Genomic DNA, 72,089 nt, shown 5'->3' on the forward strand with positions numbered 1-72,089 from the left:
AACCAAGGGAATACATTAGAGCACATCTAACTTGTGGTATTGTTTTAAGCTGTTTACAGGGAATTGATTTTAAATGGTCAGATCATCCTGTAGCAAAATTTCACTAGTATTGTCTGCCTGGCAAATTTACTTGTCAGTTTGCATCTCGTGAATGGGCAGATCAAAAGGAAAAATGCAACCACATAAATATATAGACTAATGAGAGATTTAGGATAACAATATACTGAGGAAATATATGATTGACATGAATATGGCACTGCTACTCAGAAAAGACGTGAGCTGCAGAATACATTTGAAACCCTTGCATGATCATGAAACTAAGATACTAAGATAATGGATATCTGCTGTTTATGTGATATAGGGTTCTTCCCTGACTTTCATCTTTCACTCCAGTTTGTTGGACAGTCTTGGGAGATATTTTGGGGAACATGGGAGAGCAGACGTGGTATGTGTGGAAAAGGATTCTTCTGGGCTAAATGGCTATTACAAGGTTGCCCAGGTTGAAGATCTCAGTTCTTTTCAGTTTTGTCTTGTTAAGTGCTTTTGACAAGTTTGGTGGGCATAAATTGGAAAAGAAGCAGTTTGCAATGGATGACAGGAGAAAAACTGTTTCACTGTAAGGAGAAACCTGCATTGGAACAGATTCTCAGCAAGGTTGTGCCATCCCCATCCTTGTAGACCCAGCCCTGAGAGACCTGGCCTGCCCTTACGGCTGATCCTGAATGGAACTGGACTAGAGGCTCTCTGAGTCCCTCCCAAGCTGAATTATTGTGTGATTTGTTGAGTCTGTGAATTGCTTCTTTGAGTTAACATTTTAGAAGCAAGTCCATTAGAAGGTTTTACATAAGGCACCTGTAAGGACTTGGAGGAAAAGGTGAGACAAAAAGCAGTTAGCTGAAGCCAAGGAGTAGTCACAGGTGAGAAAACTCCCTGTGTGAGGCAGGAACCTCTTCTCCCTTTTAATGGTTACTTTTGCTTACTATTCAAATTACAGAGGGCATTTCTCTGTGGACAAGGTACAGAAGTTCCATAAGCAGTAATTTAAAGATGATGCTCAAGAAAAAGGTATTTTCTCTTCATATAAGTGCTCAAACACAGCAAAAGCATTTAAGCAAGGAAGAAAACTGTGAAGAGAACATTTTTCTTTTTGTGGTATTTTTAAAGAGCGTCACATTAATAATTTAGAACAGCTATGATCCATGTGAGGAGGATGAACGCAATTGAAAGTATGGTGCCAAATTTTACTCTTACATGCAAAAGGATGTCCATGAGTCTTAGCTCCAGCTTCTGTCATCTGATGGCATAGAAGCTGTTATCTGCCTTTTCGATATGTTTGTCCAGAGCCCAGATCTGTTCTGTAAGATGTCCAAAGATAAGACTCATCCCCAGCCATGACACTGATTCAAGGAGCTGCAATGATTTTACCTGCTGGATTTATAATCTTTCCTTCCTTCCCTCTGTCAATCAACTTTTGACTTTTTATTAAAAATGTTATTATTATTATTATTATTACTTGTTTCGCCATCATGCTTGATTTATTTGATTTGAAAAAATACTGCGCTGCAGCCTATATAACTGGTGTCTGTTGAATCACAGAATCACAGAATCACGGAATTTTTCAGTGTTGGAAGGGACCTCTAGAGATCATCTAGTCCAACTCCCCTGCTAAAGCAGGATTGCCTAGAGCACATTACTCAGGACTGCATCCAGGCGGGTCTTGAAAGTCTCCAGAGAAGGGGACTCCACAACCTCCCTGGGCAGCCTGTTCCAGTGCTCTGTCACCCTCACTGTAAAGAAGTTTTTTCTCATATTTGAGCGGAAAGCAGGGGGAATTAGCTCAAATGGTAAAGCACACACTTAGCATGTGAGAGGTAGTGGGACCAATGCCTGAATCTTCCATTTTGGATCACTTGGTGGATAAGGAATTGGCTGGGTGGCTGCACTCAAAGAGTTATGGTCAATGGCTCGATGACGGAGTGGAGAACTGTGACAAATAGTGTCCCTCAGGGATCCATACTGGGACCAGTATTATTTAATTATTATTATCTTTGTTGAGAACGTGGACAATGGAATTGAGTGCACCCTCAGCAAATTTGCAGATGACAGCAAGCTGAGTGGTGCGGTTGACACTCTAGAGGGAAGGTAGACCATCCAGGGGGACCTTTACAGGCTTGAGAGGTGAGCATGTTTAAACATCATGAAATTCAACAAGGACAAGTGCAAGGTCCCATACCCGGATCAGGGCAATCCCAAGCACAAATACAGGCTGGGTGATGAGTGGATTGAGAATAATCCTGAAGAGAAGGACTTGGGGGTATTGGTGGATGAAAAACTGAATATGACCCATCAAGGTGCGCTCACAGCCCAGAAAGCCAACCACATCCTGGGCTGCAGCAAAAGAAGCGTGGCCAGTAGGTTGAGGGAGGTGATTCTGCTCCTGTACTCCACTCTGGTGAGACCCCACCTGGAGTACTGCATCCATCTCTGGGGTCCTCAGCATAAGAAAGACATGGACTTGCGTGAGTGGCTCCAGAGGAGGGTTATGAAGATTGTCAGGGGGCTGGAGCATCTGGCCTGCGAATACAGGCTAAGAGAGTTGGGGTTGTTTGGCCTGGAAAAGAGAAAGCTCTGGGAGACTGTATAGCCCCTTCCAGTACCTAAAGGTGGCCTACAGGAAAGATGGGGAGGGACTCTTTATCAGGAAGTGTAGTGATAGGACAAGGGGTAACAGTTTTAGACTGAAAGAGGATAGATTTAGATTAGATATTAGGAAGAAATTCTTTAGTCTGAGGGTGGTGAAACACTGGAAGAGGCTGCCCAGAGAAGTTGTGGATACTCCCTCCCTTGAAATGTTCAAGGCTAGGATGGGTAGGGCTTTGAGCAGCCTGGTCTAGTGGGAGGTGTCCCTGCCCATGGCAGGGGTTTGGAACTAAATGATATTTAAGGTCCCTTCCAACCCAAACCATGCTATGATTCTATGATTCTATGGTTTTATGATTCTATGATTCTATGGAAGTGCGCCTGCCATGAAGAAAGACATGTTTGTATCCTTTATGAAAATGTTGAGCTGTGTGATAAAGTCTAGTTAAAAAAGCTTCTATAACGCAGCCATGAAAACAGTTTGAATATTAAGTAACACAAATGGTTAAGAGTTGGCTTCCTCAGTGGGATAACCCTATAGGCTAAAAAATTTTGGGCTGCAGTGGGTACTACGTCTTCTGCAATCTGATCATCTTCTTTCCCTCTGATCCTGTGAATTGCGAATGTATTTTACATGAGTGCTTTATGTTACTTCCTCTTGTGGAGGATTTTCCACATGTCTCAATGCTGACTATTATTCCTTTCCTGCTCCTCTAGTGTAAATCCATCATCATCTGAAGTGTTAGCTATATGTGCCATATTCTGTAGTCACAGAGAAAAGAGAAATGTAATTTTCCTAGACCAGCTTTTTTAGACAGTCCCTCAGGGACAGTGCTGCTGAGCGCTGCCAAACGTGTTCTGTGTCTCATACCTAAAGTGGAGATTTCCAATCCGTAGGCTGTGAGCACAGAGAGACTGACAGTAAGAAAAAGGAAGGCTTTCTCAGTGCTCCTTCTGGTTTTAAACTACCACAACTCACAGTTCTGCAAATAAATAAAGATGGCAATTGCAGATAGCAGGACTTCTTATGGATCTAGAGTTCAACGTCTAACACACATTGGAAAGAATGGGCACATATCAAGGAATGAGTATCTACAGAAAGAAATATGTGAATGCACAAATTGTTTGAAGTCTCTGAACTCACAGGTGCAGTGCCCTTCCTTCCACTAATTGAAATGTAAACCTGAAAAGTGCTAGCTGTTAGAATCGAATCCTGAGAATCCAGGAATTCTTAATTGCAAAATAGGTTTCCTACTTTAAGCTTAACCACATTCACATCACTAATGTGAAATATATTGGTGATCAGCTTATTAGAGAAGCTGTTTATGCAAAAGATGCACTTCCCTGAGACTGTTGCACAGTAACTGTGGAAGTTGCCATATGGGGAGAAATCATTTGAATCCTGGCGTTAGGTGTGAAGTTCTGGTGTGATATGATAACCAAGATGAATTACTTTTGGGAGAGATAGTCTTGCAAATAAAGGGTCAGAATTAATGATGCAAATAGTGAAACTCCTGGTAGTTGCTTAGTTCCTATTTAGAGAATCTGTTTTACCAAACCAGGGTTAAGCTAGTGCAAAATCTTTACATAGCAGTTGACTTTTAATTAATTAAGACATAGATTTATGTGGTTATTAATAAAGCCATGTGTATATATATGCTCCATCTCTACTTAATACTTAAATTGCTTTAAAGTTATAGGGTTGTGACTGTATAGCACACTTGGTGCTAAAATTATCAGTTTCGAATTCAAACTGAAATCAAATACTTTATCTCTAGTATTTGTTGTACTTAGGTGTTAAGGAATAGCTAGAAAAATGTAATGGTAAGCAATGCTGTTGATTTAGGTTTGAAACTGTTCTTAACCCTTGTATCATTTTCATAGTTTTTTGTAACAGGAACAATCCATTACAATTGGGAAAGTGTTTAGTTTTGGGTTGGTTTTGTTTTGTTTTTTTCTGTTTTTCCCAAGCAGAATTTTCTGGAAAAATAGAATTTAATTACTTGAAATTACTATCTAGTTTTAACTCTGGTCTCTACATTTGTTAAGCTACGTGTTCATATGCGGGAGTTTAGGCTGTGGTAATATGTTTGAAATGTCCTAACCTTTCATGTGGCCTTCTTCAGTGCTGAGGATTTACCAACGTGGGACTTCCCAACAAAGTCCAGGAACTGTAGTTAGATCAAAATCTGTTGTAGAAAATAAAAATTATCTGATAATAAACATTTCCTGCATTGAGATCCTTGATGAAACCCTGCTGTGATGGAGCTTATGTACAGTATAGATAAAGTGAACTTCCAGAGATCCCAGTGAGGTCAGGATTTCACTCTAGAATGATCCTTTGGCAAAATAACACATTCTCCAATAGTATTTTCAGCCATAGAAATTTATTCAAGATTTTCAAACAAAGGGCCCTGCTGAAGCCTATCAGACATTTTTTTCCCCCCTCTCTCTGTCTTTCTACCTCATTGTCTCCCTGTCCCTCATTTTTCCTCTTCAATGGCTCCAAATATACATGAGTGAACATTTCCTACTAATACCCTGAAAGAATGCTTTGGATAGCAAATCAAAGAACAGAAGTAACTGTATCTACTTGAAAATACTTAAGAACGTGCTTTGCTTGCAATACTACCCCCACCCCCCAGAACCCCAACATCCTACCACATACCAAAACCGCCCCAAACTTTTGATTTTCTAATTAGGAAAGTCAGTAAGTTGAGTAAAAAGAGTATTTTCTAAATAGAAAATCTTTAGATAGAGGGTGTTTTGGTATATTTGTCGTAAATCTGGAGTCCTGGATAACACTGAACCCTTAAAGGATTTCAGCAGTTCAGAAGTTAAATTTATCTCTATTAAAATCTACCCTCTGGGATAAAGTAGTCAGATTGCCGCTACAGTCATTTGAAACTTTTTCAGCAAAACCTAGAATCACACCAAACTCAAATATCAGCTCATGTTTTCATACAGACCCAATACTTCAGCCGAGTTCCCCACAGTTTACAGAATTTTTAGTTAACTTGGACAAGGTTTCAAGCAAACCTGGGGTTAATTATGACTTCATGTACAAACCATGATAAACACTGTGGTTTTGTTGGATTTTGATTCAAAATAGGCAAGACTTGTGGGCTTTGGCTGAGCATCACTGAGTTTCATTTGTGTGTTAACCCAAAACTGAAAACAAAAATTGCCTCCAGTAATATATATAAAAAAAAAAAGGTCATTGAAACACCACACAACTGAGTTTAATACACTTCTATTTGGGGCTTGGCAGGCTGTCTCATGGCTTTCTGTGAACACCTGGTGACAACCCTTCATGCCAACAACATGAACTGCCTCTATATTACAGTTTGTTTTTTTTCCTTTGTGTCTTGAGTGTTACAAGGGATCACATTACATTTTTGGATTGTCCTATTAATTGCTAGACCTGTGAAACACCAGCACAACACATGTGTTGGTCTCTTTGTGCTTGACATACACACCTTTTGAAGAGAGTATTAGGTCCGTCAAGTTTCAGAGACAAAACTTCTTTCCTTGCTCCATGGCAACTCAATATTGTGCCCAGACTCTGGAAAAAGAAGCAAACAAAAGGAGAGGAGAGGAGAGGAGAGGAGAGGAGAGGAGAGGAGAGGAGAGGAGAGGAGAGGAGAGGAGAGGAGAGGAGAGAAGAGAAGAGAAGAGAAGAGAAGAGAAGAGAAGAGAAGAGAAGAGAAGAGAAGAGAAGAGAAGAGAAGAGAAGAGGAGAGGAGAAGAGAAGAAGAAGGAAAGGAAAGGAAAGGAAAGGAAAGGAAAGGAAAGGAAAGGAAAGGAAAGGAAAGGAAAGGAAAGGAAAGGAAAGGAAAGGAAAGGAAAGGAAAGGAAAGGAAAGGAAAGGAAAGGAAAGGAAAGGAAAGGAAAGGAAAGGAAAGGAAAGGAAAGGAAAGGAAAGGGAAGCTCAGCATTCACCGAGCAGTTCTTAATGTCTTGTTTCACCACAACTGTCTCTGGAAGAATTTGCTTCAATAAAGCTCCCAGCTGGATCTGTAATCAAGTCCATCTTTTAGAAACAGACTGACAAACTAACAAATAGCAAATGTTGGTGTCAGTGAGATTGGTGATAGCAAAAGGAATTATCCTGTGCAAATGGAAAACCGAGACATTACTTGTGTATAGCAATTGTCTAAGGGAATTTAGAAATACAGCAATCACAGCGCAACCATCTCTTGAGCATAGATTCAACTAGAAAAAAATCCCATTTGGGATAATATGCATGAGTTACATAAAGTCTGTATCTCTATATCTATTTAGTACCTCAAGGCTCATTTGATAGGCATTCTCTTTCCCATGAAAAGGCTGTGTCATTCTTGTCTTGCTTAAGAACCTTCATAATGTTAGAATTTATTGGAATTTTACCTAGTGGTTTCATAACTACAGTAGCAACATCTGCTTAAAAACGCTGATTTTTTTTTATGTAATGTTATTGCTGATGTGTTCTCACATTGTTCTTGCATAATGTTAAGAGTCAAATGGCTTTGCTTTGCTCTTCTCTTTTTGAATATTTAAAAAGCATCAGTAAAGTTTTGTAGCAGCAGAGCATAGCTGGCAAACTTCTGGGAGATATTGTTCTCATCTCTGTGGCTATGGCTTCATAGCACATTCTCATTTGAGACAGCTATGAGGCATCTTGCTATGTTCAAATTACTTAATATAATCCCAGACTAAACCCTAAATTACTTGCACTTACATTAGTTTCGTGCTCTGTTAGGGTTAGCATACCCTGGATTTTCCACAGAAATTATTCTTCACCGGCATCCCGTGCTCCCAGTCTGTCCCCAGTCCAACTGGCTATCCCTTTACATTGCACTGCAATCTCTTTCCAGCAGGGTTACAAATATTAATTACCTCTTGTCATAACTTGCTTCACCCCATTGACATTACTGTAACTCAGTATACTCTAAAGATTGTAGCAGAAAATGAGACCTGTTGATTTATCAATTTAAGAAGTGCACTTGTCAATACTGGCTTTGCTTAGTACCAAAATGAACTGCTTAGGGATTAATGATTGTAAGAATATGGTAGGTATTGATACAGGTTTGACAAAAATCATTAGTGGATGACTTTTCATGGATGACTTTTACCTGTGCTGTGGTGTCTTAGTCTTGGATTAGAAAAATAAATATGTAATGTTGGCAAAATGTGAGCTAATGTACCAAAGGAAGGAGATGCATTTGAAAAGGTTTCCAAAGATGTCCATTCCAGGAAGTGCTGGCATAATCATCTTCCATCATTTGATCTTGCTGCAAAGCCCTTTTCTGTTCCACTTACAACTTCAGGCATTGACACACATCATCAGTGTATTAGCAATGTGCTTCTGGCTGCCTGGATTAGGACCAGATCCCGTTTCTCCTCCTTGAAACTCACATGTTTGAATACTGACTGGCATTGGTAGTTTGGCTGTGATTGCACATTGCTGGTTGGTGTTTGTGAAAAGTGGCCAAGAAGAAGAGAAGATAAACAAAGGGGCAAGAAAACAAACTGATGAAAGCATTAGTGAAGACTTCATCCAGCTGAATAAGAGGCAAAGGGTGTAGATATATGAATGGAGGAACTCTGCAAGGCTTTGTGTTTGTAGGAGAGGCCAACTAATTTATAAAAGGATGTGTAAAATGTAAGGAACTGGAATCATCAGCTGATTTTTTTCCCATTGCAAAGCACACTAACATGTAATTTGCCAGCTCTTTTATTTGCACTGGATCTTAACCTTGTCACTTTTCCCATGTGTAACAGCTTTGATGAGGAGTTTTGTAAACAACAAAAATAAACAAAAGATACAGGAATGAAAATGTTCCTTCTTCTGTACCCTCTGTTTTCACTAGAGAAACAGGCTTGTCAGAATTTAAAAATATTCCATCAGACTACCTAATAAAATTTATGAGACATTAAAAAGATGGGTTGGATTCAGATGGTGGTCTACTCTCAAGGAGCGTTATCAAAGGAGAGAAACAAAAATCAAAGGCATATTGACCACCCACAACTCCAGCCTCTGATTCCAGAGACTGCACTTTCCTCCTCCTAAACCAGGAGGAGGGGAGGCAAGGGGACAAAAGAGGAGGACGTTGTAGCTTTGTTCTAGTTAACTCACAGAGGTAGATGGACAACTCGTTTGCACACCACCAGCCTTTAGCCTCAGCTTTGCATTAACCAAGGTTTTTAGGAGCAATGAATGCTCTTCAGTTTTCAAGTCTTTTACTCAGTACAGCTTAACAGTTTAAAATCATAAGAAATCCCTATAGGGTCAACCCAGTCTTGGCTGTAGCCAGTCCCTGCCGTGCACAGTGGAAGGGAAATTCATGCAGAGCACCAAGCCTGGCGGCTTTCCATGGCCCGTTCCCCTGGTACTCACCCAGCACCCATGGCCATGACAGTATCGATGTTAGAGGATGCACCCTTGTCTAGTCACTCACTACTTGTTTGTCACCCTGTCCCTTGGTGAACCTGCTGAAGATTGGGTCTCTGTCTTACACTCTCACAGGAATGAGAAAAATAGGTTTTATTTCAGAGCGGCATGCCTGTCTTCTGAGAAAAACAAACACAAGACCCAACTAAAAATTGTCAAGCAGCCATTCAAAAATAAAGGATCCTGAATTATTTCTAGTCACTTAAAAGTGAAAGAGAGAGAGAGAGAGTGAAATATGCATTGGAAATAAAGGGTCCCGAGGCTGGGGTCACTCCTTTTTAATGCATCTGTGTACTGCTCAGCATAATGCTTGGCCCCACAAATCTCAGTCTTTCCTCTCTCCAACATAAACACCAAGGCAGTCTTCTGGGCCCATATCTTAAGCTTGTCAAATAAATTCTCCTGAGGACTGAAGGACCAACAAAAACCATCTTGCCTTTCCATCTGGTTTTCCTTCCTTTTGCTTTTTAACGTGCATACAGCAGTAATGTATCATTCGTGTTTGCACATTAATCTAAAAGGTACAATAAAATGTAGGAATTCACTGCACACCCTGCTCCCTTTCAGGAGACGATAAACAGGCAGAACATGCTTAATGCAGCAATTCTCAAAGCTTTGTTCTCTGAGCCCCCTTCTCTCTGGAGAGTTTGCTCTACTTGTGTACTCCCCTCTCATCAAATACCCCACACCCTGCTCTGCTCCAGACCTTGACTTCCACGGTCTGTTCCAGCCCCCTTACAGAAATTCTTTGCAACTCAAGCTCCAGCAAAGCCAACTTTGAGCCAACCCAGCCTAACTCTACCAATTCCTACATCCCAGTTTAGCCTCTTGCTGGCTGCTACACCAGCCCTGAACTCGCTCTGCAGCCACCATGAGCCTTCGTCAGAATATTCAAGGGAAAAGTCTCTTCCTCTTTCATCCCACCCCAGCTCCTCATTGCTTGGTTCCTGGCTTGCTTTGTCTCCCTCTGGAAGGAAAATGCAGTCATGTTTTTCTCCTGCCCATGCTTGATGTGGCCTACCATTTTGCTGGGGGTGAAAAAGGCTTGAGATTGCAGGCACCCAGCCACTGCATCACACACCCAGCATGGTCCAGTCCAAGGCAAGATGATTGGCCTGGGAGCCAACCCAGCCAAGGCCTGGGAGCCTTCAGTCATCCTCAATTCCCACCACCATTGTGCTTGCTAGAATAAATATGCCCTTGTCCTGGTTCCGGTGGGGATAGGGTTAACTTTTCCTGGTATTCCATGCCATGTGAGCCACGCCCACCCTGAGCTGCCGGGGGAGGGAGCAGGAAGTTGCTGCTTAAAAGCGGGCTGGGGCGGCCCGGGTCGGCCGGCGAGCAGTGAGCGGCGGGGGGAGCGGCGGTTCCATAATCGCGTTTGTATATTCCCCTATCCGTGTTGTTGTTGTTGTTGTTGTTGTTGTTTGCCTGTTCCCTTTGCTGTTCTATTAAACTGCCTTTGTCTCAACCCAAGAGTCTTGCCTTTTCTTACGATTCTTCCTGTGTTTGGAAGGCACGAGCGAGCGACACGTGGTTCTTTGTTGCCGTCTGAGGCTAAACCACGGCAGTCCTTTTTGGCGCCCAACGTGGGGCTCAAAGGGTTGAGATAACGACAGAATCCAACTAGAACGTGGAAAAAACGGTTTTGGTTTTTTTTTTGTATGCATTTATTTTATTAGGTAAGTAGTCACTGGTCATCATGTTGCTTGGTTTGTTCTCATGGCTGTGTTACATAAATTCCTATATGGCTTATGTACTCCCTGCGATGCTGTTTACCATGTCTGGAACAGGGATGAGGATTATCATTCTGCTGTCCTGTGCGATATCTGTTTATGATATGATAACATCACTGTTCAGACGGCTATTTTGGGGTGTTTATGCGGTTTTGCTGTCCTGTCCGTACATTGGACACCGTCTCTCAGAATTTGTTAATAATTTCCCCAGCCCTTTTGCCTCCCTTTTCTCCTTCGGGTCAGGTATGACAGCTTTTGAGAATTTTGAATATCCTTGGGATACTCAAACTAGCGTGTTCGTAGTGCTATGTCTCCTGAATACGTTCCAGGTCTTGTTTAGGGTTAAGCGACTATTTAAGACTACCACCCGGAGATCTGCTCCGAGGCTGGATAGTCAGGGGTGGCATGGCATGTGGGAGAGCATGGGCAGGTACCTAGAGAACTACTCACCTCCAATGGTCTGGGACTTCACCCCTGAACAATTACAGGACCCTGATAAAGTGGTAGAATATTTGAAGGGAAAATGCTGTGGCTATTCTAGAGAGGCACAACTCACCGCGCTGTGCTGGGCCCTGGCCAGTATCTACCAGGCACTGCTCAGAATTATGCAGCACCCTCAAGGGGAAGAGATGGAAACCAGACCTGCGGCGGCCCCTGCGGCTGCTGCAGCCCCTGCTGCAGCCCCTGCGGCGGCCCCTGCGGCTGCTGCAGCCCCTGCTGCAGCCCCTGCGGCGGCCCCTGCGGCTGCTGCAATCCTTGCGACGGACACTGCGGCTACTGCAATCCTTGCGACAGACACTGCGGCTACTGCAATCCTTGCGACAGACACTGCGGCTACTGCAACCCCCGTGGTAGCCACTGCCACTGAACCAGGGAACCAACCCATGCCAGTATCAGTTGCCCCCATACAGAAGAAGTACACAAAGAAATCAGTTCGCTTAGTAAGAGATGATGATGAACCAGGGCCATCACGAGAGCAGGAGGAAGAGGCAGAACCAGAGATAATTACTCGATCCCTATCCTTGAGTGAGCTGCGGGATATGCGAAAAGATTTTAGCCGACTTTCAGGCGAGCACATTGTCACCTGGCTGCTCCGGTGCTGGGATAATGGGGCCAGTAGCCTGGAATTAGAGGGTAGGGAGGCCAGGCAGCTGGGATCCCTGTCTAGGGAAGGCGGCATTGACAAGGCGATCGGGAAAAAGACCCAAGCCCTCAGCCTCTGGAAACGACTCCTGTTAGGCGTGAGGGAAAGGTACCCCTTCAGTGAGGATGTTGTATGTCAGCCAAGCAAGTGGACTACCATGGAAAGAGGTATCCAGTACCTGAGAGAATTAGCCGTGCGGGAGATGATTTATTATGACTTGGACAATGCAGACTTACCCACAGACCCTGATGAGGTGCGATGCACAAGGCCCATGTGGCGGAAGTTTGTACGGAGCGCACCATCGTCATATGCCAACTCCCTGGCAGTAATGGAATGGAAAGGTGAAGAGGGACCAACGGTGGATGAGGTAGCTGGCCGGCTCCGGCAATATGAAGAAAGTCTCTCTTCCCCCCTTGTCTCAGCTGTGGAGAAACTGTCGCGGAAGTTCCAGCAACTTGAAGAGAATATGTCCTACTCCCCACCTGCACGGGCTAGCATCTCAGCTATTAGAAGCAGGCATTTCCCCACTCAAGAGAGAGAGTACAGAGGGTACACACCACGAGGCACCCTGTGGTTCTACCTGCGGGACCACGGAGAGGACATGAGGAAGTGGGACGGACAACCTACTTCGATCCTGCGGACACGGGTACAGGAGTTGCAAGGAAGGACAACCACAAAAGGGGATCCCTCCAGGAAAAGTGCCGCCCCAGTTTCCAGTGGGCCGTTCCCCAGACAAAGCAGAAGGCTTGATCTTGCTTCTGATCCTCTTGAAGGAACTTCCAAGTCATTTATGCAAGAAGTGAGTAATGGATACTATGACCAGTATTAGGGGGGCCCTGCCTCCGGCCAGGTGGAGGAAAGGGATAACCGGGTTTATTGGACGGTGTGGATTCGATGGCCTGGCACATCAGACCCACAGGAGTATAAGGCTCTAGTGGACACGGGTGCGCAGTGTACTTTAATACCATCAAGCTATAGAGGGGCAGAACCCATTTGTATTTCTGGGGTGACAGGGGGATCCCAAGAGTTGACTGTACTGGAGGCAGAAGTGAGCCTAACTGGGAATGAGTGGCAAAAGCATCCCATTGTGACTGGCCCAGAGGCTCCATGCATCCTTGGTATAGATTACCTCAGGAGAGGGTATTTTAAGGACCCAAAAGGGTACCGCTGGGCCTTTGGCATAGCTGCTTTGGAGACAGAGGAAGTTAAACAGTTGTCTGCCTTGCCTGGTCTCTCAGAGGATTCTTTTGTGGGGTTGTTGAGGGTCAAAGAACAACAGGTGCCGATTGCTACCACAACGGTGCATCGGCGGCAGTATCGCACTAACCGAGACTCTCTGATTCCCATCCATGAGCTGATTCGTCAACTAGAGGTTCAAGGAGTGATCAGCAAGACTCGCTCACCCTTTAACAGTCCCATATGGCCGGTGCGAAAATCTAATGGAGAGTGGAGGCTAACTGTAGACTATCGTGGTCTGAATGAAGTCACGCCACCGCTGAGTGCTGCTGTGCCGGACATGCTAGAACTCCAGTACGAACTGGAGTCCAAGGCAGCCAAGTGGTATGCCACGATTGATATAGCGAATGCATTTTTCTCAATCCCTTTGGCAGCAGAGTGCAGGCCACAGTTTGCTTTCACTTGGAGGGGCATCCAATACACCTGGAATCGACTGCCCCAGGGGTGGAAACACAGCCCCACCATTTGCCATGGACTGATCCAGACTGCACTGGAACAGGGTGAAGCTCCAGAACATCTGCAGTACATTGATGACATCATTGTATGGGGAAACACAGCAGAAGAAGTTTTTGAGAAAGGGAGTAAAATAGTCCAAATCCTTCTGAACGCTGGTTTTGCTATAAAGCGAAGTAAGGTCAAGGGACCTGTGCAGGAGATCCAGTTTTTAGGAATAAAATGGCAAGATGGACGCCGTCAGATTCCAATGGATGTGATCAACAAAATAGCAGCTATGTCTCCACCAACTAGTAAAAAGGAAACACAGGCTTTCTTAGGTATTGTGGGTTTTTGGAGAATGCATATCCCAGATTACAGTCAAATTGTAAGCCCTCTGTATCAAGTAACCCGGAAGAAGAATGATTTTAAATGGGGTCCTGAGCAACGACAAGCTTTTGAACAAATCAAACAGGAAATAGTCCATGCAGTGGCCCTGGGGCCAGTCCGGGCAGGACAAGATGTTAAAAATGTGCTCTACACTGCAGCCGGGGAGAACGGCCCTACCTGGAGCCTCTGGCAGAAAGCACCAGGGGAGACTCGAGGTCGACCCCTAGGGTTTTGGAGTCGTGGATACAGAGGATCCGAAGCCCGCTACACTCCAACAGAAAAAGAGATACTGGCAGCATATGAAGGGGTTCGAGCTGCTTCGGAAGTGGTTGGTACAGAAGCACAGCTCCTCTTAGCACCTCGACTGCCGGTGCTGGGTTGGATGTTCAAAGAAAGGGTCCCCACCACACATCATGCAACTGATGCTACATGGAGTAAGTGGATTGCACTGATCACGCAGCGAACTCGAATGGGAAACCCCAGTCGCCCGGGAATTCTGGAAGTGATCATGGACTGGCCAGAAGGCAAGGATTTCGGAATGTCACCAGAGGAGGAGGTGACGCGTGCAGAAGAGGCCCCACCATATAATAAACTGCCAGAAAATGAGAAGAAATATGCCCTGTTCACTGATGGGTCCTGCCGTATTGTGGGAAAGCATCGAAAGTGGAAGGCTGCTGTGTGGAGTCCTACACGACGGGTTGCAGAAGCCAGTGAGGGACAGGGTGAATCGAGCCAGTTTGCAGAGGTGAAGGCTATTCAGCTGGCTTTGGACATTGCTGAGCGAGAAAAATGGCCAGTACTTTATCTCTACACTGACTCATGGATGGTGGCAAATGCTCTGTGGGGATGGTTACAGCAGTGGAAGCAGGGCAACTGGCAGCGCAGAGGCAAACCCATCTGGGCTGCTGACCTATGGCAAGATATTGCTGCCCGGATAGAGAATCTGGTTGTGAAAGTACGCCATGTAGATGCCCACGTACCAAAGAATCGGGCCACGGAGGAACATCAGAACAACCAGCAGGTGGATCGGGCCGCTAGGATTGAAGTGGCTCAGGTGGATCTGGACTGGCAACATAAGGGTGAACTATTCATAGCTCGGTGGGCCCATGACTCCTCAGGCCATCAAGGGAGAGATGCGACATATAGATGGGCTCGTGACCGAGGGGTGGACTTGACCATGGACACTATTGCACAGGTCATCCATGAATGTGAGACATGCGCTGCGATCAAACAAGCCAAGCGTTTGAAGCCTCTTTGGTATGGAGGGCGATGGCTGAAATACAAATATGGGGAGGCCTGGCAGATTGATTATATCACGCTGCCACAAACCCGTCAAGGCAAGCGCTATGTGCTCACAATGGTGGAAGCAACCACTGGATGGCTGGAAACATACCCTGTGCCCCATGCCACTGCCCGGAACACTATCCTGGGCCTTGAAAAGCAAGTCCTGTGGCGACATGGTACCCCAGAGAGAATTGAGTCGGACAATGGGACTCATTTCCGAAACAGCCTCATAGACACCTGGGCCAAAGAGCATGGTATCGAGTGGGTGTATCACATCCCCTATCACGCCCCAGCCTCTGGGAAGATAGAACGATACAATGGACTGTTAAAAACTACACTGAGAGCAATGGGTGGTGGGACTTTCAAACACTGGGATACGCATTTAGCAAAAGCTACCTGGCTAGTTAACACCAGGGGATCTAACAATCGGGCTGGCCCTGCCCAATCAAAACTTCCACGTACTGTAGAAGGGGATAAAGTCCCCGTAGTGCACATGAAGAATATGCTAGGGAAGACAGTCTGGGTTAGTCCTGCCTCAGGCAAAGGCAAACCCATCCGTGGGATTGCTTTTGCCCAAGGACCTGGGTGCACTTGGTGGGTGATGCGGAAGGATGGGGAAGTCCGATGTGTACCTCATGGAGATCTGATTTTGGGCGAGAATAGCCAATGAATCAGATTGTGTGCTGTTAATTGCTAAGTAACACTGTCACTGTATGTCCTCATTGCTATCAGTTGTACTACAAGTAAGGCACAGGGGTGATGGGATAAGAACTGATCTCAGCAGCCGGCGCCCAGCAGTTTCCTCAAGATCTACATCTTCAGCCTACAGACTGCGTGCATGAGCCACACCAGGTGCACCAGTCACAAGCTCCGAAAAATACAGCATGCAACAGACCAGCACCACCCAGCATCTCACCTGCCCTGAGAGACTGTTCTAACAGACGGAGCCCAAAGCCGTGGATTAAAAGAACTCAACGGACACTTTGGAGGGATGACCCATAAACTAAGGGTATTATATGTGTGTATATATATATATATAACAGGGGAAAGTGGTGGCAATTCATTGGAACCTGCTGGGCATGGCATAGATGGTATGGAATAAGGGGTGGATAATGTCCTGGTTCCGGTGGGGATAGGGTTAACTTTTCCTGGTATTCCATGCCATGTGAGCCACGCCCACCCTGAGCTGCCGGGGGAGGGGGCAGGAAGTTGCTGCTTAAAAGCGGGCTGGGGCGGCCCGGGTCCGGCCGGCGAGCGGCGAGCGGCGGGGGGAGCGGCGGTTCCATAATCGCGTTTGTATATTCCCCTATCCGTGTTGTTGTTGTTGTTGTTGTTGTTTGCCTGTTCCCTTTGCTGTTCTATTAAACTGCCTTTGTCTCAACCCAAGAGTCTTGCCTTTTCTTACGATTCTTCCTGTGTTTGGAAGGCACGAGCGAGCGACACGTGGTTCTTTGTTGCTGTCTGAGGCTAAACCACGGCAGCCCTCTATAAGGCTTCCAGGTAGGAGGGAACTAGTACATGGAAGGAGAGGAGAAAAGGTGAGCAGACAGAGGCAAGGGAGAAGAAAGACAAAAGACAGATGGACTTTTCTTGGGATGTCCTGTCCCTCAGCTGAGGATACATTTTGGGCTCCGCCAAGGGGTTTGTTTCACCAGTCAGAAAACAACTGGCTTGAAATATCCTTAGAAGGGAATTATCGACCAAGAAAATGGTACAATAAAGAAGAACAAATCTTTAAGGGACAAATACAACCAAAAAAGACGAAAATCCTTAAACAGAAATACTTAAAAAGCTGCCCAGATTAGACTTAAATTGAAAGAAGACAGGAATCACTCTGAGGCTAAGGCAGCAATGGGGGGGATATAAACAGTTTTGGTGGGAGATTTTTCTTATGTTCTATTATGAGCAATTTATGTTTAATTTGATACATAAATGAGATGTCTTATTTTACCATAATAGCAAACTCGATAAAATCCAATGATCCTCAAAAGCTTGCAGAGTGGAAGGCAAGAGGATGATCATTACTCTGGAGCTGAGAGTCATGAGTGATGATGGCTTGTCCTCGTTTGCAGCTGACAAAGCAAGAGGCAAGAAGGATTGGTGTAATCTCTGAGGTGCTTCATGCCCAGCAGAAAGAGAGCACCATGAGTTGAAGCCTGGAGAAAATGAGGCTCAGGGGAGACCTTATCGTTCTCTACAACTACCTGAAAGAAGGTTGTAGCAAGTGGGGATCAGTCTCTTGGGAGCAAGTAACAAGTGATAGGACAAGAGGAACTGGCCTCAAGTTGTGCCAGGGGATATTTAGATTGGACATTAAGAAAAATTTCTTCACTGAAAGGGTTGCCAAGCATTGGAACAGGCTGACCAAGGAAGTGGTTGAGTCCCCATCTCTGAAGGTATTAAAAGGACATGTAGATGTGGTGCTTAGGGACATGGTTTAGTGGTGGACTTAGCAGTGTTAGGTTAATGGTTGGACTTCATGATCCTAAAGGTCTTTTCCAACCTAAACAATTCTATGTTTCTGTGAAGTCCGGCTGCGATTTCAGACATCCTACGACATCAGGTGTAGTACTCATCCTTTCATTAAGATGGCCATACTTTCTGAAGTAATTTTCCCCATGCCAGCACTACTAGGACAAAGCAAAGGTCTGCCAGAGCTAGCTGACAGGGCTTGGCAGCAGTTGGGAGCAGATTATGAGAGAAAGGGGGAGAAAAGAGGAGAAGCACATGCGGTAATAGTCCCAGGATCCTCTCAACTCTGCTGGTATGCTCCACTTTGGAGACATCCAAGCTGCAGAATGCACCTGAATCTCAGTCTGCAAATAGCCCTTATGTATGCAAGGATAGCAGTGAATAAAGGTTGTTTTTCTATGCGTTTATGAAACATCATGGACACTCTTTCGTGAAGGAGTTTTCCTCATCCCCAGCCAGAGGAAGTTCATCATAGCACTTTTTAACTTCTCCTAAAGCTTTGAGTTTTAGCTGCTATTGCAACACCATTGGCAGAGTTTGGGCCATTTGGCTTTCTGTAACAAATCTGATATCCTTTTGGGGGGAATTTTCCACACATAAAAATGGTTGTTATGGGTGAGACCAAACCAGTTACACAGGAAGCTGTGTGAGTGCAAAGAGCTACATGCCCAGAAAACTCCCTCAACATTTGGTGATCTATAGCTCAGGCACTTCTGGAGATGGGGTTCTTTGTATTTAACAATTCTCAGAGGACTTTTCTTCCATGAATTTGCCTAATCCCTTTTTGAACTCATGCAAACTAAATTTTAGAGTTCACGTTGCACTAAGGAATTTCATAGTTTAACTGCTCATTGCATGAAAACTATTTGTCTTGACTGTTTTGAGATGGAGTAAAAAGCAGCACACTCAGTCCTGTGTAAATGAGTGCAAAGGGGAGCATTTAGCGCTGCACTCACTCCTTTTTGTGCCTCTCTAGGAAAATCAGACTTCAGGATCAAATTCTGATGGAATATGCCTATTAAATTGTAGTCCCAGCCAGCAGATGCCTTTCACCCAGCCCCTAAAAGGGCACTGTCAATATAAAATAGGACAGACTAAGGTTATTCTGTTCACTAAAGTCAATGTAAATATAAGACAAGAGTTTTTTAAGATGCCATTGGAAATCTCTCAGAAGTTCCTCCTATGGCCAAGAATGTTATCAGCAGTTCAGCACAGCAAATCCGAGCTGTGCAAGAAACCCTATGTTGAGAGATATTAGTTCTTCAGCTCAAATAAGTAAGTTTTAATTAGAATAAGCTACTTAAGGTTATAATATGTTGTGATTTATGCTGTTTGCCTAGCTTTACTTACTTAGCATGAGTAGCTAGTTTTGCTGAAGCCTTTAGGCTTCAGTAGACTTAATTTTCTTTGTAATTTTCTGAGCAGCTGGTACAGTGCTGTGTTGTCTTTTAGTATGAGAAAAATGTTGATAGCACACTGATGGTTTGGCTGTGGCCAAGTAGTGTTCTCCCTAAGTCTGGGACTTTTCAGTTCCCCGTGTTCTGCCAGTGAGTGCAGGTGCACAAGAAGCCTAAACCAGAAGATAAGGAAGTTCCAGCCATCATCAGAGAGGGCAAATCAACAAGACAAGAGCAGTCAACAGCCTGTCTGGACACAGAAAACGAACCCAATAAGGTGTTAGAAGACCCCAGACCAAAAATCACCATTGGGCTAAAAGATGCATGAAGAGTGAGGGGTGGGTGCATGGATCACAAGTGTATAATTGTCCAGGGATTTCTTTGTTCAAGGTCCCCCCCGGAGGTACCCATCCTGGGCTGACTCTGCTACTGTACCTTTCAATGAAATTATTTATTTTTGTAAAATCCGACACCTGAGACTCTGCTGTGGGAAACCTAAGGATGAGCCTGAAGATGGAGGGAGTGTGCCCAAAACTATGTGTGTGGAGTCGAAAGAGGCACCCATCAGCTCACTGGGGTTGCCCACTGCGAAAGGACCCTGGTTCGAGCAGTGAAAGACTCAGGTGTTGTGTGTGCGATTGCTTGAATGGTGTGTGGCTCAGGCAGTGGATTCCCCTTTAACACCTAAATGAGGGCAACAGCCCCTCTTGGTTGAAGGTCGTGGATCAGTATTACAGCACCAGGTATAAGGATGAAAGTTGGAGTATCTATTAAGAAGGACTACAAGTGGAAGGGGCATTCAGCTGGCTTTCAGCTATTTAGCTAGTTTCTGGGCTACATCCATACCATTTTTAATAGAATCAATAGACTTCCAGTATCACACAGTGCATCATTTTTTGTTTCAACGCAAAGTTGATCACATCATGGAATGCCATCTAATTTTTGTACTGAGTCATTACACTCTCACATTATCTGTGCCACCTAGAAAAGAAGTGATCAGAGCTGCAAAAATTAATCAAGATGTGGCTGTATCAGGGGTGGTATTGAGTGATTGCAGGACTAGGAGCTGAGATCAAACGAGCTTCATCCACAAAAACACAAAATACACCAGTTAACTACCAAATAAAAGAAAGCAATATAGTATGTTTATATTGAGAGCAGTCCTAAGGAGAAGGACTTGGGAATGTTGGTGGATGAGGAGCTCAACATGAGCCGGCAATGTGCACTCACAGCTCAGAAGGCCAACCACATCCTGGGCAGCAGCAAAAGAAGAGTGACCAGCAGGGTGAGGGAGGTGATTCTGCCCCTCTACTCCGCTCTGGTGAGACCTCACCAGGAGTACTGTGTCCAGCTCTGGGGCCCCCCAACATAAGGACACAGACCTGTTGGAGTGAATCCAGACGAGGGCCACAAAGGTGATCAGGGAGCTGGAGAACCTCTCCTATGAAGACAGGCTCAGAGAGTTGGTGTTCAGCCTGGAGAAGTGTTGTGGTTTGGGCTGGGCTGGGCTGGACTGGTCGCTAAAATGAATGACAGATGCTCTCTCTTCAGGGAGAGGAGAGTGAGAGAGAAAAAAACTTATGAATTTAAAAGAAACTAAACTACTTTAAAGAAATACTACCAATAAAATAATAATAAAAAATCATATTTAAAAAAATAAAATAATGAAATATATACACTACTTACAGTAATGAGCTCCCAGAACGATGGTCATGTCACTGGAAGGCACTGGGAAAGTCCCAGACTGGACTCAGTGACAAACAGGTACTGGATTCCGGATCTGCAGGCAGGAACGGACAGACAGAGATCAAATGCAGATGAACAGACAGAGTCCTCCTCATATGCCAGCCATTGCAGAAAGAGGCCTGATCCTTTGATCCCTCAGCTTTTACACTGAGCATGATGCAGATGGGGTGGAATACCCTGTTGGTCAGTTTTGGGTCACCTGTCCTGTCCGCTCCTCCCCACAGGTGCGACCCCTCTACGCTTTTCCACTTCCGACCCTCCAACACGGTACGTAACAAAGTTAGCTGACCTTGGTTGTTACAGCAATAAGTGTAAGCAAGAGCCTCTCTGCATACCGTTCCTTGATATTAATTATGAACATCAGGCTTTATCTCTGCTACAAGCCGACAATGTCTGAAAAATATGCTGTTAATTTCAGAGAGTTCAGTTAGTTAGAAGCCACTTAACTGAAAATTAAAATTACTGAACAGAAAATTCGTTCTGTTTTACCTCAAACGAGGACAAGAAATCTCCAGGGAGACCTTATAACGGCCTTCCAGTGCTTAAAGGGGGTCTACAGGAGAGATCGGGAGGTACTCTTTACCAAGGAGTGTAGTGGTAGGACAAGGGGTAACGGTTTTAAACTGAAAGAGGGTAGATTTAGATTAGATATCAGGAAGAAGTTTTTCACTCTGAGGGTGGTGAGACACCGGAACAGGTTGCCCAAGGAAGTTGTGGATGCTCCATCCCTGGAAGTGTTCAAGGCCAGGCTGGATGAGGCTTTGAGCAACGTGGTCTAGTGGGAGGTGTCCCTGCCCATGGCAGGGGGGTTGGAACTAGATGATCTTTAAGGTCCTTTCCAACTCTAACCATTCTATGATTCTATGATTCTGGGATATTTAGCTGTTAATAGAAGTTAAGCAAAATCTCATTAACAGGAGTATTTCGAAACACACCATTGAAAATACACCCAAGGACAGCAAGCAAAAACTAGGTTTCATTGTGCTTTGCATGTTATTGAAATAGCCTGACTAGTTTAATAGCAGTTCTCCTCACTTTCTTTTTTTTTTTTCTTGCTTGGCTGAGTTCAAATATGAACAAAACTGAAAATAGCAACCAACAAAACCGTCAAATGTGAGCCATGATAATTTCTGTCCAGAAACTTCTTTTTCACTTTCCCACTGTATAAAGAGCAGAAGGAACACCTGAGAGATCCTCTGATCTTTATATGAAAAAGGTCTCAGATAGATTATAGAGAACAGAGAAAGGGGCCAAGTGAAAAGCTGTGCATCTGCCATTCATCACAAACACATGTGTTCCAGGTGGCTTTAATTTATGGTTATGCATACATCTAGAGAAATAATCTCGCCTCATAAACCCCCAAACTGAAAAACTGCCTAAGATATAGAATAATTTGATACTGGTATATGCATTTTTTACTGTCCAGAACTCATTGTAAATCATCTTGCAGTGTGCACTGAGAAATGAATGGTGTTCAAGGTGAGAACTCGGAGACATTAATTTGATACTGTATCTAAAATATTGCACCCTCATCACCATTAAGCGGTCTATAAAGGATTGAATAGTTCAGCCAAATAACCTTGGTTAACTATCACAAATGATCGTTCATTCTCTCATCTTAGGGAGGAAGAGTAAAACTGAGTATCTTGCTAAAGATCTTTAAATTGCAGGCACTCGTGCAAACCCTGTGCAAAAGGCCATTCAGTGGAATAGAACAAACAACATCTACACTTATGAAAAAGCCGCAAGATCATCCATACCAATGTGTGGAAGGACTTTTTTTGGTCTAAACTGAAAGACAGTGGGAAGACATAGAGACAGACAGACATCAGCTCCTCACACTACACAAAAGGAAGTTTATGGTCTGTTAGTCCATTACCAGCCATGAAAACTGCCAGTTTAGCTGGATGTGTGGTCCCATGGGGAGGGGACACAGTGCTGCTGACTCTACATTTTGACCCCTTCCCTCACTCACGTTCTCCCCAGTTAGCAAACAAAATGGCAATCCCAACATCTAGGAGGCTTTGGGGTATGGGAACACTCCATCTCCACTCCCTTCATTTCCATGGCAGGGAGTAAAAACTGCATATGTATTGGTAAATTGAGCTGGAATCGCATCTTGGTGTGCATCAAGAATTTAAAACGCCAAGATACAAGGCAAAGATTAAATGGGAAAACATCTGGAAAAAAAAAAAGAAAGAAAAATTAAAGGAATGTTGGAGAACAGGTAACGAATGACATGCAAGTCATGATAGGAGGGAGGGAGGGAGAAGAAAGGAAGGAAAGAGGGAATGGAGGAAGGGAGGGAGGGAGGGAGGGAGGAAGGAAGGAAGGAAGGAAGGAAGGAAGGAAGGAAGGAAGGAAGGAAGGAAGGAAGGAAGGAAGGAATATTTTGAGTTACTGTTAGAAAAAATCTGAACAAATGGGGAAAAACAAACACCAAATTGACACTGTGCTGGTGCTGCATGGGTACAGGAGTGGTAAGGAGCTACTAACAGCTGAGGCCGTTCTTGCATAGCCAGCACTGTACCGTTGTACCACCCTGTGAAAAATTTAATATCCTTAACTCAGAAAGAAAAGGACACAAACCTCTGGAACATAACTTTTTTTTAATTTATGAATTTTGAGGTGAAGAGAGTATTAGAAGAATGGTAACATCCCTGAGACCTGGATCAGGACCTGTAGGAATAGGAAATGAAATGTTTAAAAGGACTTTTACAATTGCATCACATGGCAGATTGCGCAGAAACAGTCAAAGCTAGCAAAAGGACAAGATGATTTATATCCTGTAGTTCAAGAGGAGGCAGTGAAACTAATAGCAAGCTTCTGGCAAATGTTTTTGATACTCGGTAAGGACAAAGATAGTGGAGTTAGAGGACAGATAGCTCATGTTGCTGTGGGTTCCAGCAAGTAACTACTGGACTGTGATCCCACTTCACAATGGTAAATAATGATAAAGAATATGTTAAAGACCTTATACAGAATATCTAATATTAGTAAGGGATACTTGACATGCTCTAAAGGAATGACATCCATTTCAGAAAAATGTGACCAGCTGCCTTAACAAAAAATGCCTAACCATCACCTAACAGGCAATGCAACATATAGATCAAGTTCAAGCCAACGCACAGAAGAATTAACTCTGTTTGTTGAAGGCAGATGCTGAACTGAGGCTGGAAGGGACCTCTGACGGTAATCCAACCCCTCATCAAAGCAAGACCAACTTTGACGATAGAAAAGGTTCCTTAGGGTTGTGTCCAGTCAAGTTTTGAATATTTCCATGGACGGATACCTCATAGCCACTATGTACACCTGCTCCAGTGTTTGACCTCCTTCTTTGTGAAATGTCAGTAATTAGGAGAAAAGGCAATTCATTGAGGATGGTTTCAAAGCCATTTGACTGGGAGGAAATTGCGAAGAACTTAGGTCTGAATGATACTGGCAGAAGGAATTGCCCAATATGAAGCCATCATCCTTTGCTGCTTACCAGTTTCCTGACATTTCATAGGAGACATTTGCAATCTTTTAGAAATTATTTCAGATATGGATTAAAAGGGTGTCTTTCTCTGGATCATACTGAAATAAATTACTTTTCCCCACTGCATTTACATCTTGGTCTTCTTATCTTCCCAGTAGAAAATCCCATCCCCGTACTGTCCTTGTTTGAGTGACACAGGACTAACTTCTCCTCTAACGCTTGGGAAAACAGCACCTTTGGAAGACTCTAGTGTCTGAATTAATGAAAATATTTACTTCATAGCCAGGTATGTTATGTGGGATTCAAGGTCTCGGTGTTTTCAAGCCTTGCCAGGAGCAGGGGTGAAGAGGAGTGAGGCCTGGGCACTTGACCCAGGCTGGCCAACAGGATTTTTTCATGCCATAAACATCACGTTCAATATAAGTTAGAAAGTTTGCTGCATAGTTGCCTCTATCCCATGATGGCAGTGATCCAGAGAACGTCTTGCCCTGGTGCTGGACCCCTGAGCCCTTCCCTTCCTCCCGGAGCCGTAGTGCTCGCAATGTCTGACGTTTGCAGTCCACTGTTGGGAGTGCACAGCTTCCTGCTGATATAATTGGCTGAATATAATCCTTGTCTATTTTATATTAGTATCAGGATCAATACTGTTTCTTTGGTATTGCTGTTAATTATTTAGTCTTATCCTATTAAATCTATTTAAATTTCAACCCTTGTGTTTCCTTGTTTTCCCCGGTTCCCCTTCCCGGGTGGGGAGGTGCCATCGGGTGATAGAATGATTGTCTGAACAACAATAAATTGTTATGGGTTTTTCAAACCATAACACACACAAAGTGAGATGTCTTCTCACTGTCTTCCAGCACTGGCACACCTGGAAAATGGATTGCCACACAAGCAAAAATCCTGATGAAAAGACAGGGCCAGATTCAGTAACAGATTCCATGGGAAGCAGAACTATGTGAAGGCGCTTGCTTGGCTCCATTTTACAATTGACATAAAGTTGTCCATTTTGGCATAACTGAACTCATGAGAAAGCCAGACCATGCATGGGAAAGAACATTTCATGGCAATGAAAAAAGACCTCCCTAGTCAGAAAGCAATTTTTGACTGGGGACTGGTTGACTCAAAACTGCTAACCTGAGCAAATCTGGTGGAATACAGTTTTAATTTGTATAAAGGGGAAAACAGAAGGGAAATATGCAAAACTTGATGCATGCTAGGTTGGTAATTTTTGTGAGCTAGGGTGATGCTAACTGCATACCCTGTATGCCTCCATTACACTCGATCCGCAGAGGGAGCAAACGTGCTGCATCCCTGGCTGGAGCTGCCCAGTGCTTTTGCAGAAGCAACAGCTGCCTAAGCTGACAGCCCCGCTGCTGTGTAGTTCCACCCCTGGGGACTCACAAAAATGGCAAAAAGTCAAAACAGCATGCACCAGACTGCTTTGTGAAGAAGACACTGTTTACCGGACAGGGTGCAGAACCACAAAACATGGAACCTAGCCTTTACCGCATGTCAAGTCATGCAGTTTATCCTACCACAATTGGCCAAAAATTTGCACTTCTCTTTCCCTCCCCCTTCCTTGGTACCACACAGCTCCTTTATTTGTCTCGTGTTAAACAAAACAAGAACCCCCAGGTCATATGAGGCACTCAGTCCTTATTGTAACAGGAATGATAATATCCTGGGTATAAAATCTGCCAAATGAACAAAGGACAAAGCAGATACTTTTGTTTCAGTGAAAAATACCAATTGTTCTTGTGTTTCTTAACCACACATTTATCTCCCTCTTTTTCCTTTTTTTAAAAAAGTGAACTACCATGCTAGTGGTTATTGCTTTGCCAATAATGTCTGGTTCTGCCTGATAGCATCAAGCTATGTAAAACAATGTAGTGTTGTCTACACTCCCTGCTATTATAGTAAGTTAACAGTTACTGTAAACAAAAGGGCTCTTAGTAAAGAAGATGAACCAAAGATATATTTTGAATTAAGTACAAGGCAAACACTTAACATACGAGAATAAATCTTCTCCAGCTGGCAAACGTTGCAGGAATAGTTCATTCTTTCAAAAAGATTGCATTGGGTTTGCACTGCCAATAGTATACACAGAGTCATTGTTTCAGTCTCAGCAAGAGAGTTATTTATACACTCTGAATGAGTACTGCTTTCTCTAGAGCTCCTCTTAAACTTCACAAAAAACATCCATCAAAAATCATCCCCAAAATATGAGGCTTTATCCGAATGTTTGAGCTTCATTTTCTCTGGTGGAGGGCACTAAAGCTTATTTTTAATAGATCTTGAGGACAGAAGGGGAATATTAGGTCACACAGTCAGATCTCTTGTATAGCATACGCCGTAAAATTTCTTCCAGCTACTTCTGTACGGAGACCAATGGCTGACATTTGGCTAAAGTGTGTGCCTGGAAGGTTTACAGTCTTGAATCTACCACTTTTCTCTGTAGCTGGTTCCAGCAGAAATCAACCTCACTATTAAACATTTGTGTTCTACTTCTATTTGATTTTCTTTGGCTTTGATTTCCATGCTTAGGTTCCTATCGTGCTTTTCTCTGATCCCTTAAAAAGCCCTTTAATAACTGTTATTTCTTTACCATCCAAGAACCCTGAACCATCTGAATACCGTGTGTTTTTTGTTCATTGGTAGTTCTGAATAAAGGCAGGAGAGGGAAAGCAGAGAGGGAGTCGTCTGGAATCCAACTAAATTGTATTTGCATTGTTGTTTCAGCTTAAATGGGAACATTTTGATGTTCAGTTTGTTGTTTCAATTGGAAACAACTTTCAGCAACTTTCATTTTTTGCAAAATGTGTGCATCTGAAAGAAATGACCCCCAAAACCCATAAGGAATTTCAGTGAAATTCATGCTACTTTCTTGCATTACCCAGTCTACATTTTTTTGCTAGAAAAGTTCCATATTAAATAAACTCATCTTAATCGGCACTTATATATGATAAGCACTTCAGTTTTTAGTATTATGGTAACTTCCCCAAAGTGCATCTGCTACAAAGCCTCTGCCGTTATTCTTAAGCAAATATATTTGATGTGAAACATAAAATGATCATTACTAAGAGAAACATTCACTGTCCTTACTGTTTCACCAGAACTAGGCGCCTTTTCAGTGGATCAGGAAGGGTTTCATGAGGATGTTTCCTGTATTTCTTGAATAAGGATTTTTAAAAGTTACCTAACATATCTTCGATCCAAAAAAGTTGACTGAGCAGTGGAGCTTGCAAGTAAAAAATACACGTGTATTTGAATGTGTAAGAGTGCCTGCTTTCTCTGTATAGTCCTCTCACACTGTATAACAACTATCCAACAATAACCAGGTAGAAAAAGATAAGATGAAAATTGGCTATTATTTAACTCTAAAAAGTAACTCCCGGCAGACAAGAAGACGATTAAATAAATGTTTACATTCCAGAAGATATTGAGATCCTTCTGATGTGATATTCATACATGTTGCACAAACCACTATGAATGTTCATCTTAGGCTTCCCATTCTCGCTTTCATTGAGGAGGATAAATCTAACTTGCACGATGGGAATATTAAAGGACAAAATAGCCACTAAAATGCTATCAATGGCATCTATGTAATTTTAATAGAAATGTAAAGAGTAATTGCCATCTTTTCTGTACTCGTTATGCAAATTATGATATTTTCAGCTCCACTGGTCTGCTAGTGTGCCTTGCTATTGGCATTACATCCAGCATTATCATCCCTTTATTTATGAGGGTGATGTGATATACACCTAGTGAAGCTTTTATTTTAGCCAGCATCAGCACATTGCAATCAATACGGTCTTATCCCTTCTGCGATCCAAGTAATTTTACTACTGAGCTTAATTGGCAATGAACAAAAGTAGCATGATCATTATTCAGTAGGGATCCTTATACACTCTACAAGTATTTGCTTTAGGATCAGTGAAAAAGTAGGAAAGCTGCCAAGAGTTTTCTGGCTGGCAAGCATTTGGGGGCTTATGAAACTTCCCAGACTTCTCATTTTTCAATAAAAAAAGGCAGTTTTGAAAAGTTTAAAGGGACCTGCAGGCTTTATGGAGCTTTTTGATAACTTTTAGAGGGAACGATTTCCTATTGGGGAAAGAAAAGTTACACAGATAACTTTCCAGGTAACTTTCCTAGGCCAGGTAAAAACCTCAGCTTTGCCATCCTCTGACGTACAAGTGGCCAATTTCCCATGTGCTTCATTACAGAGGGACCCACCACAGACTTCCCTGCCTGTGTTTCTCAGGGAAGACTGGCTTCCCCACCTGACGGTGGCATTAAGCAAGCCTAATGTTTCACCAGATCTGAGAATATTTTCAATGGTGAAGAAAAAGCTTAATAACGATGCTACATTGCCTTCCTTAATAATGGCCTTTTGCATATTGTCTGCTTTCTGTATGGAAACAAATTGTGGACCAACAGAAAATACTGCAGCAAAAAGTGCAATATGTATGTCTATGGAAACAAACAGATGAATTGAAAAAGTAGGAAAAGGATTATTGCAAGCCTCTTGCTAATGCTGTTTGATGCATCTACGCAGTTTATGAGCTTAATCTGATTAATAATACAAAAAGATACCAGTGAAACAGAATTCCCCAAACTCAGATGTACATTTTGGCGTTGTTTAGTGGGTTATATGCAACATCAACTGTTTGCTTTTTTCAACAGAATGAACCACCCGAATACACTCCAAGTTCTACCAGCCCTTGAATTATTAAATGTTTTTCTTATAGTCTCATGAACTGGACGCAGGAATCCTCAAACATGGAAAATTCCAAGACCTCAGCTGCCAACGAAAGCTTGAAAAGATGAAATGGCAGAAAGAAAAGATTTCAAAAACAGGAATAGAAATAAGAACAAATTTACTTCCCTCCCACCCCAAATAATCTTACTGAGAGACCTGTAGTAGGTTGTTCAGCTTTTCTGAATTCTGGAAGGCAGCAATACAGTGCGGCAGTAGGAAATGCCTCTCTGCCTGTATTGCGTTTGCATGGCAAGGTTTTGGTCGGGGTTGGGGGGTGCTACAGGGTTGGCTTCTGTGAGAAGCTGCTGGAAGCTTCCCCCATGTCTGACAGACCCAATGCCAGCCAGCTCCAAGACCCACCGCTGGCCAAGGCCTAGCCCATCGACGACAGTGGTAGCACCTCTGTGAGAAAATATTTAGCAAGGGGAAAAAGTTGCTGCACAACAGAAACTGCAGCCAGAGACAGGAGTGGGAATATGTGAGAGCAACAACTCTGCAGACACCAAGGTCAGTGAAGAAGGATGGGGAGGAGGTCATGCAGGCACCAGAGCGGAAATTCCCCCGCAACCCATGGTGAAGACCATGGTGAGGCAGGCTGTTCCCCTGCAGCCCCTGGAGGTTAACCATGGAGCAGATATCCACCTGCAGCCCCTGGAGGACCCCACCCTGGAGCAAGTGGATGTCCGAAGGAGGCTGTGACCCTGTGAAGAGCCTGCGCTGGAGCAGTCCCACACTTGGAGCAGTTAATGAAGAACTGCATCCTGTGGGAAGGACTCACATATCATGGAGTCATTTCACTCACAAGTTCATGGAGGACTGTCTCCCATGCGAGTGAACCCACACTGGAGCAGGGAAAGAGTGTGGGGAGTCCTCCCCCTAAGGAGGAAGGAGCAGCAGAGACAATGTGTAATTAACTGACCGCAACCACCATTCCCAGTCACCCTGCACCGCTGAGGGGGAAGAGGCAGAAAAAATTGGGAGTGAAGTTGAGCCTGGGAAGAAGGGAGGGGTGGGGAGAATGTGTTTTAAGAATTGGTTTTTATTTCTCATTATCCTACTCTGATTTGATTGGTAATAGATTAATTTTCCCCAAGTCAAGCCTGTTTTGCCTGTGATGGTAACTGGTGAGTGATCTCTCCCTGTCCTTATCTTGACCCACGTGCCTTTCATTATATTTTCTCTTCCCTGTCCAGCTGAGGAGGGGATTGATAGAGTGGCTTTGGTGGGCACCTGGTGTCCAGCCAGGGTCAACCCACCACACTGCCATTGTATGTGCACAAGGTAAGCAGGCAAGTTAACATTTCTTCCACCTCTCACTTTGGCTGAAACAGGAGTCCGGTATGGCAAATTAAAGTCCCATTGAAACAGAGCCACTATGAACAAGTAGAGGAAATCCATACTCAGACTAGTTCTGGCAGTGCAAAGGTTTCACGTTTTACATAAGATCTTATATTAACAGTTTTTACCTTATAAATAGACAAGAAGAGACACAAGGGAGACACGAGAACAGTTTAGTTATTCCTAAATAGTTCCTCTTTTTTGTTTTCCTGATCTACTCCCCCAATACCAGGCTGTCACTAACACTTAAGCTTTGCTCTGCAGTCAGATGTGCTGTGTAGCACCGTAATGCATGAAGGCTTTTGAATTAGTGCCTGTGTCAGGAGGTGACCCAAGAGCAAGTTGTTCAAGTCTAATCTCCCCTCCTTGCAAGGTGCTAGTCCTGGGCAAATTGTTTTCATAGTCCAAAGTAATTTCTCCAATTAAGAGCTAATTTCCCTTCTACTATACCTATTTTAAACACCGTTCATTATGGCTAGTTAAGTACGATGGCAAAACTAGCAAAGTTATTATCCACACAGCAGTAGAAGCAGAGTTGTAGGGCATCACATGGAAGTATTCAGTGATGTGTATATGCCATGCAACACTAATTCCAGTGGAATGGGGGCAATAGTCCCTGGTGAGTGGAAAAAGGGAAACATTGCACCCATTTTTAAAAAGGGTAGAAAGGAGGACCCTGGGAATCACGGATCCATCAGCCTCACCTCTGTGCCTGGGAAGATCATGGAACAGTGTTGAAGATGTGGGAAGAGTGGGAAGATCATGGCCAGGCTGTCCACTGAGATGAATGACAGATGCTGCTCCCATCCTCCTAGAAGCTATGGCAAGGCACAAGCTAAGGCACATGCAGGACAGGGAGGTGATTTAAGGCAGCCAGCTTCACCAAGGGCAAATCCTGCCTGACCAATCTAGTGGCCTTCTATGATGGAGTGCCTACATCAGTGGACAAGGGAAGAGCTACAGACTTCTCTAAGGCCTTTGACGTGGTCCTCCACAACATCCTACTCTCTAAATTGGAGAGACATGGATTTGATGGGTGGACCGTTTCATGGATGAGGAACTGGTTGGATGGCCGCATCCAGAGAGTAATGGTCAATGGCCCACATGGAGATTGGTGACAAGTGGTGTCCCTCTGGGGTCCGTATTGTCACCAGTACTGTTCAGTGTCTTCATCAATGATAGAGACAGTGGGATTGAGTGCACTTTCAGTAAATTTGCAGATGACACCAAGCTTAGTGGTGCAGTTGATGTGCCTGAGGGACAGGATGCCATCCAGAGGGACCTGGACAAGCTCGAGAAGCGGGCTCACTAGAACCTCATGAGGTTCAACAAGGCAAACAGGGTCCTGTAGCTGGGTCAAGGCAACACCCTTTATCAATACAGGCTGGGGGATGAAGGGATTGAGGGCAACCCTGCCAAGAAGGACAGGGGGTACCGCTGGATGAAAATCTGGACATGACCCAGCAATGTGCACTCACAGCCCAGAAGGCCAATTGCATCCTGGGCTGCAGCAAAAGCAGCATGGCCAGCAGGTGAAGGGAGGGGATTCTGTCCCTCTACTCTGCTCTGGTGAGAACCCATCTGGAGTACTGTGTTCAGCTCTGGGGCCCCCAGTACAGGAAAGACATGGACCTGTTGGAGCGGGTCCAGAGGAGGGCCACAAAAATGATCAGGGGGCTGGAGCACCTCTGCTGTGAGGACAGGCTGAGAGAGTTGGGGTTGTTCAGCCTGGAGAAGAGAACGCTTGAGGGAGACATGCTTGGGGCCTTTCAGTGCTTAAAGGGGGCTTATAAGAAAGATGGGGACAAACTTTTTAGCAGGGCCTGTTGTAATAGGACAGGGGTAAATGGCTTTAATCTAAAAGACGGTAGATTTACACTAGGTATAAGGAAGAAATTTTTTATGATGAGAGTGGTGAAATACTGGACCAGGTTGCCCAGAGAGGTGGTAGATGCCCCATCCCTGGAAACATTCAAGGTCAGGTTGGATGGGGCTCTGAGCAGGATGACCTAGTTGAAGATGTCCCTGCTTATTTCAGAGGGGTTGGACTAGATGAACTTTAATGGTCCCTTCCAACCCAAACTATTCTATGATTCTATGATTCTATTAATTACCCCAGGAACAGGTTGCATGTCTGCACCTTTCAGGTCCAATAAAATACAACTGTTGAGTTTTTTTCCCTTTGTTAACTGGTAAGAAATTGTTTTACTGCAGATAAATGCATCCAGTGAAACTATTTAGATGGCAGCAATTGATAATTTACTAGAACAGATTCTTTGAAAAAGACAGAAAAAATCAATAGGAATATCTCCAGTGTATTGACTGGGAGACGAGTATTCATATTACCAGAGACACAAGGTAATTTAAGCAAAGGAATGAGAATTGAAATGGATTGGTATCATTAGTTAAGCTGGATAGCACAATGCAAGAAACAAAATGAATTTTTAGCTCTTTAAGGGAAGTAGCAATGCACGTTCTAGTTTTGAAGCAGAAAAAAAATGGGAATTAAATAGAGAAAAAAGTTTAATTAAGCCTGTTTAAAATTGCTTCAGGTTCGGACACAGAATCACTAGGAGTGGCAAGAGGGTGGTGGCTTTGGGGCAAAATTGTCTTATGCTGGCTGCGACCAGCATCAGAGGGCCCCAAATACACTGGGTCTGTCTAGTCTGAAGTGTGTGTAGCCCCAGCTGGATCCCCTGAGCAGATGACGGGCTGACAAGCCAGAAGAGATGAAACTGGGAAGTGCAAACACCAGGTAGCTGGCCCCAACCTGAGTGAGGTCCATGCTGCAGATCTGTGTTCCTGCTGTGAGAAACTTCTCTTCCCCTGGTGAAGGAATCCACAAAACGCCATTTCCAAAGAGAAAAACTCTGAAATCCCCTCTCCAGGGGTTTCCCAGTAGAAATATGACAACCTAATAAACAGAGCTCTGATGAAATATGGCCCACATCTGTAGTCATTTTATAGCTGACCAAATGTGCAGCCTGGAGTTTGTATTTGCTAGAGCTAAGATAATAACAGGCCTGAGAACTCCCAGCGGTTGTTTGCTTTGATTTGCAGAATGTTTGTTACACCACATTATAATCAAAAATTGGGTATATCCGCTGGTAAAAATCTCATGAGTTATAAAAACAAGGTTTCTGCCAATGTTGCTTTATATTAAAAAAAGGAAAAAAATATCAGGGTTTTTTTTTTATGAGTTAGTGAGGGGTTTGGGGTTTTTTGGCTGAAATACCCTATGGCCTATGCTAGGACTCAGTAAAGAAAAAATATTTGTTAGGTAATAACTACATTATGGTTATCACCTTGTTATCTATGATTCAGATCACCAGACTCTACAAGTTTAGGTAGGTATTTTTTAGTCAGGTAATTATTTTAAAACCAACATGTTCCATGTTTCCTACTTGAATATGATTAAACCCGTCCCAAAGAATTCCCGTTCCTGAAACGATATTTCGAGGACAACATCTCACATCTGCAGAGCTTGTACTACAGCATACAGCTGTGATCTGCTCTCAGATGAATCATCTAATTTAGATGTGGCTACATACCACTAACAAGAAACAATACTGACATTTTTAATTTAATGGATATGACTGCAAGCGTGCTTGTGCACATTATCCTTTAGTGGTTAAATAATTTAATGCCAGATTAAAAGGAGCTAGTGACAGAAGCTTACAGGTGATTGGAAAAAATGGGAGAAAATCAAACGAAAGATATTGGATGGTAAATTGCAAAAAAGAAGACTATGCAGCAATATGTTGAGTATCTATCTGAGGTGTTTATATGCCGGGACACGGGATGCAAATAGGAGAGTGTAAGTCAGAGTTAAACCTAAGTATTAAATAGCAACTGAAATTTGGTGGGCCAATTGACAGAAGAAGAAGCATCAGTTTCTTTTTCAGAGTAGGCACAGGACATCTTAAACAACTTACCAAGAATATATGCTGCTTCTAGACATTAGATAAAAGGAAGAGGTAGATGTGTTGAATGAGACAAAGAAGAAAATAAGAGAATTGATTCCACTGTGTAGGCTGATCAGAGGAGGCAGGTAGGAGCCCCAGGCAACCACAGCGGCTGGGAGAGGCAGTGCTTCAGAACGGGGCAGAGGGAGATCTCATTACCTAGCTATCCCCCTGTCCGAAAAGCAACACTGACCCATCTGGCAATGTATTCACCCCAGTTTGTTTCAGAGAGGGTTTGGAAGTTGCTAGCAGTGCAGGCGAATTTTAAATTTGGTTCTGACTAGTAAAGACCGGTTCTGACTAGTCTGGCTGTAAACCTGGTGGCGAAATGTAGGTAGAAGTTAATTAGTATGAGAAAGAAAGACACAAAAACAGCAGAATAAAGAGTAGTCACAGCATCTGAAATACCACTGGTTGGCCATCCTTGTTCTATGTGATTAAAAGGAGCAAAGCAAACAAATAATAAATAAAAAGCAATGAGGATAAACCACTACTAAATTATGAGGATAATTCTTACCCTGAGGGAAAAAAAAAAAAGCATGGTAAATGTCAAAAGCAGGGGCAAATGAAAGGTATACAATAAAGCATGACTGTAAAGAAAATAACAATAAATAGAAAAACAAAACCCAAACAAACAGAAAAGCTCAAGATTTTCTTTTCTTTTTTTTTTTTTTTTAAATATAGTCCACTAGAAGCAACAAGGCAGTAAGAAAGGGTTCAGGAACTGCAGCAAGTAGAAAAGAAAGACAGAAAAAGGCCTCAAAGAAAATCTATTACTTAACAAAAAAGCGCAGAAGTCAGGTGATACAGTGAAAGCTGAAGTATTGGGTGCCTGCTTTCTTTCAGGCTGCAGAAAGGAGATTAGTCTTCACCAGACACTGAAACAAAGTAAATAGGGAAATGGGACAACACAGACCAGAGCAGGGTAAAGAGTAAATTAAAGAATATTTAGACCGTACAGATGTATTCGAGTCGGCAGTGCCTGACGAAATCCATGCCAGGGTACTTAAGGAACAAAGCAGCTGGCAAGGATCAGAGATCTCACGCAGACCAGGGAGAGCAGGGGAGGTACTGGAGGATGTAGTCTTCAAAAAAAGGAGAGAAAGACAACAGGAACTACAGGCTGGTCAGCTGGTCAGGTCTCTCATACCCAAGAGAAATGTTACTAAAAAACAATAGACACCTCTAGAGTAATAAGGCACAAACCTCAGGATGAAGTTATCAACAGTCCACTTCAAACTGAAGGGCAGCTCACACTGAGAGCTGCAGGGGCTCTCCATTGCTAACAGTTACTTTCCATTTGCTTTTGAAGAACTTGCTGCTCCAATAGACAAAACGCGTCTGAACTTCCTGAGCAGAAGCAAGCTCAGGAGCATTGCCAGGATCCAAATTCATCTTGTTCTTGATGAATCCAGGGAGGGGTGGTCTCAAATCATAGAATCATAGAATCATAGAATCATAGAATCATAGAATCACAGAATCACAGAATCACAGACAGGCAGGGGTTGGAAGGGACCTCTGGAGATCATCTAGACCAACCCCCCTGCCAGAGCAGAGTCACCTACAGCAGGTTGCACAGGAATGCATCCAGGAGGGTTTTGAATGTCTCCAGAGTTGGAGACTCCACCACCTCTCTGGGCAGCCTGTTCCAGTGCCCTGCCACCCTCAAAGTAAAGAAGTTCCTCCTCATGTTTAGGTGGAACTTCCTATGCTCAAGTTTGTGCCCTTTACCTCTTGTCCTGTCCCCGGGCACCACTGAAAAGAGCCTGGCCCCATCCTCCTGACACCCACCCTTTAAGTATTTATAAGTGTTGATAAGGTCCCCCCTCAGACGTCTTTTTCCAGACTGAAGAGACCCAAATCCCTCAGTCTTTCTTCATAAGAGAGGTGTTCCAATCCCCTAATCATCTTGGTAGCCCTTTGATGCACCCTCTCCAGCAGTTCCCTGTCCCTCTTGAACCAGGGAGCCCAGAACTGGACACAGTACTCCAGGTGCGGCCTCACCAAGGCAGAGTAGAGGGGGAGGATGACCTCTCTCGACCTGCTGGCCACACTCTTCTTGGTGCACCCCGGGAGGCCATTGGCCTTCTTGGCCACAAGGGCACATTGCTGGCTCATGGTCATCCTGTTGTCCACCAGGACTCCCAGGTCTCTTTCCACAGAGCTGCTCTCCAGCAGGTCAGCCCCCAACCTGTACTGGTGCATGGGGTTATTCCTCCCCAGGTGCAGCACCCTACACTTGCCCTTGTTGAATTTCATAAGGTTCCTCTCTGCCCAACTCTCCAGCCTGTCCAGGTCTCTCTGTATGGCGGCACAGCCTTCCGGTGTGTCAGCCACCCCCCCCCCCCCAGCTTTGTGTCATCAGCAAACTTGCTGAGGGTGCACTCTATCCCCTCATCCAGGTCATTGATGAATATATTGAATACGACTGGGCCCAGTAATGACCCCTGAGGAACACCACTCGTCACTGACCTCCAACTAGATTCTGTGCCCCTAATCACTACCCTCTGAGCTCTGTCTTTCAACCAGTTATCTATCCACCTTACTGTCCATTCTTCTAACCCACGCTTCCTAAGCTTCCCTATGAGGATGCTGTGGAAGACCATGTTGAACGCCTTGCTTAAGTCAAGATAGACCACATCTACCGCCCTCCCCTCATCTATCCATCCAGTCATGCCATCATAGAAGGCTATCAGATTAGTCAGACATGATTTCCCCTTGGTGAATCCATGTTGAATACTTCTGATAGCTTTCTTTTCCTCCACATGCTTTGAGATGACGTCCAGAACGAGCTGTTCCATCATCTTTCCAGGGATGGAGGTGAGGCTGACCGGCCTGTATTTCCCCGGCTCCTCCTTCTTGCCCTTTTTGAAGGGCAATGACTTCAAAAAGAGCGGCCCAGCAATGACTTCCGCCAGCTCCCTCAGCACTCTTGGGTGCATCCCATCGGGGACCATGGACTTGTGAATATCTAATTGATCTAATTGATCCCTCACTCGATCCTCCTCAACCCAGGGGAAGTCTTCTTTCCCCGTTACTTTCCCCAATGCCTGGGACTCCTGAGGGTTGGGCTGAGCAGTAAAGACTGAAACAAAGAAGGCATTCACTAACTCCGCCTTCTCCACATTCTCCATCACCATGGCTCCTGTCTCATTTGACAGTGGGCCCACAACTTCTCTGGTCTTCCTTTTGCTTCCAATATACTTGTAGAAGCCCTTCCTGTTGAGCTTGACATCCCTAGCCAGGTTTAATACCAAGGCGGCCTTGGCTTTCCTTGTTTCATCCCTGCACGCTCTGGCAGCATTCTTGTAATCCTCCCAAGGGGTCAGTCCATTCTTCCACTTACAGTAAACTTCCTTCTTCCACTTGAGCTTTTTCAGAAGCTCCCTGCTCAACCATGCAGGTCTCCTGCGTCCCTTGACTGATTTCTTACTCTTAGGAATGCACCGATCCTGAGCTTGGAGGAAGTGGTCTTTGAATACCAACCACCTTTCTCGAGCCGCTTTGCCTTCCAGAGCCAAATCTTTCAGATGAAATTGGATGAAGACAGATGCAACATGCTATGCTTCTTGAGGAGAAATCAAATGCACAAATACAAAATGGGGAATAATGGCCTGAGAATGACCTAGCTGAAAAAAAATAAATATATGTCTGTGTCCTACTGGATCTCAGGCTATTTCCCAGAATGGAGAGGAATTCCTACCAACCCAAGATCTTGCTAACACCTTGCAAATATTTTAATCATCTAACATATATGTAACAGGGAGGTTGAACGTGTGGGCCAAGACAGTAGTACTATGAAGAAATAGAAGTCTCCATGCCACACAGACATGGAGAAATGGTGCAGAGCTTTACTGAAGAGATCTCTTAAGGGTCTATAGAAGCATATCGCAGCTGGGTGTAGCAGCTTCTTCAGCCACTATTCAATCAGGTCAGTAAGCACAGGTAGTCTCTTCCGTGACAGATCAAGAAGATGAATTTAAGCCATTGCATTGGAAACATTTTCTGCATTGGAAAGTTTTCTGAAAGTGTTAAAGAGCCTAAACCATTGGGTTCAGCTAATAAACAGGTTTGGTCCTGCGGTGTGTGTACTGTCTCACATCCTGAAATGATACTATGGAATCCATATAGACAGACTTGATGTGTTCAGAGGTCTGAACAGGAGATGCTGGAAAGGTGTTATGTTAGTACCCAGGCTGCAGGCTGAGGTGCACTTTAGGACAAAGAGCTCCATTGCCTAACTGAGTACGCATTCCCTGAGATTCAATATAAAGGCATGTGTAGGAAATGAAAAACCTAAAAAACTTAGTGTGAGAGGACTAACACCATTGCCTGGTGTTCCCACCTGCATCCTCTGATCAGCCTACACAGTGGAACCAACTCTTTTTTTTCCTCTTTATCTCATTCAACAAATGACAGCAGTGTCATTTGCAGGACCTGGGGAACAACTACTCTGGTCTGCTCTCTGCCTTGGAAATCTGAGATGGTCTATAGGGCCCTCTCCAGGTTTTGGACACCACCACTTAGGAAGGACATAAAAAATCCAAGAATAAAAAGGAGATGAACAAGAATGAAGAGAAGACTGAAGGGATTAAGTTTTGAGGAAAAGGGAGCACAGGATAGAGGTGTTTGGGAAAGCAGTCACATCATTGTCTTTCAAGATGAAAAATGCTTTTTAAAGAACAACTGAGATCGGTTATATCCTCTGGAGGGAGGCAATAAAGGAAAGGACCTAATTTTGCAGCAAAGGCAACCGAATATGATATTAGAGTAAGGTCAGCAAAGTAGTAGGACAGGTCTCACAACAGCTACCTGAAGAGCAAATGATGCAGAAGTCCTTGCCCTTATTAATCAGCTTTCTTCTCCCATCCCTATGAGCTCTTGCTGTGGCTCAGATCAATGCCAACACATGATGTTGACTGAAGGGCTCCAAATATTTGTCTGTCCATGTTTCAATCGGGTTAGGGTGCAGAAGAGGAGGAAGAGGACTGCAGCATGACTGCATCCCTGAGATTTTGGATTGACTGAGGGGGAGGGAAGAGAGTGAAGTTTGGTGGCAAGGCAGTCATCAGTGATAGAGATGACTTGTTTGCCTCTTTCTCAGGTGGTCACAGAATCTCCATCCTTTGGTCTTTCCCCCTCACACTGTATTTTTCCTAATTCACATATCTACTTCCTTTATCTTTTTCCTCTCTGTCTCTGTTTCCCATTCCCTTTTCTCTCTTCCCTCACCACTTTTCCCATTTTTTGTCTTCCCTGACAGAAACTCCACAGTGTCAACTCTTTATTTTGATTGTCTAGTTGTGGTGGATTTTTTCTCCTGTGACTCTGCTCTATGGCTGAGCTTTGTGCACTTTTTCACTGCAGAGCCCTCCTGCCAAGAAAAACATGGACTTCTCTGAACTGTTCAGCACTAGGAAAGACCAGACTAAGTCAAGGAGAAGCATGATGTGGAAAGGGAGCACCAGGGGAAAGTGTTCCTTAACATGGAACATGCCTGATTCAAGCAAGAAACTTGGCAGATCTGACCAAGAAAAAACATCTGCTTAAAATTACCTAAGGGCCAGCAATCAAGAGGTGCTAACTTCCAGCACACACCCTTTATTGCTTTTCAGCAAGAAACCAGCCCAAAGCCTTGAAAAGGCACCCTCAGTGCCATGTCTTCCCAGGAAGGCAAGCAACAAGTCACTAATTGGACCATCTGCCTGATGAATGCATTGTTGTGACTATTTTAGGAACTTCAGCCTGAAGAAGGAATTTAAAGAAAGAAAAAATCTCTTGAAGGGTGGTGTGGCAGCTACCGGGTCTCAGGAAAAAAGGAAAATTAGGAATAGGTACTATTAACAATGAAAGAAACCAGATAGGCTATTACAGAACAGTTCAAATGGTCAGATAAAAAGGCTGATTATGTGGTCTCTTAGAATGAGCCACCATGTAGTTTTGATCATTACCAACCATTTTCTATCACAGCAGATAATTTCTACTTCTGAGACATGACTAGAATACTTTCTCACAAACATTTCTGCAGTCCAGGCTTCAATTTCAATCTTAAAGATCTCTGTTTTCAAAAATAGCATGTCATTTCACAAAGTGCTTGGACACAAGCAAGTCAGATGATTAGATGGCTACAGTGTGAAACTGCTGCCTGCAAACTAACTTTGAATACTTTATATAGCCAGATAGAGAAAAACTCACAAGGAACTGCGTGTCATTTTACTACTGGATGGCTGTCCTGCACAAGATAACATGGCAGGCCATGTTTCTTTCTCAGCTACAGAAGTGACAAACCAAGGGACAGGTAGAGAACAGTTTCACCATTATGCCTTAAAATGCGTAGTCTGAGGCGATTGTGCTGACTGTGAACAGTTTCTTTGTTCTCCCACATTTACAGATGCATAAAACAAGTATCAGAAAACTGAAGCAAGCCATCACCATTAAGAAAATCCCTTAGACACAGGATTAAAAGAATGCTTATTGAAAATATTTCAGGCATTTGTCATTAGATCAATATTTCTACTGGAGGAAAGAAAAAAAAGGGCAAGGAAAAAGTAACGTACCCTCTACCGAGCACATCTTGCACTCAGTGCCAATGGAGAAAGGAGCAGCACCTCCTCCTAAGAGCAGTCTCTTAGTCTATTTTCCATAAACCTGTTGGGTAACTTGAATCAATAGGGTCCTCTGGAACACCTGAGGATTATTAGACCCCTTTTCCACCATATGCTTTTTTATACAGCGTCTGGTTCAGTTTATTTAGGCTGAGTGTGTCAGTTTGCATATCTGTCCTTAGAACTAATCTGAAATAGTGATGCAATAACCATTTTAAGGATAGGCCTTTTTTGTCCTATAAATCTTTTAGGTTTTAAATTATACAGTGGCCCAGTGGCCCTTTAGAGCTCTTGCACTCCCTGACTGATAAGATTTAAGTCCCTGAGGTCCAAAACGAACTGTGCTGTAGCACACATTATGGCTGCATCGCAGAGCAGTTTTATCAGGAGTAGGAGACACAGCAGAATTACACCAGTCTGTAGTGCTATCAATAGGAAGTGATGACTCACCCTGCTAGTGCTTTCAAAGTGGCAATATCCTATATATGAAAGCATGTTTTGAGGGTGATAAGTGACCCCATTGCCAGGAATAGGTGAAGGAGTCTTAGCGGCAAGAAGAAGAAAAAGTTAAGTCTTTACACATAGCATCCAGTACTTCTGATACCCGTGGAAAAACCTCGTTTGTGTTGTGAGTTTGACCATTAAATTGTGTGGAGCTTTGCAAGCATTATTGAAGTGATTTTTGAACTGAGATGTCATCCTTACAAAACAAGTTCGTGTCAGTCTTCACAGAGCTCACTGACAATTCTCTGATCATATAAACATAGGCTGATACAAGACCTGGGACATGTTCAGAGGGTGTTGTGATAAAAGAACAACCTGACTCAAATGAATGGTGGATAATACTTAGAACAATAGGTGAAAGGTGCTTGTGGAAGTTAAAAGAAAGTGTTCTCCGTACTCAGAATGAATCCTAAAGAGGAATGACATGATTTGGTCGGTGCAAGCCAACCTATTCTGCCATTCAAAGGCTTTGGAGGCTATTTATATGGAGCTCCAGAGACAGCGTTTGATAAGCTTAACAATCCATACGGCCCCCTGCCAAATCTGCGTGAGGCAATGGAAATTCAAGTCGCGCTCAGCTTTCTAGAGAATAGATTGGATGTTAAGTAGAGCAAAGCAAAGTAGGTTTCTGCTATATGTCTAGACTTGGATGGTAAATGACTTTTTTGAAGGTGCATTGATTAGAAAAATGACTACTTGCCCTTGAGTCACTGCCAACCTCAGACTGACTCTATATCATTGATGAATACTGATGCAAGAGGAATGAATAAACTTTGGCAATAACATTAGGTCTACACTGTCACTGAGAACTTTTTGAAAGGAAGAAGAACATGTGGATAATCTACTTATCTAAAGAAAAGGCAAGAAATAAAACTGCAGTTTAAGCTATCTTGACATGTAATAAATCGTTCAGTGAGATTTAGAGGTGATGCTTTCCGATTTTCAACGTATCTCTGTTAACAGACTGATGGTGATTTTCTAAAAGAGTATGGATTCTGATTAAAGATTCTTGGGAGTTTGTGTTGTTTACTAGGGTTTTGTCCTCTAACGTTCCTCTGGTGTTCAGCAGCATGTGTGCTCCATGTAAGAAAACCTTCCCGTACCCAGCACTCACTTTTCTTCATTACAGAGTCATTCTTTTCCTTCTATGAATCACACAGGGAGTTTAATGCTCTCTTTGAGAACTTCAGACCTTCCCAAACTTGGCTGATGTTGGACAAGGGGTTCAAATGTCACCGAGTCCCTGGAAGGCTGAACATATATAGACAGACTGAGGGCAAGTACATTTTGCCTGTGTAAGAAGTGAGCCACAAAGGGGCTCCTTGCAGTGCTGGATTTGCCCCTAGCCTTTGCTGAAACTGCTCCGCAGCCTCTGGCTTTCTCCCTAGTGAAACAGCAGAATGATTCAAGAGAACTCTAATTCCTGAACTGCAAACATCAAGAGGGATATGCGTACAGGCTTTATGTTAGGTACCAACAAAGGTAACAGACTTTTCTTTGGACTAGAGCTTTTACCAGCTTGCTTGTAATCCATTATGAAAAGGTCAGTAAAAAGCTGCAGTGCTCATGCCAGACCCACAACTCAGATCTGCCTCCTTGGCCTCCTCATGAAGGAGAATAAAACAATAAGAGCTGAAGCAGTGGAAATCCAGGGAAATGGCAAATATATCTATTTAAGAAAGATGGTCAGAGAGTGCAAGCAATATAAAAGCAGTGCACCAAATAGAGATGAGGCAAACACTAGGTCCCAGCTCTTATTGAAGCCACACAAAGGGCAGGCTGGCACTGTCAGAGAGATTCATATCTCTCTCCTCCTGATTATCTCCAGGTACATGGTCCCATCACCAGTCCTGTGCTAGTGCCCGTACGATATGAATGAATCATGAAACTAGTCCAGTCAGAAACCCATCAATTTTTCTTATTTTTGGGATGGTTTTCAGGCAGATCAGTTTACTGGACCAGCTCATTGAGCATCAGAATGTGTAGTAGAGGTGGCAAAAAAGGAGAACTGGGAATGCATAGCCAAGGATAGATGACACAGACTCCACTTCAGTTGACTTAGGGCCATTGTAAAATTACAGCCTAAGCTGTAAATACTTGAGAAGTTGGAAGAAATTTCTTTCAGAAAGCAGCTATGTAGGACAGTGCAATGCAGGTAGTGAAACACATGGACATCTGGGTCCCAAATAATATTTCTGTACCCTGGGCAGATACAACACTTAAGCTAAAGAAATTTTCTTTGATACTAACATAAAAAAATTAAAGCATCAGAAGACATTAACAAAAAAGTTAGTTAAATAATTAGCAGCTGACTTCAGTTGTACTAAGGCAAAAAAATCTAGAATAGACCTTATTCCCTTACCTCGACAGAATTGATCTAGTTTCTCAACTCAATAGAGCAAGACAAAAGACAATATTCTCCAAAAACTGACTTCCTGGAAAGTCAATAGTGCAGAATTCAGAGCAGGTTTTGTCTGCAGCTTCAGGAAAACAGTTTCCTGTAAATTCCAGCAAGCAGGACAGCAAATGTGACCTGAATCCCAGGATTTTCTGTGGAAATGGCTGCATATGTACAAGCATGAGTGGGGTGAAATTAAGTAATTCTATTCAGGTTTTCTAAACAAAACATTAGAGCAAAGAAAGATGCAGGGGTCAGTACGTTGCCCAAGCCATGGACCATCTCCTAAATATGTGAGAAAAAGCTGCAGATGAAGATGCATAATTATACAGCAGAGCAAGACTGTCTTTTTTTTTTCCTGTCTTTTAAAATAACCCAACTTATGCACATACTTGATAAATTATATCTGCTGTTTAACAGTAGCATAAAATTCTGAAACCAAGAAACAACACATGCCTGATGTAGTGCCTCTTCAAAGCTTCTCAGTGACATTGCTAGACTAATGGGTCAATTTCCCAGCCTAACATGCAACTATCTTTCTTCTTCGACAACCAAGCTAGCATCCCTGACAAGGCAGTTTCATCTAACTTGCTATTTCTGAAGAGTGCATATTTTGATCTTTGGGTAGGGTCAAATTTGACCAAAATACTAGCTAAAAAAAGGTGCCCTGAGCAAAAAAAGTTACACACTGCCTCTGTTCTTACTCACCCACATATGTTAGCTTTGCATTGTAATATCTGTGCGGTAGAAGAGAAACGTTGGTCCATACTAGGAATATTAAGCAGAAAAATAAGGAGACACTCTGAAAGAGTGAAAAGATAAAAATGAAAGCATGTTACATACTGTTCATTGTTATAATCTCTATCCAGAGGAACTCATAGTTGAGGGTGTTTATTCTAAGAGATTTAACTGAGACGTAAATCACTGATATCAAGAAGTTTTAACCAACCAGCTTAACACTAGCATCTGTGTAAGATGCTGGGCCTAGAGTCCTCATGTAGCATCAAAAAAGAATATTACCTCTATATTTAGTGAGATGGAAGAACTAATGGAAACTGGATGGGGACATGTACGCCCATGAAAGATAAGTACTGAAAAAACTGGAGACTGTTTTGTCTGAAGGATTGGATGGGATAACCAACAGCAAAAGTTTTGAGGGTTATAAAGCTTAGTAAAGAGAGGATGAAAGGCTGTGATTTGTCACATTGCCGTGCTTACACGGGACAGAGATTTTCCAGTAAAGGGTGTCACAGAAAAAGAGAGAAAGCAAAACACAATTTCATTTTCTTTAAAAAAAGTGGGATTGGGATTAACCAGTGGACAAGTCACTAAGACTTAGGACAGAGCTGGTTTTCTTAGATGTCTGTGAAGAGGGTATTCTTCTGACCAAACTTTTGGGCCTAGATTCAGTGACAGAACTAGGCGCTTTGAAAGTGTGGTGTATCTGATCCATTTTAAGAATATACTTTCAGAACAGAGAGATTGTTCCCTACCAGTGCCTGTTTCTCCACATCAGCTATCAAAGCTTGTCTAAACAACCACCTGGGAAACTAATGGCTACCACACCAGATGTCATTCTATATTTATGTTTCACTTCAGAAAAAAGATACCAGGAGATAAAGCATATTTGTAAATTCTGGTCTTACTTCCCATGAACACTAAGAACTCAAGAGAATTGCCCTAAAGGGTAGTAGTACCAATTTCATATCACCCATTGATTTCCAGCATATGTGTTTCCCCCATACATGGAAACAAACACCAAAGCAGATTGAAGAATACTCTAAATCCAATCAGGATGAGAAACAGTATAAAGAAAGCACCTTTCTGCTCCAGGGGAAATACAGATTATGTGGCTAGATTTTCTTTCTTTTTTTGCTTTTCTTTTCTATTTTGCTGTCTTGAGAAAAGTCATTGGAGTGATTCCTAATCAATAAGCTATTTTCAGTTGGTGTTTTCAGTTTTAGTTGGTAGATTTAGGTTTTGCTTTTTTTCTTCTTCCTAAATACTGTGCAATGTGTGTCTTAAAACAAATGTTCTTCTGCTCAGGAAAGACCATCCTCAGAGACACAAACTCCGTATTCAGAACACGTTGCATTTTGATGGCTGATCTGCTCGGCTGATCGTGGTGCTGAAATACTACTTTGTGGACAAGCTTTGGATCTAAATATCATTGTTTAACCCTACTTTTTCCTTTGGGGAGGAGAAATAGAAAAACCTTGCAAGATTCTTCAGCTCACCTTGAGCGGAGGTATGTTTTCTCTTGGGCTTTTTAAAACCATTTATATGACATGGAAATTATCTTAGATTTTGTAGAAGGCTTGCTTTTATAGAATCATAGAATTGTTTACGTTCGAAAAAACCTTTAAGATCATCAAGTCCAACCATTAATCTGATACTGCCAAGGACAACACTAAACCATGTCCCTAAGCACCACATCTACAGGTCTTTTAAATATTTTCATGTATGGGTACTCGACCACAGACATGAACAGCCTGTTCCTGCTTGACAAGCCTTTCAGGGAAGAAATTTTTCCTAATGTCCAACCGAAACCTCCTCTGGCACAACTTGAGGCCGTTTCCTCTTGTCCTATCATTTGTTACTTGGGAGAAGAGACCCATCCCCACTTGCTACAACCTCCTTTCAGGTAGTTGTACAGAGCAATAAGGTCTCCCATGAGCCTCCTTTTCTCCAGGCTAAACAACCCCAGTCCCCTCAGCCGCTCCTCGTGAGACTTGTCCTCCAGACCCCTCACCAGCTTCATTGCCCTTCTTTGGACATGCTCCAGCACCTCAATGTCTTTCTTGTAGTGAGGGGCCCCAAAATGCAAAGAAGGCATTAAGTACCTCAGGCTTTTCCTCATCCTTTTCCTCATCCTTTGTCACTATATTTCCCCCTGCATCCAAAAAACGATGGAGATTCTTCTTAACCCTCCTTTTGTTGTTAATGTATTTATTTAAACATTTTTTTTTAATTTTATTTTTGTTTTGCTTTTTTTGTCTGTCTGCTTTCCCCATTTCCATTGTCTCCCACCATTCACCTGCATCAACACTTCTTTCTTCTTGATAATCACACTCCTATTTAACTGCCAACCTTGCCACCTCTGTGGTTAAGTGAACTATGTGTAACAGTGTAACACCCCTTGAAAATAATGGATCTTTTTGCATGGAGAAACTCGTAAATGAGCTACCTCTGCAAAAATAAATGAATGCATAAATAATCGTAGGATGATCTGGTCTATGTGCACAGGAACACATTCTTGGTTTTCCTTCCACAGGACATGGGGCTGCAGAAGAACATGATGTGCTGACCTCAAATGCATGCTTTGAGATCTAGGAACATATTTTAGCAGTGGAGTGGCAAAGAAGAGGAAGATGCACAGAGAGAAAAACACATGCAGCTATAGTGTCCCCACCAGACACTCTTGCTTTCATGGGAAATTAAAATGATGTAAAAAAAATTGGAGGCAATCTGGAATCAAGTGAAGAATTGTCTTGAACTAAGCTGGGCAAGGGTAAAGCTGGTCAAAGAGGTAAATGTAAGAATAAGGAGACTGTTCTTTTTCTTTCATTATAAAAGTGCCTACTACTTGTGCTTCAGGGAGAAGAGAACAAAGTCATAGCCTGGTTATGGTTTCTGTCTAAATCCGTGTCACCAGAGAATGGCAGAGATGGAGAGCACAGCCTCCTTCCATTTCCCCAGGGAAGATCTGACCAGTCATCAACAAATTATCACTTACAGATGAAGAAAAGGCAGGTTTTTGTGTCCAGACTTACATCTGTCATCTGAACATGACAGTCCTCATTCTCAGTGGAGCATTGCATTCATATTCATGCAGCAGAAGACGAAGCTAGGTGCTCTGCCCTAGCTTTTGATAGATAGTATGCATTGTAAAACCACATTATCATCACTTATTGGCTTGAGTACAGTGCAGATCTACTGCTTCCAGTTGCAGAGTCAGCTTAGGTGTAGGCTAATGTCTTTGTTATATCCAGTTAGGGCTGTGTTTCCTGAACAGCTCAAGATCTTAGTCATAAAAGACCTTTTAGTCAAAATCTAGTTTTCTTTAGCAACTATAGTTCTATCCAGAGACAACAAGATCACTCCAGTTCTTTGAAGTAACACAAATGAAAAAGTTACAAGTCTCAAGAGACTTGGCATGCAGCAGGCTGTGACTAGTTCAGAGGCTGCTCACAGAACATGGGTCCTACTCTTAGAGAAATATTTTGCCTTAAAATAAAAATCTTTGAAATCTATGAATGTATGCATCTATCTATCTATCTATCTATCTATCTATCTATCTATCCATCCATCCATCCATCCATCCATCTATCTATCTGCCTACCTGTGTATTTACCTACTACCTACTTACCAACCAGCCTGCCTATCAGTCAAACACATTATATCGCAGAGGCTTTATTTGCTAAGAAGGAGAAAAATGAGCACTGTATGATATTCTGAATTGCTTGGTTCACAGAGGTCTAATCTGATAGATTCAGAACTGAAGAGCAAAAAAATGAGCCAGTAAAATCAGAATGGCTTTGGTTGAATAACAGGATGAGGACTCAGCAAAGATGGCTATGCAACTAAAATGTGCATGAGCTTGTAATACTTGATCCTTCTCAACAGGAAGAGTTCTGCTACAATTATGGGTAGTGCTATATTTGAAAGGCTTGAATTTCCACAGTCTCTGAATACACCAATCGGATCGTGCAATTTACAGAAAAGACAAGCCTGAATATCGTGTTTCGCGAGGGTGAGAGAGCTTTGGTAAGTATCACAACTCTCACTGCATGACTGCTGGAACAGCGGCACTCGGGACAAATGTGACTGAAGGAGTCTATAGGCTCTAGACAGCGTTTGATATATTGCTGCCCATCAGTGTTCAGAGCTGCAGGAATGACCTGTTCCTTACTGACAGAGGCAAGAAAGGCACAGGTGGACTTCAGCAAAGAGTGTTTCTATTCAAAGTTCTTCCAGAGTGATGGTACTACCAGTTATGAGATGAGACAATAGGAAGTGGAAGGGGAATTGCAATGACACCGAGGAAAGCAACAGCAAAAAGGAGCAGCCGTGACAGGAAAACAATTCTGGTATGTGTATTTTATAGTCAGTGCGAGTAGGAGTGTTTTTTCCACCACACTGACATAAAAGCAAGAAAAGTGTCTCATGCCAGGGGAGTAGCAGATGGAGCAACTGTATTTCATACGAGGACTTGTGCTCTGCGACTGTCAAGCTGCTGTGGGAGCTGCTAAAAATTTATGTGTCAGCATCATTGCTGCATTCCATGACTTATATCCTGAGGACAAAAAAGCATTTTGGGTTACATTATCTACAGAAATACAAGTTGTCCTTTACTCTGTAAAAGCTGTTTTACTGGCTTCTTTACCCTGTGTTCACATACTTTCTAGAAGCGCTTTAACTAATCTCTGACACGTGAATCATTTTCTCATCCACTCTCCAGAATAAATTACGTGTGCTACACAGAAATTGTTTTCCTGCTAGATATAAAAATTGTTAAGGAAAAGTTCCCTTTAGACAATAAGGGGGATGTGGGATGTTCTGCAGCAATCCAAGTGACCTGGGGACTTTTGGGGATGTCCAGCACAGTTACTCTTCAACTTTGACGTCTGACAGGGAAGTAGCTACAAAGTCCATAATGGGACAGCTTTTTGGACAACCAAAAATGGCAGAGACTTATTCACAGGTGCCTCTTCATTGTGACAAACTGGAGTCTGTGAAAACTCCTAAAATGCTATGCTGAGCTGACTGAGGTAGGGATTTATATCTGCACAGAGCGAGATGGTTTTATGGCCACAACCTCCGCAGAACCCTCTCCTTTACTTCCGGCATAAGCTTTAGCTTCATTTTAAATACTTGGTTTCTTTTCATTCACAGACTGAATTTATCCAAGCGATGGGTCACACTGGCAGTAGTGGTAGCCCATATGTGATGTAAATGGCAAACCGCTGTCTGCCTACTGACTAATTTTTGTTGATCTGAATCCACATCATCTCACAGGATCTCCTAATAGCTCCTCATAAATTCTATACAGTGCAAGCTGGAGGCACAGACTCCACTTGTTGCACCTTTTTCTAGAACTTATACATCCAACATCTTATCTCTGCTTCACTTTTCACATTTTCAATGTTTTAAATGTCCAAGGAAAGGAAAATAGAATAAATTCTTTTTTTCAAGTAGGCTAGAATGCAAACAAAAAGTTTTAAACCAAAAAATGTTTTCTAAAATGCTCGCTGGCTTTTAAACCCAAATATCTTACAGACAATTAGCAGCTTCATTAGGAAAATACAGGACTACCTACAGCACAGGTCAATTAGCAGCTTCAACCTATCTGTCATCTTGCTGAAGAGCAATTTTCACATCCAGTTCTTTGATGGATCATAAAATTAGTCTTTCAAAGGAGGACTTTATGCATAATGATAATGGCTAGTTAAATGACATGAGCACAGTTTATCAATGGCTTTTCATTTTTGTAGAAGACAATCTCAAAAGCCTACACAACTGCTGCAACAACTTCAGTGCAGCTTGAAAATCCCACCATCGTCTTTCTGCGTTTCAGTCCAGAAGGAAGAAAGTCACTAAAAGGTTTAAAATATTCTGGAGATCAGGAAGCAATTCTGTTTATTTAGCTCATTTTTACTATAAATATTTAGAAGAGAAATGTAGAGAGAACAGGATGAAATAAAACTCCCCATCCAGTTTAAAAAAGTTCAAGTGCAAATAGTCAATGACAAGATAGTAGAGTAATGATTGAGAAAAAAACTTTTACAACTGCATCCAAAAAAGCCTTGGCTGAATGCGATCATATTTCATTCTTGGACACATGCTTTATTCTTATAATACAGGAAACTTCTCATCATGCTGGCCTTCACACAAAGGCAACTAAAAGAGAAACATTGCTTTTTTTTTTGCCTAGTAATAGAAAACACCTAAAGAACAGACAGAAATATCGCAAGTTTACATATGAATAAAATTCTTTTTCATCAAAAAAACTCAATTTCAAAGAATAGTTCAAGACATTTAAAGATAAAAACCAATCTGGAGGATGATTCTGTATTTGTATTTTGTATTTCATAACATTAATTCTATGAAAAATAATTGTGCTTCATGACCCACTAGTTCTAATAGCGTAATTTAATCCAGAAATTTGCACATATATTGTAAATTAATATGAGAAAAATGAGGCACTACAACCAATTGTGAAAGCTGCAAATTTTTATTACTGTTGACAAATCATATAAAAAGAATGCCATTTATATATATTTTTCAGATAATACAAGGATTTAATGAACTCAGTACTCTTAAGAAGACTGTTTATAAATGAACTAATTTCATAACTGAGTTATAACATATGACCGTCATACAGTAAGGTCTATTGTATTTTTTCCAGGCACTAAAAGGGTATGAAATTCTCCCTTGTTTTACTCTTAAGAATAATTCCACTTAAACTAATGGTGATGTTTATAATAAGGATGAATTTGCCTCCAAGATAATAACTTAGATAGTGATCTTAAATTGATCCACTTTTGACTCTGTGAACACTGGATTAAGGCTTGCAAGATCATCTGTTAACTTTTTACATAAAACCCAAAACAAAACAAAAAAAGGAGATTTTTTAAAATCTTTTTTAATCAATATTTTTAATTTTTTTTTTAATCCATGAATGTGGGGATATTTTTATCCTAATGGTCTTGTTGGACTGTGCTTTTTAACATAACATTAAGACTAAGACAGGCAATTGTCAGCATCTTTCAAATCTTTTACCATCTGAGATGTGCAGGGCAATTGGGGAGGGCAGTTCTTCCACGTGAAAAGATCCTTAGCTGTTTGACACTTTAATGAAAGTTAAGGGGAAAAAAAATCTGCCTAACATATTTAGTTTAGTTTTTTACCTTTGGCGACTGTGCCTTTAGGATGGGGCATAAAGCCATAGATGACCAAGCTTTGATGACAGCGTAAACCAGCTCTTGCTTTAAACGGCTGTGTCTAAGCTCTGAGACTCTTTTTGAGGCAGAGAAATGGGGCAGACCCTGAACACAAGGTCACTTCAGATCCGAACCACTGCACCTGCGTGCACAGCCTTTTCTGCTTCTTTCCCCTGGAACCCATTTTTCAAGAGCTTAAGCATCCTTTTTTCTCCTATATGTATTAGCTTTCACTTACGTTCTGGGTTCTCCATATAGTGTCTTTTTTCTCCTATATGTATTAGCTTTCACATATGTTCTGGGTTCTCCATATAGTGTCTTTGAAAACCCTCTACCATGTTTGGAAAGTGAAATAATTGCATTAAGGTTGCTTCTCACTAATATCATACTGCTGCAAACTTATCAAAAGGTTAATGACAACGAGAAAAATATTTGGAAACCAGGATGGCTGGGTTGCATGATTATCTTCCTTGTATGATAAATATTTTGCGTTCTGTTTACACTGTTTTCAGATATTATTTTCTTTATTTTATTTAAAAGACTGTATGTTATTCCTGCATCTCTGCATATTCCCCCCTCAAGGAAGGACCTTGAGAAGTCCATTTTGGCTCTTCTTGGTTTAGTGTTTTATGGTCTGGGTAGTTTTTTAAAGCTTAGTTCTGAAATTATCCAGGAAAAAAACCCCACTATTCCCTTGGAGATTAACACTCTTGACAGGTAAGTATTTCAGGGTCAGAACTGAACTAAAATTCAGAGATTCAATTTATATGAGTTAGTTGTTTTGTTCCTGAGCTGTAGTACCAGATGCATTTGTGATGTAAAGTTAAACTATATTTCCATTTATGCCTTTCACAATCGATCTAGAACTGCCAGTTCCTTTTCTCCCGTAGTCTTCTCTTTGTTTTTGTCTTTGAAGATACAGCTCTGTTAGAGAACATTAGTGTAATTTATTCATGTGTAGCATAGTATTTAAAAGAAATTACCACTTGGCATGGAGAAAATGGATGGGTTCTCAGCAATTCTGTTGAACTGGCTCATCTGAGGGTTACGTAATTGATATTTACTATTATTGTCTGCACTTTCTTGAATTTTTCATATGAAATTTAATCACCAAACCAATAAATAAAATGAAATTAAAGCAAACTAAAATATAAATAGATTCACCACCTGGCAGCTCATGTCAAAAGGTAATAATAAAGGATGTTCTCAGTTTAAATATTTATAGAAGGAGTTTTTCTGAGACAGCAAGTGTTTTTGAAAAAGGTCAATTTACAGCACATTTTTTCTAAACATAATGAGGTTCCTAAAGCTTAAATAATTTCATGAATTACATTTATTTTGACATCTCAATAAAGTAGCTTATAACGAAGAGATGCCCAAACAAATCCACCTACAGTGAACTCAAGAAAGTATCAGCATCGCTTTGATTGAAGAGATAGGAAAATCTTTTACAATGTAAAGAGGGACCTATCCATTAGTCATTTTTTTTCATAAATATTCCTTGTGGGCCTTTAAAAGTGTAACCACTTGGTTGAAGAGCAGCACTTGTTTTAGCCCAGTTGAAATGAATAGTAAAATTTCTTCTGATTTCAGTAAGAAAGAACTTATGTCAAGGCCCTACAGGGATTTAAGCTGGCTGAAATGACTTAGACAATTAACAAAAAGGTGGAATTTGCATATCGTGTCTCAGCACGGCAAAAACATTAGTTTCCATTCATAAAAAGTTTTTTCATGGGTTTTCCATTAAAACTTTTCCATGACAACTTTTTAAATCCAAGAAGTACCTACGAGCATATGTTCTTGTGTATTTTTGAAACACTGAAAACAAGAAAATGATGAAATTATATTTACATTTCAGAAATTACTCTCCTGCAGGAAGATGGAAGCAGAAGCTGTGATCCTTTAAAAAAAAAATCTTCCTCTTGGTTACAAGCATAAAATGCAAACACCTAGCCCTTAAAAACAGAACAATTCATAATGCTTTTGTACTCCTCTTCCTTAAATGCCGTCTATGCCAAATATTAAGCAAGAATTATTTAGGATACCTTCCCCCTTTGGAAACATAAAAACAGTTAGCACCCAAATTTTCCCATCTCATTTTAGACATGAGTTATTTCAAGATTCTTCAAAACTTTGTATTAACAAGAGGAAATGAATTGTTTGGAAGAGGGCTGTGCATGATAAATAAATGTAGATTTAATATCATCACGTTAAGTCACAGTTTACAGAGCATATATTTTATGCTTGACAGCGCCAACTAGGCACAGCTGTCTGGTCCTTCCCTTCTAAGACTAGTTATATGCTATACTTTGTGTTGACCTTATTTTTTTATTAAAACAAAATAAAATTATAGGAATCCTTTCAGTATACAACAAGCCACCACTAATGATCCTTCCTGACACTGTGAGGTAATAAAAAAAAAATCATCCACAAGATTTGTGAATATGAATACCGTGCAGACAAAGGACACAATCCCAGCATGGTGGTGACGTTGAGACTCTGGCACAAAAATGTGAAATGTGACTGCAGGACTGGACGGGAAAATAAAGGCAGGTGACAAACCACCACATGTCGTTGACTGCGCCAAAGACAGGGTGTCATGAGGGACTTCGTAGGGTATAACAGGCTTTGGGTGTGAGCTTTGGAAGAAAGGCTGGGTGTCTGCCTCTGTGCTCATTCTCAGCTCCTGGGCAAGGGAAGATAAATGACTAGTTGTTACTAGCATAGTTGTAACTTGACTTGTTGGAACAAGGGGCCATTTTACTCAGGAGGGAAGCCTCTCAGGTTAGAAGTGGAAGGAAGGCACTGTTAATGATAAATTAAAAAAACCCACCTATCTAATTGAGTGTACAATGACTTGCAGGGTTATGAAGTAGTGAAATGTGTAAGATTAACAGAAAATTTACCTTCTCAGGAAGAAAAAAAAATACACTATTAAGCCCCAGTACTAAAAGCCTGTGGAAAACTCTGTATGCTTGAAATAACATTCATATGAAACTTGTTTAGGAAAGCAGAGAGGGTAAAAAGGCAGAACAATGCTATGTGGAGCCCTCAACATACCCTTGGTTGCCTTGGAGTTATTACTAATAAAGGGAATATAGGACTTTGAGCATTCATGGATCGCTTATGGTCTACTAACAAAACCAGTGTAATATTTTATAAACTATAAACCAGAGCAACTACTTGATAAGCACTTCTCAGTAGTATGTGAAAAAGAAATCATGTAGTAAGTGTCATCAGTCCAGGAAACACTATGGAACCTTTCATGAGGGATTTGTGCAGGGCCCCACTAATCTCCCCTGATTGTTTAACAATGGAAGTTATAAAGTAAGGAGAAAAAGTGTTTCTGCTAAATTTTAGGGGCTTTGAGAAACTGGTTAACAATAATGAAGATAGGGAAGCCACACAATGAAATGTCTCTTAGCAGATGGGATATACCAACAGAATGCAGGAGTGTACCCTGGAAAGCAGAGACTCTGAAAAGAATTAAAATCCACAGCAGGGGAGACAACCTCATTAATACCTCTGAGTGACGTGCATTAGTGAAAAAGGACTGTTTGAAGCCTGTAATCCACGAAGTAGAAGTAATTTTATCCCTGTGTGAAACATAGGTGAGGCTAGTACTGAAATACAGCACACAGTTTTGGTGTCTGCATATATAGTGGGGTTTAGAAGCCTCAAGAGAGCTCCGAAGATAACCACAGGAGTTATTCTATTTTCTGGAGAAAACGTCTTGCTGTTAAAAACTTAATGCTCAAATCTGGTTAGCTTATTAAAAGAGAAGATTGAGGAGTGATTTGATTACAGAGTATAATGCCTTCACAAGGAGAAAACAGAGGGGAGTACGTATTCTTTTATTTAGTGAGAAAGATGTAAGAAAACCCAAGAAATTGAATCAGATAAATTCTAATAGGAAATAAGATACAAACCCCAGTAACATTCTGACAGATTATTTCCTGAAGTAAACTACTTAGAAAATCCACCATCTCCTAAACTCTCATCATCCTTGAATCAGAGCAGTTCAATTTGCTTTGAAGATGCACTACTCAAAATAAAAAGTCCACTGCACTTGGTAGAGTAGTATGTGGTATACATCAATGGTATGGGTTACAGATGATGAGAGTAGTTGACTGAGGAGCAACTTGGGCTTATAGTATTGCTTGTTGGAAATCTTCTGAATTCAGTAAATCATCACTTTCTAAAACTCTCAGTTTATGTCTGCTCATTAGGTACTGAAAGAACTTTAACAACTGGCTGTCAGGAGCACCCCGCTGCCAGTGAGTGTGCTCCATCCACACACAACCCTTTGGTGGCACCCCAACACTCACCAAGCACCCAAGTAAGCCTTTCCTCAGGACTGCAGAAGTGCAGTCCTTGGGCAACTCATCAACTTGCTTCCTTTCCTTGGAGGAAAATGAGTTGTGGTACTGCACTGTAAAAGAGCATGATCAGACACTTTCTTGCTTTGCAATGGCTTGCCATGCAAATGCTTTTGCAGTGAAGAACAGGAGGAATCAAGCCCGTCTGGACTGCATGTCTTACATGTGTGTGGTAAGAGATCAGGGTGGGTGGGCAGGCAAACATGGGAAAAGGGGCTGAAAATGTCAGAGGAATAAAGATTAAAACCGGAATAAATGCACTATGTGAAAAGCAAGAAGAGAATCAGAAGATACATGGCTGGAAAGATGAGGGGGGTAGGAGTGCTGCATATGGAAAAAGGGCCAATTCCAAACTGAGCAACCTAATGCAAGCCACAATGCCTACTAAAATTCAGGGTTGGGAAGATGGAAGGAAAATCGATAATCTGTACTAAAAGAGTCCACAGGAATAGACATTAAAAGACAACGTCAGTGGACTATAAAATTGTGATTTAAATGTGTGAAAACATTATCATTTTTCACAGAAATACGAGACTTGTGAATTGCTAAATACTGTGAATCAGAGAGCAATTCCTCACAAGGATAAAAAAGAAAGGCAAATGCTTCATAAAATACATTCTGTACATTCAGCAGGAACAGCCTCATTATTACTCAAATAGTGGATGCCGCAAGACAGGGTCTCATCCATACAGTCACAAAAGTGAAGCTAGAAATGAGACTGCTATTGCCATGATTGCTGTTGCTGCATTTGCTGCATAAGCAATAGCTCTGCTATTAAATCTCAGAGCACAGAGGGAAATTCCTGGTGGTGGGGCATCAAGGGGGACCGAATGTTGCGTTCTGCCTTGTTCATTTTACATTTAGATTCACTGGAAGTTTATAGGGCAAAGGGATCATTCTATAAAAAGCCTGAAGTGAAGAGGAAATGAGAACAGAAAGCCAGGTGCTGTGGAGACCCCCCCTGCCTCCTAAAAGATCAATGAGCGGTTTGAAATGAATCATCTCAGGGGGCAGTATAAAAGTAAATAGTACTCATACCCACCTAAATTTTGCCCTGCTTGTAAAAACTAGGATGACTGACCATCCTAACTCACGTACAGCTTCTGTGATCAATTTCCACCTCTCGCTCAGTCTTTTTCCCTCCCTGTCCCTTTTTCCTCAGATCACTTTACTTTCTGATCCAAACTGCCATGAACACTTCAGACCCCTAGGCCAAAATCTCAGTAATTTTGGCAGAGGAGTTTTGGGGTTGCTTGCAAAGACAAGGGACCCGTACTTTCTGTAAAACCCTTAAGTGCGTGCTTTTAAGGCTTCACTAGTTTTTAGAGTAAGACTCTTAAAGCTGACAGCCATCACAAAGCAGCTGTTAGAACAAAACATTAGAGGCACTTGGAAACCTGCAACGAATTGATGAATCATTACCTATGATATTTGAGGAATTGAAAGGCCTGAAAATGTGACAACATGAATCATATTTCTCTTTGTCACCACCGTGACTCACTGTTTCCCACTTGAAATAGGATGTTCTCTAACTTTCCTTCCTTTATAAATCTGGCATATGGGAATTACCCCTCAGGTAACCAGGGTGGTTTTTCCTGAAGAGAGGCGATCCTACCTACGTAAGGAAAAGTTACACAGCAGCAAGAAGAGTTCCAAGGTTAAGGTTCCTGTAAGTATCAAGTTGTATATTAATTTTTAAACATAACTCAGAACATACGTGTATACAACCTCACCTCGGGGGATGAGAAGCATGTGGCTTCAGAAATGATAAAAAACAGGTGTGCAAAATCTCCTAAGAGCTTGTTGACGGCTCTGAAGAAACCACCCACTCCCAGCAGCCAAAGAGCTGACTGCCGCACCAACAATTTCCAGAAGTTATACTGAAACTCCCTTTAGACATTAAAAGAGGAGAGGGCAAAAAGAGCACATTTGAAAACAGGTCCAGGAGCTCTAGCATGGGAACTCTGATGAGGGCTGAAATATGTTGGGACTGCAACCTAGAGAGATCCAAGAGCTCTAACACAGGAACTCTGATGAGGGCTGAAATATATTGGGGATTCAACCTAGAGATAACAGCTGCAGGTAGTAACGGGGGTCTAGATGCTTTGAAAATCCCAACTTTCCCAGCTCCAGGCAGTCTCCCTGGCACGGAGGACGGCTGGCGCCCCAGTGCCACCGTGCCGTGCTCCTCTTGCTTCCTCTGCAGAAGTATTTTATTGCTGTCATCTCTTGTGAAAGGTGAGATTTATCTGGGAAAGAATTCAAGCAGAAATCTCAAGATAAAAACATCTCTAACAGAGTTTTATAGGTTACCATGTACTTTGATATATTCACTTTGTAAAATATTTCTTTCTCAGCTTCTAAAGCTTTTCTCAGATAACGTCTCCAATGATCACTCTAAAGGTTTCCTCTCCTTCTTCATATTTACACTTTTCTTAGGTTTCCAGACAGGACTGTTTGAACACAGTATTTTTTCATTAAGCTTTGCTATCCATTCCTAGACAGTGTTTTCATTGGTATCTTGTCTTCCTTTCAATTTTCTCAAACTGAAACTCACCTTTCTCTTTTATGCTCTTGTCTTTGATTTATAATGTAATATTTCTATATTTTCTCTTCAGGAAAGGTGTTTGCTGCTATCTTGGTCCCATATTACTTTTTGGAGGGCATTATGTCCCCAGAGGCCAAATGAGGTAGCACCAATTTATCTAGCATTTTTTCCCCAGAAACAAACTAACTGAGGTGTGAAGTCTCCATCAACAACTATAAGAAACATTTTATTTCTGGGATGTCATCCCATCCATTATGGGATATATTTGATTTAGCAATAGAAAGAAGCGCTACGTAAATAGCATTAACAGTGAGCTCATAACCTAGTAGAGCTAGTCAAAGCATTTCTCAAAGCTTGTGTCCTGACTAATGACAGCACTGTACCAGGGTTGTATTATGAACCAAATCTGGCACATAGTTATGCCTTGTTAGTTCATCACTCAAGACCTGAGAACCTAGGACAGGGAGATGGTGTCTATAGGTTTTTTTCTGGCAAGGATGAGAATTACTTGGCACATTGAGGCTGTTCCAGTAAAGGCAGATGTTACACAAGTGTTCTTGAGATTGCTGTGGAGTAAGTCAGTAAGTGCTCCCTGGCACATGGCCATAAACCCCACATGCACCCTACCATACCAGCAGGGAGAGCAGCTCTGGCGCGCACTCTCAGTCACTTCTCAACTGCCTTAGAATAGCCTGGATAGACATTTAACTCGGATAATATATCATGGTGGTTTTTTTGCAACAGGGCAGCAGGCTCCATCATTCACAGAATTCCCTGTTAATTTTTTTTTTTTTTTTGTTTGTGGAGCTCAATAGTGTCATTACATGGCATTTAGGTTCTCGTTCCATGTTATGGACTCTGTACCTTTATATCTATTAGGAAATGTTTTGCAAAGTCCATTAAAAAAAATGAAAAGGTATGGTAGAAATAGAAAACAAGAAAACCCTCTATAATTCTGACTAAGGAGATCTTTGAGTTAAATTTCAACGTTTCAATGACAAGATGTGCACAATCCTTAAATAATAGGAGATATAACGTTTCAGAAGATCCCCATCTCCTTTGTGATATTTGTTTATACATCCCTTCGAATTAGGCTTTGGAAGATAATTGAACCTGACAGTCCTGTGTCAGATAAATTTGTAACATGAGCATTAGCTGAAAACACATATAAACCTAGTTTATTGTTTGAGAAAATACATAATTCGTATCAGCCTGCATTGCAAATCACAGGTTATTTCCTGTGCCTAAATTGTAGACTACAAGTAGACACTGAAATGACAAATTTCTGACACTTCAGCAAGCTCAATTCACCATTAGATGCCAAGCCTTTATAAATGATTTTTTGGAAATGACTGTTATAAATGCCAAAGCAAATTAATTTAAAAATGTGCCAGTCACATAAAGACTAAACAAATTGATAGAGAGCCTGAAACTAAAGGACTCATTGCTCATTACCAGCTCAGATCTGCATATGGCAGACTAAGATTTGTTACTGTAAAATCTCAGAAAGTTTATGAAATGGATTCTCTGCCCTCATTTTGGCTTTTCACAGTAGAAGTGCTGATATTATTATCTTCCCTCTGCAATTTAGATTTTGTTTTTACTCATTTACTAAAACTGCTTGAACATTATCACAACCTTTGCTGATGTTCACGTCTTCTGAAAATAAAAAAAACTTGAAAATAGACTTTTCTTCATTGGCAAGTAAACACAATCTGACTATTTATGTGGAAGGTTGAGTTAAACAAGCCCCAGGAGGACCTGAAATGTAGTTTAGTTTCTTCCACAAGCCATCTGCTGTCCCTATTTCTACAGAAAAGAAAACAGACTTCACCTCATGGCTGCTTTACAAAGAACTGTAGGCAATGTAACGCTGAGTCACTGTGGAAAAGGTTGGGTCATGCAGCCTGCACTAACTCCTGCCAAACACAACTTGAAGGTTAGGAGCAGGGAAGAAAGTTTCCTTTTAGGCAAATTGTTTCATAATCACTCGCCATGAGTTTTTTCTACACATTTTTTCTCCAGCGTACAATACCAGCCCTTTATATGATCCATAAGCGGTGCTGAGCTGGGAGAGTCAAGCAGAGCCAGGAATTCCTGGTAACCATGAGATTTGTATCTAGCAATGATTTTTGTCTTCCTTGTGGGGGTATATTGGGGTATATTTTCCTGTATGTGCCCTGGGCAACAAGCTGACTGAACTTATAAACAGAGCTTTAAATTAGATTTAGTGGGGGAAGGGGATGGAGTTTTAAGCACTCGAGAAGAGCCAGGGGCTGCTGAGGGATTAGCAACAGGGAAACACCTGTGAGTTTTCTCAAGGGAATTAGGGAGACCTCCTCTAAAAAGGTGATGTGGCTGACAGCCCAGCTGAAGTGCCTCTATCCCAACACACAGAGCATGGGAAGCAAGCAGGAGGAGCTGGCAGCTGCTGCCCAGGTGGAAAACTATGACCCGATTGCTATCACAGAAACTTGGTAGGATGAATCGCACGATTGGAGTGCTGTGATCGATAGCTATAAACTATTCAGAGGGGACAGGCAAGGAAGGAGAGGTGGGAGAGTTGCCCTTTATGCCAAAATCGGGATTGTTTGCACAGAGGTGTCTTTTGAAGAACAGCAATGTGCGGGTCGAGAGCTTATGGGTGAAAATTAGAGACGAAGCCAACAAAGGAAACTTTGTGATTGATGTCTACTAAAGGCCACCCAATCAAGGAGAGGAGACTGATGAAGAGCTTCTTCTTCAACTGCAGGAAGCATCATGCTCTCAGGCTCTGATCCTGACAGGGGACTTCAACAACCCAGACATCTGCTGGAAAAGTGGCACAGAGAACTGCAAGCAGTCCAGGAAACTAATGGAGTACTACTTCCTAGTACAGGTGATGGAGAGCCCAAATAGCGGAGAGGCACTGTTGGACCTGTTGCTCACTAATGCAGAAGAACTTATTGGAGAGGTCAAGACTGAAGGTAGCCTGGGCTGCAGTGATCGTGCCCTGCCAGAATTCTCAGTCTTGAGGGGTACAAGATGGGTAAAAAGTACAGTCAGGACCCTAAACTTCAGAAAGGCAAGCTTTTGGCTGTTTAGGGTGCTAGTGCATGGGATCCCTTGGGAAACTGCTCTCAGAGATAAATGAGAGCTGGGAGAAATTTAAAGACATTTTTCTTAGGGTGTAAGAGCTCTCAATCCTGATGTGCAAGAAGTTGGGCAGGGGAGGCAGGAGGTCAGCTTGGCTAAGTCAAGACCTCTTAGCCAAATTAAAACACAAAACCAAAATTCATACGCAGTGGAGGCAGGGATATATATCCTAGGGAGATTATAGGGATGTGGCCCAAGAATGCAGGGAAGGAATCAGGAAAGCCAAGGCGCAGCTGGAGCTGAACTTGGATAGGGACATAAAAAATAACAAGGAGGGTTTCTTCAGGTGCATAAGACAACAAAGGAAGATGAAAGAAACTGTTGGAGTGGTTTAGCCCAGAGAAGAGAAGACTCCAGGGAGACGTTATAATGGCCTTCCAGTTCTTAAAGGGGGCCTACAGGAGAGATGCGGAGGGACTTTTTATCAGGGAGTGTAGTGATAGGACAAGGGGTAATGGGTTCAAACTGACAGAGGGGAGATTTAGATTAGATATTAGGAAGAAATTCTTTACTGTGAGGGTGGTGAGGCACTGGAACAGGTTGCCCAGAGAAGTTGTGGATGCCCCATCCCTGGAACCATCCAACATGGCTCAAGGCCTTGCTGGATGGGTCTTTGAGCAATGTGGTCTAGTGGGAGATGTCCATTCCCATCACAGGGGGGTTGGAACTAGATGGTCTTTAAGCTCCCTTCCAACCGAAACCATGTTATGATTCTATAATATTTTCATTAGACTAAAACCATAGGCATGGAAATATATTTTTAATGGTGTGTGTGATGCTGGATGGTAAATTATATGACAACAAATTGCAAAATGACATATTCGAAAACCTGAAATAGTGAAAGCTCCAACCTGATGGCTGGAAAACAGAATCAGTTAAATCAAAGGCTAAGTCCCATTTGCACCCTAGTCACACTACTAGAGTGGTCTAAAACGGAGTAAAATCATTGATCTCCTCTCACTCCCTTTCTCTTGCCAGGAATATAAAATAGTGAGTTCAAAGTAGAGCTATTGGTTAATGCATACACCTTAAGGTGTATGGCAAAAAATAGCATAGCCCTGCCCATCTATTTCATCTCAGCTTCTGTTGCGGTAGTCAAACACCATGGAAAACTAGCTCAGGAAGGAAACTGCAGAGCCACCCACCTTCCCCATTTCCTTTTCCAGGAAGGCAGAATCAGACTTTGCAGTGCCTGGTGATGTTGTGGCAGACTACAAGTGCTGGAGGTGTCACCTTGTGGTGGGTAGACCCTGGCTGGACACCAGGTGCCCACCAAAGCCACTCTATCAATCCCCTCCTCAGCTGGACAGGGAAGAGAAAATATAATGAAAGGCTCGTGGGTCAAGATAAGGACAGGGAGAGATCACTCACCAGTTACCATCACAGGCAAAACAGGCTTGACTTGGGGAAAATTAATCTATTACCAATCAAATCAGAGTAGGATAATGAGAAATAAAAACGAAATCTTAAAACACGTTTCCCCCACCTCTCCCTTCTTCCCAGGCTCAACTTCACTCCCAATTTTCTCTACCTCCCCTCCCCCCTGCCCCAGTGGTGCAGGGGGATGAGGAATGAGGATTGTGGTCAGTTCATCACACATTGTCTCTGCTGCTCCTTCCTCCTCAGGGAGAGGACTCCTCGCACTCCTCGCCTGCTCCAGCATGGGGTCCCTCCCATGGGAGACAGTCCTCCATGAACTTCTCCAGTGTGAATCCTTCCCACGGTCTGCAGTTCTTCACTAACTGCTCCAGCATGAGTCCTTCAGGAACAGACTACTCCAGCATGGGTCCCCCATGTGGTCACAAGTCCTGCCAGCAAACCTGTTCCAGCGTGGGCTCCTCTCTCCATTGGGCCACAGGTCCTGCCAGGAACCTGCTCCAGTGTGGGCTTCCCACAGGGTCACATCCTCCTTCGGGCACCCACCTGCTCTGGTGTGGAATCCTCCATGGGCTGAACATGGATGTCTGCTCTACCTTGGACCTCCATAGGCTGCACAGGGACAGCCTGCCTCACCATGGTCTTCACCATAGACTTCAGGGGAAGCAATGCTCCGGCACCTGAACCATCCCCTCCCCGTCCTTCTCCACTCACCTTGGTGACTGCGGAGTTGTTGCTCTCACATATTCCCACTCCTCTTTCCCAGCTGCAACTGGGAAGTTTTTTTTTCCTCCTTCTTAATATATTATCACAAAGGTGTTCTCACCGCCGTTGATGGACTCGGCCTTGACTAGCAGTGAGTCCTTCTTGGAGCTGGCTGGCATTGGCTTTATCGGACATGGGGGAAGCTTCTATGAGCTTCTCACAGAAGCCACCCCTGTAGCCCCCCTGCTACCAAAACCTTGCCACACAAACCCAATACACAGCTTTTTACAAGCCACTTTTTCCTTACTGCTTCACTGCCCACTTTGTTCTTTACATCTAGCTTCACTCTGCCCTTCAAGTTACACTTGCCCTATCCACCACGAGGGTGGCAAAAACATGTTTCTCTACTTCACTACCATCCTTGAAGATATATATTCTTCTGCTCCCATTCTACAATTTTTTAGTGTTAAACAAGACTTTTCTACTTCTCTCTGAACGTTCTTACAGTTATTCTCCTTCCAGTTCTCCATTTATTCCAGACCTTTTTTGAAAAGCAATGTGCCAAGCAGGCATGTCGCTCCAGCAGAGTCATTACCCATGATGAGTAGAACAGGACTGCTATACATCATGAAGACCTTTCTTGAGTATGATTATCTTTTCTTACAACAGCGCAATTTTTTTGCTGTACCGTACTTTATGCATAATTTATGCACAAGTCAATAATGATCATATTGACTAGAGTGAGACAAAGAACGAAATCAGTGGAAACCTTTTGACAGAGTAGCCCCTTTTAGCCATTATGCAATGATAAAAATTGTTATTAATTCAGTCTTGCACTATTGTGTAGAAGTTGCTTCTGGACTGTGTTTCCTTACTTACTTATGTTAAGCAGCACCAAAGTCTTATGAAAGTCAAATTATAGCACTTCTATAGCTTGCACCTTAGTCATTGGCCTGACATCCTGTCACAGAATGAAACACGGTTTAATTTCTCTTAACAAATCTCTCTCTGCTGGTGCTTACTTTGATGACTTCCAGATACATATAAATTGTTTGACTTTTCTGGAAATTGAAGTCATCTGCCTGCTCCATACTTCCCTGATCCCTTTCCTTTTCTTTCCCCCTTCTTTGCCTCCCCTCTTTTTTAAGATGCATTATGTTTACCCTTTCCACCCTTCCTATACCTCACTATTCCTCCATGACAAAACTGTTAGCAGTTCCAGAATTACTTACCCTTTTTTTTAAGTGTCCAAGGATAAAGTTTGACAGGTATATTTGATAGATGAGATACAGTACTTCAAAAAGAATTAGTGTGTGTGTTTCTGATTCAATTCAGTGACTTTACCTCTTTTTTCCTCTAGTGTTAGTTGCTCCAGTCACCTTTCTATATTGATCTTTCTAGACCGATGCCTGGGAAGCAGCCAATGCTCTGATGTTTTAACATTTTTCAGAAAAATACCAGCAAAAAAGCTTTTCAGGTCAGAATAAGATTTTGCTACCTTTCTGCTCTGCCTTGCTTTTCCCATGTATATATGAAAGATTCCCTCCAGGAAAACTAGGGGTCTTGTGTTGAAGTATCTTTTCTCTTATATGTCATACGTTGATTATACTACCATCACATGGAGACTTTTGAGGTTCTTTTTTGGCAGACTTCCATGTTCTGCACTACAACTTAAGGAATGGGAGAACAGACTTCCTTTTCTTTCCCCTTTTTTTCCTAGCTTCACCACTTGCTGCAAATATCAGAAATAAATGATTCTTCTAACTATGAGTGGGCAGTAAATAATGACAGAATTACAATTTATTATTTTGTAATGCAGAAGATCCGTGGTCTAGAGTTCTGGCACAAATGAACTGCAATGGTGTGCTGTTGATTATTTATCCTCATATGGTGTCATTAAAATAAATCATATTAATTTTGGCTTGATCATCAACTTTAAGTTCTTTCTAGCTGTGATCGAGTTACCTCATCTTTGGAATGACCGATAGTAAAGTCAAGTTAGCCTCAGCCTTAGTTTCCATGACAAACACATGAAGATCAACCATCCCATAGCATCCCACTCATTACCCTGCTGCAAGTGGTTTCAATGGGCAGCTGCGGAGATCTCCTTGGCATCATTACAATGTGCAGTGTCTCAATGAAGTCCACATTGTCACTTCAGCTAAAACAAGGAAGGGAGCAGTGAGTGAAGCAATGAAATTTCTTCCAGCGCAAGCCTTTTCATCATTCTGGAGAGCTTCCCTCAAGCCTAAGCCTTTACTATATGGAGAATGAAATATCAGCACCTACGTTCTCTACAGCCAGCTCTGCGCAGGTACACAGAAAGGCAATTACCACATGGGAGTGTGGAAGTCGCTAAACAGTGAAACAGCTTCTCCTTGTTCAGGAAAGGCTTCCTTCTTTTGTCAAAGTGAAACAAGGTAGATGTGCTATATCTCAGCCTATATACCTCAGCTGGTTACTCTCCCTTCCTTATTCCCTCTCACACCTACCAGAGGGCTTTCAAGAAATAGAGGCAATATTTTGTGAGGTGGGAACAACCACTTCGGTCCCATTGTAACTTCTGCATTCACGAGAAGAGGAAGGATAATCCAGGTACAGAAAGGGATCTGAGACCTATGAATGGGCGTTATATCTCCTGTCCCATACCTAGAGGTGGCAAGTCACCAAAGCTATATTTGCCTCTGTTTAAAATGGATATAGTGATATTTCATAGCTGTTACTGTAAAAATTTAATATATTGTCTAAGCACACCAAAATTGTGCATGATACAATCATGGACATGAAGTTTTAAAATTAAATAGCTGTAGCAATCATTAGAAAAAAAGACAGTACATGGTGGTGTCAAAGAAGGAAACTGAGACATGAAATGCTCTGGGCAAAGGGCATTTCTTTCCTGTCCTGCACTCTATCCCATTTTTAGTTGACTTTAAAGGCATTTGCGGTGCCTGTGTGTCTCTATTTTGAGCTTTCTTTTCCACTGCCTTTAGAAACTTTAATATCCTGGCCTGAGGGTGTAGCCCTGGATGAAACAAGAAATCTTAGGGAGCTAGTTGAAAACAGACCAAACAGGGAAATGGGTTTCCCCAGCACACATTTCCTTTTATTTAGCTGCAAAACATTCACATTTAGGAGCTTCCCTGAATTAACATGTAACCTTCCCCTTCTGTTCAGCTGGATGTACAAGCCCATAGTTGGATTTGTTTTTACTAAAATTTTTAACCTTCATTCCCTGTGGCTTGCTATGGGACGAGCTATTGGACAACGCTTCCTAGCCAAGGGAAGGAGGAGTTTCCAGGATCCAAAGGAAGGAATTGGATGAGCAACAAGGTGCCTCCAGGGAAAGAAAGAAAGAGGAACATTCACAGTCCAGCCCTCAAAGGGGAGCAAAGTATAAAATCCCAGGCTCTTGGGATAAAGCATAACGATTAACCCCCCACCCACCTGCCTGCTGAGAAACAGTGCTCTGAAGCATAAATTATGTGCTACCCAGTCCCCACTGCACAGTTATGGTATGTTATATTAATCATTCAGTGAAAGGACTAGAGTCCAGCTTTCCTTAGCCTCAGGTGGTGGCTGTAATTCTGAAGCCAAACGATTACTCTTTCCTCCATGGCGAATATTTTTTCTTGTTCCTTGGGAGGCAGAGCGTCCTGGGAGTCCTGGGTCTTGAAACTCTGGCCAAGGGATGGAGGGCCCAAGCCTGGATCACTGGGGTGAAGTGCAAGGGGGGGTCCCTATGTTAAGGATGGCCTAGGGCCCTCTCCTTCCCCTTTGGAGGGATGAAATGTCTTTTCTGTCTTTGAAGTGAAAGATCGCTAAGCCCTTGGTTCGGGTTAAAGGTCTGAGCTGTGAATGCTAAGCAGGTGGAAGTATGTCTCTATCTCGGAATAAAGTGCACAGATTGATAGGAGGGAATTATCCTGTTTTCTGCAGTTTCAGTTCCCATTTCTGGCTCTCTGTTACTTGCCGTGTACCTCACACGAAGCCTTCACATTTGACTTCGAGCCCCTTTGCAGTGCCATCATGGTTTCAGCTGGGATAGAGTTAAAGTTTTACTATCAGCTGGTATCCTGCTATGTTTTGGGTTTGGGATGAGAAATACTTTTGATAGCACACTGGTTTTTTTAGTTGTTGCTGGGCAGTGAAGGCCTTTTCTGCTCCTCATATCTCCCCACCAGCGACCAGGCTGGGGGTGCACAAGAAGTTGGGAGGTACACAGTCAGGACAGCTGACCCCAACTGACCAAAAGAATGTTCCATACCATGTGATATCATGCTCAGTATATAAAGCTGAGGGAAGAAGAAGGAAAGAGTGGACATTCAGAGTGATGGTGTTTGTCTTCCCAAGCAACCACTCCGCGTGAAGGAGCCCTGCTTTCCTGGAGCTGGCTGCCTGCTGACAGGAAGTAGCGAAGGAATTTCTTGTTTTGCTTTGCATGTGTGCACAGCTTTTGATTTACTTGTTAAACTGTTTTTATCTCAATCCACAAGTTTTTTCTCACTTTTACTCTTCTGATTCTCTCCTCCATCTGAACTGGGGGCTGCATGGTTCTGGCTGCCAGCTGGGGTTAAACCACAAGTGCCCAAGGCCCTCTTATGGATCTCCTTCACGTCAAATGCAAATATTCAAACCCTCAACCTGACTAGTTAAGGTGTCTTTCTCCCCTTCCAGAACACCTCCCTCATCCTCAGTGAAGGTGTACAGCTCACTCATGGAAGATTCTGTCCTCATAATCACCAGCAAGCAAACTGTGGGTATCTTGCGAACTTACGTCAGTGTCTCAGACAGCAGAATTCGGTCCAAAAGGTTTTACATCATTTTGCTTGCAGTTGGGAAAGCATAAAAATGAAATGCAATTACATATGTGTACATGAGAACGCAGAGATGGCATTCATTTGTGCATTGAAAAGTGATCGAAAGAGGGTGTCCTTATTTTTTAGTTTTTCTCATGGTATTTCTTCCACACATGCAATTTCCAAACACAGTTGCAAGTACTACAGTCCTTGCTGTAAAAAGCCTGCCACAAGCTAAAGTCAGATAAATCAGACTTTTCTCCCCCACCTACGATAGTGATAAGATCAAAGTGATGCTCTGGTTCTTCAGGCACACCTGCTAATACCATTTTCAATTGAGTTATCAGCATAATGATACCAAATATTCCTGTCTGTAGTATTTGCACTCCATTAGTGCTTGAACTTCCAGCAGTTTCAGTCTAGCAAAAGAGACCCTGCCTGAGAAATTTGTAGTCTAAATAAGCAAAGATGGAGGAGCTATTTCAGGAGACCTTGCTGAGGGATTAAGCAATGTCAGACTTTCTGGCAGGAAGCCTGTGGGAGGCCGGGGAGCCGAACCGAGGGCTGCGAACTCTCGGCAGCATCAGCCTCCAAATTGTTCTTTACCTGGCAGCTGCCCGCCAGAGAGAGGTGGTGGCTGCTAAATGAAAAGCAGATGGAGTTAAGTTTAGTTAAAGTAGACAGTCATAACAACAAAGAGCTCTCATCTAATCACCCAGCGGTAGTAGGGCTGAAAATGTAATCAGGTTATTTTCTATAAATCATTTTCACAAGATAAGAGGCCTGGCTATCCAGCATGGCTCACTAAGTGTTTACACTGTAAACTTTCCTGCCCTCAGCACTACCCCTTTGCTCTGAATTATTGCTTTGGCACATTTAATCATGAAATGTAACAGTCGGATAATAAGAACCCTGTAAACTTCCCCCTCCTTTCCTTTTAAATTAAATTATATACTGGTAGTAAAAACATGATTATTTGAAGCTTGCTTTTATGAGAATTCTTGCCCTCTGAGGAGGGCGGTAAGGAAAAAAGAATTAAAAATTTTACTTAATAGAGAAAACAGCTTGTGGAAATAATTACACAACTTGTGAGCCCTGCACAGCATCTGTATTTAACAGTGTTATATTCAAGCCTGCAGAAGCAGGCAAGCCGTCTGTCTTTCAGACAGCTGAATATATAAAGCGTCTCAGTTATAGTACTAATTTACTAATATATTGCCAAGATAAAGTGATTGAATCTGCTGAAGAGAAGAGGTGAGGCGACGGAGGATGCTGATAAAGTCTATTGTAATGAGGAACAATAATGGGTATAGCAGTTTATTAACAAACTCCACAGGTCACTGCACAGCAATAGCAGCGAAGCAGTAAAAGGGAAATTCAATCATGTTCTGTTAGAGCTCGCAGCATGCACTGAACCTCCTCATTAGGTGGGTTCACAGTTCTCCAGACTGGAAAGGTCACCTGCGGATGGGAGAGATGAGGAGCGGAGTTTTCCTGCTTCAGCTGCACCCCAGCCAGCTCTTCTGGTTTCCTCTGTTTGGGGTTTTTAAAGATTTTCAAGATTAACACATTTTGGTTTACAGTCCATGTTCCCATTCAGCTCTGGGATCTTACAGCCTGGCTGCTTTTCCTGCAGCCCCATTCCCTTACACTGAAGGCAATTGAAAAGAATGATCCACCCCAATATTAAACAAACTCCTGTCCGCTCAGGTCACTGCCTTAGCCTCAGGAGGATTTAAAGTAAACAAAGGAGTTGGATGACAGTGCATTTTTTTACTTAGTTTGTTTAAAGCTGTACATTGTTTTCCTGGAAAGACAAAGCACTTTCCTTTAATTTGAGTTCTTGCATTTCAATGATGCTGGAAAAGTGTGATGTTTGCCAGACTGTCCTGTTTCCTGCTGCCAACATCTTCCTGACAATGTTTGAATTACTTCAGGGATGGGGTACTGCAGGCCCCAGAGCCACCCTGCAAGCTCAGGTCTATCGGAAGACAGAAACAGGGTTGGGACTTCTATGAGCTCTCCCAGATGAGTTTCTCTTTCTAATTCATGAAGTCATTTTAATTACACAACTTGCTGCATACAGCCCTTTAAGCATGGGCAGCAGAAGCAAAACAGCAAAAGAACAGGGAGATATTTTAACAGTTAATTTTCTGAGGATTTAGATGCTTGCCTCATTTGGTATCTAGCATCTTTTGCCTGTTTAACTAATTGATTTGACAGAAACATCAAAAAAGCCTTAGTTAAACCCATTCTAAAAGACTGCGTTAATGAAATTCAGCCCATGAAACAGCCCCGTTTGGTACAGTACTTTCTATTTTCCTCTCCTACAGTTTGTAATCTGACAATGCTGCAGCAAACAAACAGCAGATGGGATCGTAACAGGGCTTTTAGAATAATGAATATGTGATTCTGCACTAAGACTCAGCCTCTGACCTTGGACGGCATCTAGGGTGCTCATAAAGCCACTAAAAAAATAAGTCAGATATTGCTGCTTTTCTCACACACAAGTAAAATAATGTCAGAATCATGCGCAGGAGTATGCTTACGTTGTATATCAAAGGCAGGCATTTGTTGGAGCCGGAGGAGAGGGGGAGAAAGGGAAGTTGCACGAAGATGTCAGCAGAGTGCTGGGCCAGGGCTGTAAATCCTGGGGACGGGGTTTATGAGCAGGGGCTCGGTGCCGCGTTACAAATTCCCAGGGCTCCGGGGCAGCCCACAGAGGGGCCTGAGAGAGGACTCGAGTTAGCTTTGAGCACAGATGGAGCGAGCCTGCGTCTGTCCGAAATCTACAGAGGCTCTGTCATCCCGCCAAGAAGAAAGGAAGGAAATGTGAATAGATGCATCAAAGTCCAGTCCACGCAAGCACCTCCCTGGGGTGTCAGACTAACTGTGAGAAACACTCCCCGTGATCATAGACACGCAGGGTTTCACTCACTCCTCACGGGGCTGTTTGTAGGTTTTATCCCGGGAAGATTTCATAAGAAAGATGTATTTGTTCCAGCCAGACAAAACCAGGGTCTTCTGCCCAGGCCACCTTGCCCACAGTGACAGGGTGAGCCTCCCCCAGCCACTCCTGGGTCTTAAGACCCCAAGTGTGTGAATCCTGGCAATGCAGAGCACCCGTGCCTGGGGACCCAGCAGCTCTGGGGGCACAGGGCCAGGCCCCCTCAGCCAGGCATGAGCCTCCGATGGGGTCTATCACCCAGCAGACGTGCTCTGCCAGGCAGCATCCCAGCTCCACTGCGC

The sequence above is a fragment of the Rissa tridactyla genome, chromosome 2, assembly GCF_028500815.1.
Source record: "Rissa tridactyla isolate bRisTri1 chromosome 2, bRisTri1.patW.cur.20221130, whole genome shotgun sequence".
Lineage (NCBI taxonomy): Eukaryota > Metazoa > Chordata > Aves > Charadriiformes > Laridae > Rissa > Rissa tridactyla.